General features: G+C 41.2%; 4 protein-coding genes across 6 annotated transcripts; 3 read left to right on the top strand and 1 right to left on the bottom strand.

The window, feature by feature from the left end:
- Positions 1-5,841: 5,841 nt before the first annotated feature.
- Positions 5,842-23,245, top strand: ccdc22 (CCC complex scaffolding subunit CCDC22). The gene is made up of 16 exons (XM_084068528.1): positions 5,842-6,270; positions 6,856-7,033; positions 12,449-12,581; positions 14,605-14,711; positions 15,907-15,991; positions 16,311-16,480; positions 17,164-17,370; positions 18,215-18,406; positions 19,268-19,387; positions 19,610-19,726; positions 20,018-20,119; positions 20,427-20,534; positions 21,151-21,246; positions 21,481-21,540; positions 21,642-21,716; positions 21,894-23,245. The coding sequence occupies exons 1-16, from the start codon at positions 6,221-6,223 to the stop codon at positions 22,005-22,007; spliced, it is 1,914 nt and encodes a 637-aa protein (XP_083924654.1). The 5' UTR covers positions 5,842-6,220; the 3' UTR covers positions 22,008-23,245.
- Positions 23,246-24,010: 765 nt separating this feature from the next.
- On the top strand, positions 24,011-49,659 carry nt5dc2 (5'-nucleotidase domain containing 2). Of its 2 annotated transcripts, XM_084068530.1 has the most exons (15): positions 24,011-24,346; positions 38,737-38,751; positions 38,863-38,921; positions 39,011-39,085; positions 39,378-39,433; positions 39,629-39,722; positions 41,573-41,701; positions 42,647-42,707; positions 43,145-43,247; positions 43,513-43,614; positions 44,075-44,156; positions 44,817-44,903; positions 45,704-45,844; positions 46,522-46,586; positions 47,656-49,659. In XM_084068530.1, exons 1-15 carry the CDS (start codon positions 24,073-24,075, stop codon positions 47,915-47,917), a joined length of 1,605 nt encoding a protein of 534 aa, XP_083924656.1. In that variant the 5' UTR covers positions 24,011-24,072; the 3' UTR covers positions 47,918-49,659. The 2 variants fall into 2 exon arrangements, with proteins under 2 accessions (XP_083924656.1, XP_083924655.1); XM_084068529.1 differs by having other exon boundaries at positions 38,737-38,921.
- A 1,941-nt stretch (positions 49,660-51,600) lies between these two features.
- Positions 51,601-63,508, top strand: tbc1d25 (TBC1 domain family, member 25). 2 transcript variants are annotated; one of them, XM_084068524.1, is made up of 7 exons: positions 51,601-51,789; positions 53,017-53,126; positions 54,194-54,348; positions 54,442-54,569; positions 55,253-55,441; positions 57,477-57,752; positions 58,460-63,508. In XM_084068524.1, the coding sequence occupies exons 1-7, from the start codon at positions 51,745-51,747 to the stop codon at positions 60,185-60,187; spliced, it is 2,631 nt and encodes an 876-aa protein (XP_083924650.1). In that variant the 5' UTR covers positions 51,601-51,744; the 3' UTR covers positions 60,188-63,508. The 2 variants fall into 2 exon arrangements, with proteins under 2 accessions (XP_083924650.1, XP_083924649.1); XM_084068523.1 differs by having other exon boundaries at positions 54,442-54,638.
- A 1,374-nt stretch (positions 63,509-64,882) lies between these two features.
- On the bottom strand, positions 64,883-65,856 carry LOC311054158 (spastin-like; the record flags this gene model as incomplete). The annotated part of the gene is given in 2 exon segments (XM_084070037.1): positions 64,883-65,238; positions 65,241-65,856. Coding segments are annotated over 2 exon segments (972 nt in total).
- Positions 65,857-66,187: the final 331 nt, after the last annotated feature.

Raw genomic sequence — 66,187 nt, 5'->3', positions numbered from 1 at the left:
ACACACACACACACACACACACACACACAGACGTCTGGTCTGGTGGTGTATACAATTTGTACAGTGAGTATACTGTACACACACATACATAGAATATGAGGACATGAGAGAGATTTGTAGATTTTAGCATTTGGTTCCATGACCATGAAAGGCAATGGATGAAAAATTATATGATGTAATTAACCTTGTGTACCTTGGCCAAAGCCTGTCTGCACAAAGCGCCTAATATTTGAGAAACCTTGCATTGAGTTCACCACAATTTGCCACAAATGTTCATGAACTGCATACATTCAGAATAAAAAGATAACACGTCATTCAGACTTTAAGTTATGCAGTACCTGTCCTGGTGGGTAGTGCCATGGTCATTATCTAGGTTGTCATCCGCCCACGCGTCTTTTTTTAGTACTGTACGTCCACATACATTTGTGTGGGAAGTCTTCGTGATCGATACCATGTGTTGGCTGCCACAGCACCAGTTTGCTGGCTGTGAGCTCCCAGCGTCTGTGGCAGTGACTCTGCCAGCACCATTCTCCTGGATGTTATCTTCTCACTCACCCTTGGTAACCACCCATAACCACCCTTGGTTGTTAAAATGCTGGTTCTGGCTGATGTTTAGTACTGCACATAGCACATATTCTGGTGTAGCCCCCATCCACATGCAGGGACTGATGCAGGGCAGACTTCAGGGTCCTGCATTCACAGCTATTTATAGATCTAAATCATTCTGGAACTTGTTACCATCTCACATTCATCTCACACAAAATAAATTATCATTCAAGATAGCTTTAAAGACACACTTGTTGCAGTAGACCACATGACCGGAATTTTAATCTTATGTTGTATTTAATTTTTGTCTAATGTATTGTAATTATGTATTTTTCATGTTTTCATATTTGTATGCATCTTATATGGGCCCCAGGAAGACCACGGATCCATTCAATAAACAGAAATAAACAATCTGTGTCATTTTAGATTTTAGCTATATATATAGTATATATATAGCACGTTGGTTGGCTATTCAAAAATAGCAGATATACAAGCTCATAGCACATCACTTTGTGCCACGCTATGAGCTAGTAGATTTGCTTTTCTCAAATCTTTGCTTCTGGGGGTAAATGGAACAAGATATTTTAAGATGGGGGTCTGTGGCAAAATACATATCATTTTGGGGGTCCTTGACATGAAATGGTTTGAGAACCACTGATTACAGCAACATAAGTTTTTCAGAAAACTGTTAGGATTTAGAAGACATTTATAGAATCGGCCTCAGGTCTTAATGGGTTAAGGTGTTGCTCTGATGAGTTGACCCATGAGTATTTGACGTCATTGACATTGATGTTGTAATCAAATCCTCCAACTTTATAGAAGATAAAGTCGTAGGTGATAACCTTGGTTTTCTTTGCCTTTAGCCCAAGACCAACCTTGATAGTGTTTCCTCAGATTAACTCAGGGACCATACTAGACGGAGGCATATATCACATACAGCCTACAAAGTGTTTGTTTTCTTCATTTAGATATCATATGAAATTGTCGGCATACTGCCAGGATTCAGTGGATCTGTAGACAAGATTATGAATGCATTATTATTATCAATAATGCATTTTGTCACCTTGGATAAAATGCTGTTCATCTGCAGTGAGGATTATAATATCATTATGCAGGTCAGCTAATGGGGGCTCTAGCATCCTCAGCTTAATATAGCAGCCTACTCTGTTTTAAGTTTAGCCACGCTGGATGCTAGGCCCCAGACATGGCAAAATGTGTGAGTTTTTCTTTTTTCATTTTTCCTCAAAAGCTAAATTCAGGTTCCAAAGGGGATTTCATGATACAATACTTTAGTTTTAACCAACTAAAAGTGATTTATTTTATCTTATTTGGATGTTAATTTGTGGACTCCCAAAATAGCCTTTTCAATGGACCAGTACTTTGGGTGTGACTTTGAGTCAGAACCTCAGAGGTTCCCAGGGGACTTCCTGAAGTCCCTTCATGATTTTTCCTCATCGTTTCAGAGCTCCCATATCCTATTTTTGTCATTTAAAGGAGGAGTGCAAGCGAAGTGGATCAGTTCGTAGCCGAGTGTGAAACAGCTGGGAACAGGATCAGCATCTCCAAATCTGAGGCCATGGCAGGAGAATGACACCTTACCCCAAGTGAAGGAATTCAAGTATCTCTGGGTCTTGTTCATGAGTGAGGGGAGGACAGAGCAGGAGATCAGCTGGAGAATTGGAGCAGCCGGCAGGAGAAATACTGCGTTCGCTCTTCTGCACTGTTGTGACAAAAAGAGATTGATTGATTGAATACTTTATTAGACATAAATGCAAACAGCACAAGGTACAGCCACACATTTGGGCTAAAAGGATAACACAAAAAGTCCTGGGGACGTGTTTCCATTGTGGTCCTAGGACCTATGTATTCAATTCATCGACAAAAAATAACACCAAAATACAATATCATCAACAAATATAAAACACTATTTATGTACAGAGTAGAAAAAGGGGGGGGGGGGGCAGTGTATACCATCATCTTTCTATGGGAGAGGTGAGTTTACCTCCCCCTTTGGCCTCCTGGAAGATGGATTTTCAGGCCTGTTTTGAAGGAACAAGTGATCCACATTTTTTAAGGGATGGTGTCAGGGAATTCCACACTTCGGTGGCAGTGCTGTAAGAAAGATAATTTACCCATGTTTGTACTATAGGTGGGTGGTACCAGGTTGTTGTTGTCAGTATGTGGCTGTGGGTGTCGCTCACTTTTTTTGAGGCAGTTAGTCAGATATGAGGGTATTGGGGGTATTGAAAGCCCATTTTTAATTGCTTAACCCTGTCTAATCCTAGACTAGCAAAATGTGTTGGAAATAGGTGGGTCATGGGCCCCAGGCCGTAGTCAAAGTGGCAGTGAATGAGGGCTCCGGCCTTGTTCTTTGATTTACTTTTTTGATCACCTTTTTTTGATGCCATACCTTCACTTGTCAGTTTGTTGTCAAGAATACAGCCCAAAAAGGTAACCTCTTCTTTGCTTGAGATTATTATAGCATCAACTCTGACCTTGAAATCATTTGCATTTACATTACTGAGGGAATGTTTGGACCCAAAAAGAATGGATTCTGTTTTACCAAGGTGTATGTAAGTAAAGTATGTATTTTGATGAGTTCGGAACTGAGAGCTTCCTCAACCTGCATTTTGTTCTTGCCCGAGACCAGGAGTGCTGAACTGTCTTCAGCGAACAAGAACAATTTGCAGGTACAGGCTGCATTCATGTCGTTAATGTATAGAAGGAACAGTAACGTCCCTAGTATGCTTCCTTGGGGAACCCCGCAGTTCACTGGGAGGGACGAGGACATGGTTCAATTGATGTCAACCACTTGTTCTCTTCAGTCAAGGTAGGATTTCATCCAGTTTACAGATGTGCTATCAAAACCAATCAACTTCAGCTTATTCAGTAGAATTGAATGATGTTTTTTACAGTGTCAAACGCGGCGCCTTTTGGAGGTCAAGCATGACCATGCCGCAGAATTTGCCCGGGTCTACCTCGTGTTTGATGTAGTCGGTCAAAAACAGTAGGCATGTGTCAGTGGAGTGGGATGTTCTGAAACCTGATCGAATTGGAATTCAAACAGTTTACGCTCGATGAGGTAGCTGTCGATCTGTTTGTGAATGAATCTCTCGTCTAAAATAAAACCTTTGAGATGGAACAAAGGATGGTAATGGTAGTTGCCAGGTTCTAATTTGTTTTCTTTTTTATACAGAGGGATAACTCTCGCCATCTTGAATTCTTATGGGACGTGACACTGACTCATGGATACATTTGTAATGATGGCTACGATGGGAGCAATAGAGACGGTTGCGTATCTGAGGAATCTGGTGGGGATGTTGTCATGGCCAGTGGCCTTGGTTGGCTGAAGGGTGATGAGTTTTTTTTTAGCACATCTTCAGTTTTTACAGGATGAATGAGAATGTGTCTTTTTGAACCCCTAGATTTTCATAGTGAGCTTGGATTTGATCCGAACCATAGACCTGAATGTGGGGGAAGTTTGTTAACCAACAGGGTGGCAATGGTGGTGAAATGGAGAGTTGAGCCAGAAGGCGGGGTCATAATGACCGAACAGAATCTTGCATACAAGCAGCCAAAATTAGTTTTCTCAGGCGGTTGGATGTTCAGTCACAAGGGAGAGATTTGGAGTAGAGCTACTGTAACTTCATGTGGAAAAGAGCCGGTGAGGGGAAGGTCATCGTCACTGACAACGTTGTTCCTGTCACGAACATCAAAACAAACACGGTCTGAAACACAGCCTACCAGAAAGACCAATGGTGGCAGATTTGTGGTGTGCAGGAGGTGTGGTCAGTCCATGACCTCAGTCACCGATGATGTATCTATCGTATGACTCCATATTTGAGCAAGGTTTCAGCTTTCAGCCTGATCCGACTGCGAATGTGGGAGATAAAAAAAAAATACAAATACAAATGCAGAGTTAGACTACTTTGGCCTACTGGCAGCATACACAAAAACCTTGGCACACATTTTAATTCCCCAAATTGTATTGTGGCTAATCGAATTAGCTACACCTAACCTGACCCCCGGTGTGACTATAGTCAAGGCAGACCCCTGAATAGTATTTGTATCAAATTTGGTGCGGATTGGAGCAATGGTGCACCTGTGGTACCCAGGGGCCCTTAACGTGGCCCCTGGTGTGACTGTTGTCATGGTAGACCCCTGAGAAATGTTTGTGCCATGTTTGGTGCAGATTGGTGCAACATTGTGTCTATGGCCCCGGGGGCCCCTAACATGGCCCCTGGTGTGACCATTCTCATTCCAGATCCCTGTGCAGTGTTTCCGCCACTGACCAGCGATCACCCATTAGGCAATTAGCCAAATTCCGCACATAAACAAACATGTTGGCGGCCTATGCATTATACAGTATAAGTCCTAGTCCTACTGTCCAAATGTGTTTTCTGTTGTGAGGGAGTTCTGTTCTCCCCTACTGCGTCTGTTACATTGACCAGTGGTTCTCCAAGTGGGGCCCACAGACCCAGGGTTCCTTGGGAGGTTTCTAAATGGACCCTTACAGGCCAGGGTCTGTAACTCTGAGAGTGTACAAATGCCCTTACGGGTCCATTTGGTATTTGTACACTCTCAGAGTTATGGGGGTCCTTGTAATTAAAAGGATTGAGAGCCACTGACATAGACTGTCACTGTAGGTCAGGTCTGATATAACAACCACACAAATTCTGAAATGCACGTGCCAAAACCTCTTGTCGATCATGCGACTGCCTCAAGCAATGCATGCTGGGAATTGGCGTTCTCGATCCTTTGTTTTTCTCCGACGTTTTAGCGGCAAAAAACTCCACCTCCTATGAAACACAGCGGCACTCCTCCCATATGACTTCAGTGTTGCCATGTCCGCTTATTATAAGCGACTTTGGGTTTGTTTTTCTGTAAAGTTGCTTGTAAATATTGGTAGTTGTGGGTTGCAGTTTTTTGGGCTTGTTTCTAAAGTGTAGTTGCTTTATTTGGGCTTGTTTCCTATTATGTTGTTTAAACCAGTGGTTCTCAATATTTTTCATGTCAAGGACCCCCCCAAATGAATATGTATTTGTCTGCAGACCCCATCTGAAAATGTTATGCCCCCCTACAACATAAATATTCCACATTTTTTCAGGTGTTTTTTGAAAACAGCAGATCTACAAGCTCACAACGCATCATATCGCGACGCATTGTGAGCTTGTAGATTTTTCAAAATAGCCAATGTGTTTAAAGGGCTCGCTTAGCTCTTTTGGGTTTTCATAGACCTGCTTGCTTATTTCTCTCACAAAACCTGGTAACCCTGCATATGGCTTCCTGTCTGCTCCCAACAAAATGCAGAAATGTCAGAAACGTATGAATGTTTCAGCTAACGTTGGTCAACGTCAGTTTAATAAGGCTTTTAGAAAAGACGCGTTCAGTGCGACGAAAGGTTACTATTGGTAGCTGAGAGACGTCTAAAAGCACTTATTAAGACATGAAATGGACCCGAGTTAGCAGCAAGCTGACTGTGGTTTCCTAGCTAGCAGGCAAGCTAGTAGTTAGCTGCGTTAGCATAGTTGAATCCAATGAACAACCCTGATGTAAATATTAAGTAATTATTAGCAACCCTGTCGGCATTAGATACACCGTCATAAGCCTGTTTTTTGCGTCGTGACGACGGGGGCTGTTTTGTGAGAGCTGCCAGTCCTGGCAAACATCAGTAATGGAGGAAGTTGATAAGATTTTGATTCACTCCCTCAGACAGACCGGCACGTAAGTATATCCTAAACAGTTTGTCATGTCGTGAGCTTTTCTAGGCATGCAGGGTAGGTTGTCAAGTTTAAAGACTCTTTTCTGGGATAGCAAGGTGAATTGACAGCCTGACAGCCAGCACATCAGATTCCCTTGACATGAATGACTGTCATTTATAGCAGGGTTAGGGGTCTTCGACGTTTTTCAGGCCAAGCAAGGACCCCTCAGATTAAACTTTTTCATAGATTTCTTCACCCGGACCCCCAGTTTTTCATGTAATGATCTTTTCTAGGCAGGGTAGGTTGACAGGTTTAAAGACTCTTTCGGGGAGACTGATCTTTTCTGGGATAGTAATGTGAATTGACAGCCAGCACATCAGATGACCCTTGAGTCCTTTTAGAGTGAGACACTTGATTGTCACAAGACTTTAAATCTGGCGTACCTATTTCGGGCATGTCATTGGAGAATGGAGATTATTATATTTATGTTTTATTTTGTACAATTCAAGAATAGCAAAGATTTCAGATCTACAACACATTTTGATGCTGTTTTTGAAAATGGTTCAGAAACTTTGCATCACCCAGCTCATGTTTACATCTGCTGCAGGGAGGTGAATGATGACATTCAAAGTGTCAAGCACTTCACCAGTGAGCTGATTGTGGAGGCAGTGGTGAGATGTGTGCGAGTCATCGACCCAGCCCTGGGCAGTGGGATATCCCCGTCCTTGCCCCCCGGCATGTCTGCCCGCTTCCGAGTCGGCATGAGCCTGGCACAGGCCTGTCAGGTAAGAGAGATGAAATGTCTTATAAAAAAGGTGTGTGTATATAAGTGTGTCTGTCTGTCTGTCTGTCTGTATGTATGTATATATACAGTAACCCCCCCCCCCCCCCCCCCCACACACACACACACAGTTTTTCAGTCACGTGATGTCTAATTGCTGTCTGATTGCCGTATTAAACCATTTAGACATGGTGCGATACTAAAATCGCCTTCTAAATCCTGACCTAAGTTTTTTTTAAATTAAATAACATATTTTTTTTATGTTGCCATATACTGTACATAGCAGCAACAACAACTCCAAAAGGGCTTCCTGTCTTGAAACGTATAGTTACAAATAGGGGTTCCCGCCTTAAATGGGTTAATAACAGGCACCTTCTCCGTATATGCACATGTAGCAAATGTCCCAACAGCGACATTCTATTCAAGCTTCACACTCTCTTCATGACTTTCGCTTTTAGTTCCTTGTAGTAAAATAAAATCAGCAAATCTCTTAAACTGACATCGTTCTTGTGACGCTGTTTATATAGGTTAATTATTGATATCTTTCTAAATGCTGTTTCCAATTGCCGGCAAGGCAGCGCAAAAGGACAGTGGCTGTTTTTAAATAGGTTTATCTCAGAATAGACATAAGCTTAGTAGTTACAGTACCTTTATAAATCATCAATGTTGGTTTAACTAAGCGATTCACTTAAAGGAACACTTTCCTCATTTTCAACCATATCTTGGTCCTCCCAATGCTCAATATAAATTGCCACAAATTCCATTTCCGTCTACTCACTGCGTCTCATTGGTGGGCTATGGATAGTCAAAATCCTGCCTACCAATGACATCATTGATGGGGATTCAGTGTTTCCCATTAAAGGGATATTTCACTTTCAAAAATATTTCGCGTAATTTTATCGTCTACTGGCTTTTGTGAGCCCCCCAGACAGTTTTTTACTCTTTCACTGCCAGACTTATTTCTGGCTGCGTGCACCCACTGCCGGCGATTTTTTATTTTATTACCTTTTGAAGTAGTCACAGAATATTTATCTCCAGTATGTCCGATCCCCTGATGGTTGCTAATCACAGAGTGTTTCACTGTGCTTCCTAGAAAAGAAAAAAAATGTCATTGCGACCTCCCGTTCACTTTTATATGTCTTTGAAAATAACATGTCTCGGACAAAAATATATAGTAAAAAAAAAAAGTACTCAGGAGCCGAGATACAGGATTTTTAAGTAATAAGTTAACCAGGAAGTGAATGGAGCAGTACATCTTCGGATCGTGTTATCTCAGTTTTTTTTTTCTTTTTTCAAAAAGTTGTTTTTTATTTATTTAGTTATTTTTTAACTGCTTGATTCAGTATTTAGATATTTGATATTTATTTGATCAGACACGCCCCCTTCCTATACAAACCCATTATAACTTCAAACTCCATTTTAAACATATTAGATTTATCGAAAACACCCGTCCTTGGTTCTGGTGACCCATACTGCCCTCCTATACATGAGGGTGCTGTGTTTTTTGATTACTTTTTTCATTTATTTAACTTAATCTTTTTGATCCAAAAATATATGAAATGGAAAAAAGTATTGAGAAAAAAAAAACGGTCTCCTCACGTATTAGAAAGACACTATCAGTCACCAGAACCAACTACAGGGTGTTTTCGATGAATCTATCATGGTTAAAATGAAGTTTGAAGTTACAATGGGTTTGTACAGGAAGGCGGCGTGTCTGATAAAATGAATATCAAATATCTAAATACTGAATCAAGCAACTTAAAAACTGTCTGGGGTGCTCCCAAAAGCCTGAGTAGACAATATGACCCAAAATGAGTTTGAAAGTGAAATATCCCTTTAATTAACTAGGCTGTTGCCCCCCACTCGCCTTTGGAGTCTAAAGTAATTGCCATAAAATTACCCCATTCTCAGCATAATTACGTTTTCTCCCAATTCATTCATCATTGTGCCAATCTTTGTCCTTTTTTCGAACTCTCAAAACTAGTCACTTGACTTGAGTTGCTTTGTAGAAGGCTGCTATGAAGGTTCAAGGTACAATGTGTTTATTGGGATTTGCCTTAGTGAGCTCACAAAGACAGTAGTAGTAAAACCATTCACTCATACAACATAACATATTAAACAAAATATAAAATTGGAGGAATAGCCAACACATACGATAATTCATAAATGAATAATATAAATAAAAACCAACACACAGGAACACCAAAGCCATATAAAACACGAGCTCTGGGGTTGAAGTGGCAGCAATGTCGTAGATAAAGTGCTTACATGTCTTAAAAAGTGTCTGGCCTACTGTATGTATGTACAGTACTATTCCAGAACTTGGAATTTTTGTTCTTAGGGACTGTGTCCAGTGTCCACCGTGGACGCACTGTCCGTTTTGAATTGTTTTCAATGGGAGATGTGTTTTAAGCTATGCTGGAAACACCAGCAGTGTGATGAGGTGCTGAGTGTCTATCCTGTGCTGCACATTGACATCTGGTGTTTTTATCTGGGTGCCCAGAGTTGAAATATTTTCACTCTGGGCATTTGGAAGCGTTTTAGGAGAGCTGAGAGCTCCTTCACCGCCTTGGGTTTTCAACTGGGAAAACGCTTTGGACACACAGCCTTAATACTTCTTAGGCTTTTGTGGGATGGAAATTAAAAAGGTTGTCGGGTGAGAGGGGTCCTTTGAAGGCCCTTTGTCTGTAATCTAGCTTTAAAGTTCCTTGCTAGGGGTGGGATATCACATCATCCAATAATTCTGGATCCACCACTTTGTCCTCCTGGTTTCCTGTCCTCAACTGACACATTTCCAAACCACAATGTTTGTGCTGAGGATTACCCCACTGTTTGCTCCACAACACTACCCCATACCACCCCTAGTCATGTGAAAAGTAGTGGTTGTGTCAACTTTTGTGTGTCCCCACATTTCAAGATAGAGGAGATTGTCACTCCCAGGATTTGTAGCTGTCCAATTCAGTCAGGAACACTCACGTCAAAGTAGATTTAACCATTTATTGCCACAAATGGAATACAGTTAAGCTTGGCGTTAAAGGCTCCGCTCTTGGAGATATTCCCTGAATTCTATCGAAGCAGCATGCTAAGCAAAATCAGGGAATGCTAAGCAAAACCCCCATAGGGATACAATATCAAACAATAAGCAATACATTGACACATTAGTTTGAATTGGCAGATATAAATGATAGTCACAAGTATTTGAGCCTATGCCAGACTCTAAAAAGGTGGAGGCTGGGGTGGAGGAGGTAGCTAGCAGAAATGAATCAGTCAGCAAGACCAGGAGAGACCTAGTGAATACGAAGCCGTTATGTGTAAAGGAACCTCTTTGCTAATGCGTGAGCTGTGATTGGAGTATGAATGTGTGATGTAATGACCAGCAGCACTGTGAATGGGGAATAGAAAGCTGATGTTCACATCAGCTGACTGACAGCTGATTACAGCTGAGGCGTGCAAGACTTCCGTGTCCTGCATGAACTGACGCTATGCTTCATTTGTTGAATTTCACTGTTGTTGATGACCAAGGGCAGGTGGTCCCCAGTGCACAGCTCCTGTGAATGTCCTAACTTTGTGCCCCCTTATTAAGAACGATGCAGTAGCAGGCTCTGATTCACTAACTGATCAAGGCTGTGGGTCTGATTTACTGTGATTTAGCATCAAACTTGGAGTAAATTGTGTTCAACTCAAGCCATATTGGGATCAGTATCTAGTATCTGATTTGTTTTATAATTGGTTATTAATTGAATGCCACATCATAGCTCTCTGTTGTCCTTACAGTTAAGGTTGTTTCCTAGCTTATCTTTATTATACTCCTTTAATACAGTCTAGTCGTAGCAAGACAACAACCACCCAGTATATCCATCGCTTGGTGGAACATTGTCTGACGATGCTTGGGAATGATAAAAAAAGTATTGTGGTTTACATAGAATCAGATGCCTCTTCCCCGCTGCTTCAGCAACTCCTTTGGGCAATCAGCCTGGTGTAGGGTGATGACATGTTCTCAGGGTGAAGCCCACTTGCTGCAAAATACCGTAAATAAATGTGGTTACATTTGCACACTCTTCGAGCGACAAATGGATACATTAACACAGGATTTCACTTCATTTTGTACAGAATATATTGTTACAAATCCTAAATTCGAAATAACTAAAAGAGTATTTTAAGATTCAGACCAGAGCATTCAGCAGGTGCCACTTATATTGCATACATACCGGTACATATATGATGACTCTGAGCAACAGCAGCTTCTATCTTCTTCTGTCTTCTTTGTCCTATGTTGCAAATCATATTAGGCTATCCTTTGAGGTTCTGGTAAACCAAGAAATCACATGACAGAAGGCAAAGTTAATAAGTACTACCCACCCAGTGCATCCTTAATCAAGGAATGTCAAGAAGCGTGTAGTCTTTTTATTAACAAGGAACTGCAACTGAATGTGGAATGACGAGAAGGATCTTCATTCATTTAAGACAAAATAAACTAAAGCTTTGACATACAGTAATTGGAGTACTCTGACTTCTGACTCCAAGAGAACCGCTCTAACTCCTAAGCAATGGCTCAGGAGTTTTCTTTTTTTGAGTAGAATGGTTTGTAGTGACAGCTGACAAACCAGAGAGTGATATATACTGCTGTCTGTTGTCATATGTTGGTCACATGAAGCTTCATTTGCAATGACAAGCCTTTTGAACTAGTTTAACCTAAAAAGTTTTTTGCATGAGTCTTGCATGAGTCTTGACAATTTGAGATCTAAATTGATTTGAGGATTTGACACACATTCCACTTTGGTGTTACTGGGTTAAAGGTCAACTGATGTCTTACGATGGGTTAGCCTCTCCTCTCTTAATTGACGGGGCTTTGCAGTCCAGACCAGGAGCGGATCTACGGGTGGGCCTGCCCTGGATGAGCCCAGGCCCACCCAGAGCCCATTCAGGCCCACTCTGATTGACAGCTTTCTCCACCCGTATGAGATCCATTTAGGACCACAATGGAAACAAGTCCCCAGGACTTTTTTGTGTTATCATTTTAGCCTAATTGTTTTACTGTACCTCCGTGCTGTTTACATTTTTGATTAATAAAGTATTCAATAAAAAAAGAGGTTTCCAGCAAGTGCAACAGCTGTAGCTGATTGCGGTCACTCTAGACATTTCTTGCGATGCCAGATACCACCAGATATGTCCCAGAAGCGGCAAGCACATGTGCTATTGCTATACACGCCTTTATTCAACAGAAAGCAGCCAAATAGTGAAACAAGGTCATATTGACATCATCCACTGGTCATTATAATATCAAAGCTTAAGAAAACTCGCCCCCAACCAGAACCAGGTCATGTATGGGTTCGAATTTCTTTAGTAAAGGCATTTGGAACAGCTCTTAGCAGTCTGATGCTCCTTGAATTTTAATGCTATATCGTTTGATGTTTCATAGGACCTTGGCTACAAAGGAGAGATAGGCTACCAGACCTTTCTGTACAGCAACGAGCCAGAGATCCGCTCCCTTTTGATGTTCCTGGTGGAGAAGCTGCCCAGAGCGAGTGCCGAGTCCTCGGACCAACCAGCAGGTACTCCAGCCTGTCTGTTAACTCACTGGTTCTCAACGTCGGCTCCGGGAACCACCAGAGGTCCAAATGAACCCTTACTTATCTGTAACTCTTAAGAGTGTATGGAACCAAATGAAGCCATTGGGTCCATTTGGTTCCATACACTCTTAGAGTTAAATGAACCCTGAGGATTTTACAGTGTAGATTGGGGTCCCAAAGATCAATGGGGGGGCTGTGGCCTAATGCATATCAAACTGGGGGTCATTAAAGGTAAAAGGTTGAGAAGCACTGTTATCTTATCCATTCATTCGTCATTCATCTGTTCATTCAACAGTTTTTCCCATGGCGCAGCCAAGGGCATCAGACAGTAAATTCAGGTCAATCAAGTATGCAAAAACCTGGTGGTGCCGTTTGAGTTTGCTTGTGCGGTAGTAAAGTCTACACGCTGAGCAGAGCGTAGATCTCTGCCAGGAGGCATATTCTAATAATACGGCCTGACAACATAACGTCAAACACAAATGCCAACTAGCTAGGGCTGCACGATAGGCCATAATAATACAGATTATTTTGATCAATATTGAGATCTCGATTATTCATCACTTTACCAAATGCATAATTGCTTTCCTGCTAATTTACAAATCTTTGCATAACAAAATACAATTATTCAAATGTTATCTTTTCCTCTTCTATCTCCTAAGCCAGTGGTTCTCAAAGTGCAGCCTCGGGACCCCCAGGGGTCCTTGAAGGGATTCCGGGGTGTCCCCAGCTAATTTAGTTACTATACAGTAGCTTCACAATCACTTAAAAATAGCTGATCCAGAAACTCACAACACATCGCTTTGTTGTGAGATTGTAGATATGCTAATTTGAATGCTTAATTTTTTTTTGTTGACACAAATATTCTCTTCTAGAGTTTCTAACACACTGTTTTCAGATGGGGGTTGGTGGCCAAATACATATCAACTTGGGGGTCCTTGACATGGAAAGGTTCGAGAACCACGGTCATAAACTATGAATAAAACTCTTGACACTGTGTTTATTGGACACATATCCTTGGCCAAATTGAATGCGATTGCACAGTGATTTCAGCGTGTCTTTGTGAGCCAGATTAAGGCGACACACTGTACAGGCTCACTGTTATGGATGTTGGACGATTGACATTATTAGCAACATTTGTAACCCTCATATATTCATCATACTGCGGCTTGTGATGTATTCGGTACTCACAATTCGGTAAATCATTTGATCTTGGTTAACGTCACTTGTACAATATCTGAAATATTTCCAAAACAACGGATGTTGATCCCTTTCGAGGGACAAGTTCTTTGCTTTCTGCTCCTCTAGACATTTTTATTTTTGTTTTGACCCGTCTCGTCTGTTATCCGTGTTATCACTGCCTTCTGTTGTAAACAGGAAACTTGAGGCTGCGCGTGCTGGTGCAGAGAAAACCTGCGCTTGGACCATGGCAAGGCAGTATGGAAAGCCAAAAGGGTCATGCAGGGAGCATGCATTTTAAATGACACTTACACACTTAGCCAGGTGGAGCTTGGGATTGAACTGGGAACCTTCCAGTGCCCAGGCAGCTGCTATACCACCTGAGCCACTGCCTCCCCATGTTCAAAGTGAACTGCTGCAAAAGTGTGTCAGTGTGCTACTCAAAAAGAATTATCACGGTTGGTGGCAGGTCTGCAGGCAGGTTGAGTCGTAGAATTCCTAGGTCCCTATTTCTATTAAGACACAGGGCAAATCAATCACGGATGGATTGAGCACTACATTTAGGTACGATATCCTTGTTTCATCCTCAATTTTAATACAAACAAACTGGTGAACGGTAGCTCGATAAAAATAAGTCAAAGGAGACTCCATTTTCAGCCAAAGGGGACACCATAATGCTGAAAAATGACCATTGACCAGAGAAGACAAATGTGTCCTCATGTGTGACTGCTGCATTACTTCTTATGACCAACCCAAACCTGTTACATGTTTTTAGAAAAGCATCTAATGTCCACTTCATCATATCTTTTCTACTGCTGTCCTCCTCCAGGTAAATCAGTGGTCCTCCAGCGAGCCATCGCAGCTCAGATCAAAGCCCAGCTAGCACTGCCCTGGCTTCCACCCAACTGCAGACTGCCCCTCCTCTGTAAAACACAGGTATTACATCCCTCAGTAGAAAAAAATAACCTGATAAATGTGACGTCCAGTGTTTACGTCATCTGCCTCTAAGCCTGGTTTATATCCGTGTCTCCACACATGCCCAGTGTGTATGGAGTATGGACACCTCTCACATAGGCTCATTTATGATAGTCTGGAGAGACCAAGGGTGTCATGTAATTTCACCCTCTTTACACTAGATGGTAGCATAAACGTCCTTTTCATTGTATCAAGACAAATTAAACAATATACTAGCTTCTAGTTTGAGGGTGGTGCACTAAAGACTCCAGAGTATTGGAAAATGTGAATGTGGCATTCCTGATGTGGGTGTGTCTACAATATTCAGCTAAGAATGAAAACAGAAAAAGAGGAGGGCTACAGTGTTTTTACTAGTGATGATAAAAAAAACATTTGTTGGAAGGTGCTCTTTGGTTCAAAAGGCAGTGCCTTGGATATATTTATTTTTGTATTCTGCTGACAATGCAATGTGCAATTGTGTGACTAATGACAACCATAATTAACACATTCAGTCCCAGGGGCTTTCTAATGCTGGCAGGTAGCTTCTGCCAGCATTTGTAAGCATTCTGACAAATCTTTCAAGAACCACAGAGTATTTATCTCCAGTATGATCGATCCTCTAATGGTTGCTAATCACGGAGGAAATCACTGTGCTTCCGTGAAAAAAAAAAGTAATAAGTTAACCAGGAAGTGAATGGAGCAATACATCTTCGGATCACGTTATTTACTCTTTTAATTTTTTTTTTAATGACGCACATATCCGTCAATGGCGGTGAACGGGTGGATTTTAAATGACGGTCGGAGATGTCCGTCAATGGCAGTGAATGTGTTAACTGGTAAACAAATATTACGTCCATCTTCCCCTTCATTTGGAGAACCATGTAGACTGCATAGGGTGCACAGGTCAATAATAAAATGGCAAAATGCAATGAATGACGTGTTTTTTTTATGTCATTAGGCCCAAGTATTAGCCTGTTAGCGGCAGCTGTATCAATTTCACTGCTGTGTGGCAAAAACTATTAATTGTGCTGCTGGTGATTATTAACTTACCGCCCTCAAACTAGATGTGTCAGTTCTCCACAGAAGTAGTTATAGATGGTGGCTTTTCCGCCTCTGGAGTGGAAATTACCGTGGTGCATGACTACTGAGAAGAATGATCATATTTTTTCCCCTGTAGAACTCAGGGCCATCTTACAGCTTCCATGCTCAACCCCTAAGTTTACCATACAGCACTGAAGATCCAGGGAAGACGCACTTAAAAGGTTTGCCTCCTACTGCACAGATGTTTGTTTAGAACTTATGTGACTGAGTTTAAATCTGTCTGGGGTGTTTATGTGATGTCGTGGAGGATCCCCTTCATTTTGAATAAGGACAATGAATGAGTTGATTTAGATTAACAGTAGTAACACTAACAGTAATAAATAAACTGCCCCAGCCCGAGCAGGGTTCTCATGTAATGATTCAGGTGATAAAATACTTTAAAAAAAGAAAGCACACACTGTTTAGCGTAATTGTGGAAAATACATCAGTCAAAGGAAATTAAATGTCATCCGTGCATGCTTTTCTGTGTCTTGATTGCAGAGGTAAAGGATTACCATAGGAACCTACTTCCTCCTGTTACCGCTCAGCCTTCTCATCATGCCTCTGTGGCAGCCTCCCTGCTAGAGCAGCATGCAGTTGAGCTGAGTGCCTCTCAGGAGTGGGAGAGCGAGTGGAACAGTCAGGGCCTCCTCTCTCGCCTCACGCCGGAGGTACACTCGCATACCTAATTACATACATACAGTATATTATGTTATTTTATGGTAAATGGTCATTTGCAAGTGCCCTTTTTGCCATGGAATGTAAACTAATAGATTCAATGTTTGTTTGCAGAGCTGTGGCAACTTGATTAATTTCAAGTATACAGCCAACAAGTGCAATTATATAATCTTTATTTCAGACCCATGGGTCCTTATAAAAGAAAATGGCACAGAATCTAAAAAAAACACCTAGTGTGAAGTGAGCGGTGCTATTTAAAAACAACAGTGGTGATCACAGTGATGGAAGATCACTTAAAAAAAAGTTTTTTTTTTTAAGTGAGTGGTGATATTTATGAGTTATTAATTTCGTCATGCGTCTCGCTAGCCAATCGCAGTACTGAGCAAAGGGTCTGAATACCAATCAGCCAATCACAGTACAGCGAAAGACACATTTTCACGACGGAAAGAAAAACCTTCGCTACGGATGGGTCCCAAACCCACTTATAGGAGCGGCTACACCGCTCAAAAACAGATCACTCCAGATACCCACTCATACTTGGGAGATGCCTCTTCTCGATTTTTTTATTTCAGAAATAGAGAAAATTGTAGCCGTTTTTTTTTTCTTCTCAAAAGCAAACCTTGAACCTATGTATTGATTATATAGTGTCACTAATCTGCTGCATTTTGTCCGACAGGAATACCGATCCAGGAAACGCGCCCGTCTGCACAAGCGTATCCAGGAGCAGCTGCGCACTGCGGCCCAGCCTCAGCCTGACGGCGCCCCACGCTCCAGCTCCGACCTATCAGAGCTGCTACAGTCTTTTAGAGGCTCCGCCCCTAGTGATGGCATTCTGGGCAAGGGAACCCACTTCACACACACTCAGAAGTTTAACTTCACTCAGGTGAATAGTCCTACTCTCATATACACACTTATCTGCAGAATGCAAAACCTGAAACAGTAGTTTTTTTTTATCATGCTGACTGGTTGTGATTTTTGTGTGAGAACAAGTTAATAAACAGTTAAACATCTACCGTTTAGATATTTTTCCTCATCAAGATAGAATGGTAAATGGTACATTTATATACTGTAGTGCCTTTATGCATGGCGCTTTTTACAGTGTGTTTTACATTCACACACATTCACACACTGAGCGCAGAGGCAAGGCACAACCTGCTCATCGGGAGAGGTTGGGACTTAAGTCTGGTTTTCTGTTTTCTCCAACATCGATGAAGGAAGTCTAAAGGAATTTAGACTTCCCCAGATGTACTGTATCTGATCGTCTGGCTATGTGAGACTAGGAGTTAAGGGTCTTGCTCAAGGATACTTTGACACAAACCCCGGAGGAGTTTGGGATCGAACCGGGAACCTCCTGAGCAGTGGTGTAATGGTGATTTCTTTTTCGGCGGTACGGTACTTTAGGGGGGGCACGTTCTAGTGTGCGCGCACCATACCGTGTCGTCCTGCGTGTGCTCGTGAAAAAATACTGGCCACACGCCGTGGTGTCTCGTGCAGGGACCAAAACACCACTGCTCCTGAGCCAGTGCCACCACTGGACCATAGTTGTTTAGCCAGTTGGCACTTACAACCTGATGCGTTGTGTGAGGTTGTAGATCGGCTATTGATTGTGGATTTCGTATTTATTTTGATATACCTAAAATAGGGACGCCAGGGTGAAAGTTGTTAAAGTAGCCAACCGATGAAGGAAGACGTTTAAAATGCTGTGTGTGTTTGTGTGTCCTCTGCAGGAGCCTGAGAAGGCAGTCCAACAGATGGCTGCAGCAGCCAGTTCTCTGTCCAGCGGGCACCAGTCAGAGGAAGACGTCCAGGAGCGCCAGCAGGAGGAGCTGACGTCACTGCAGGATCAGCTCCAGCAGCTATCGCTCCACATCAGCCAGCTAGCTGGAGACATGAAGCAGATGACCGTCACCATCACACAGGTGACACACTCACCACTGTCTACACAGCTGTCACTTGGGTGATCAGTTAGTACACTGTTTCTCAACGTCTGGTCCGGGGCCAACAGGGGTCAAAATGGACCCTTGAGGGTCTCTAACCCTAGGGTACAAAGAATCTCAGTGTTAATTTAACTCTGAGAGTGTGCAAATGGAACCAAATGGACCTATTTGGTTCCATTTTTACACTATCAGAGTTTCAGACCTATAAGGGTACTTTTGGTCCCCGGACCTGACATTGAGAACTAGTGGGTCAGCAGAATATATGGCTCTGGGCTGGCAGTGAGCCATAAACATGTTGTAGTCAATATATTTTGTTGTTGAATCTATACTTTGCGTCCAGTGTTGTACAGTATGTCATGGGGCCCAGAAATCCAAGTGGCTTCCTTTTTATATGTGCCCCAAGCTTTAAGGACATGCCGGCCTTAATTTGTTTTGTTTTTCCTACTGATAAATGTATGACACTTCAAATGGACAAGTACCTTTCTATGTCTCATAGTTAACCTATGAAACGCCTGCATATTTGTTTGATCTCCTTTATTAATTATTTAACAGCTAGTGCAGCAACGTTTGTATTTATAGAGGCTAGAACGTTATCAGTAAAGTGAACAAACCTTAAATATTTTACCTATAACATGTGAATATGAACAAGTATATATTTTTATTTTAAATATATTAGTTAACCACTCAAATTTAAATATTTTAGATATACTGTAGTATTACTTCTGAGGAAAATACTCTGATATCTTGCCATAACTGGAAAGCAAAATACCTTCGTGAAAAGAGCTAAGTGGATAGAGGCAGTAGTGATTCTACTCTCCATTCAGCTTTGACGTCTGTGTGCAGGTATCTGAGGAGTTGAAGCAGAGAGACCTGGGGAACGAGGAGAAGGAGGAGAGTGTGCGTGTGAAGAAGCAGACTATTGACCTACTGCCAGACGCTGAGAACAACTTGGCAAAGCTTCAGGTAGGAACACTCTAATCTGCAAGGATCAACTTTCTTTGGGAGGTATCCTTGAATTATTATTATAAAATAATGGTGTGTGTGTGTGTGTGTGTGTGTGTGTGTGTGTGTGTGTGTGTGTGTGTGTGTGTGTGTGTGTGTGTGTGTGTGTGTGTGTGTGTGTGTGTGTGTGTGTGTGTGTGTGTGTGTGTGTGTGTGTGTGTGTGTGTGTGTGTCCACTACCAGGGCCTTGTAGAGGCAAGTGCTAAGCGAGTGGTGAACTTGGCATCGCAGTGGGAGAAACACCGTGCTCCACTTATAGATGAGCATCGCAGACTCAAGGAACTGTGCAGCAATCGGGATGTAAGTCGTTTCAATCAGTTTATACGTGGTCAAACTGCATTGTTAAAATTACATTTTGTTGACGCATTACAAGTAATCCTTGTTCCTAATTTCTTGAATAGAGATACATAAATATTGTCTTGTTAAACTGTTCATACAGTTCTTTATTGCACAATAGTTTGCATTTTGTTTCGGTTTACTGTGCACTCATGTTAAAGTGAAACGAATTGACAGCACCGCTGAGTCTGTGAGTTCACTTGTGACTTTGAGTACCCAAAATAATTGTGTCCATGACCTTGCTTCTTCCGCCAGATGGAATCGTCCAGAAAGCTGTCTGAAATCAAGGATCTTCACGACAAAATTCGTCAGTCTGCTGAAGAAGCAAAGAAGAAGGAGGCATTGTACAAGCAACTGGTACTTAACTGAATTGAGTCTAATTTCAAAAGAAGGGACTTAAGACACTGGTCAGGTGGTGACACCGTCGTATGGCAGTGTCATTGCCGACAAGAGCAGATCTTCAAACTCACAACACATCTCATCGCGACATGTTGTGAGCTTGTAGATCGGCTCAGGTTCGCAAGAGACAGTCCGACACTACGATGGAGTAGAAATTAAGTGTAAGACTTACCTTGCTGGCCAGGGTGGTGAATCTGACATGTTTGCCAGCACATTTTAAAGTGTTCTTAATCCCCGATATTGTGGTGTGTTTCTTAACAATCAGATCACAGAGATCGAGAATCTTCCTAAAGACGTCTCGCGCTCAGCGTACACACTGAGGATTCTTGAGATTGTTGGCAACATCAAGAAACAAAAGGAGGAAATTACAAAGGTATTTTGACATGTGAATTACAGAAAAGCGTGGTGTTCAGAAATACTTGTAGTCAATGTTCTCTTAACCCATTAAATCCGGGAACGCGTCTCTGTCATTTTAGCTTTCTTTGGCTATTCAAAAATAGCAGATATACAAGCTCATAGCGCAGCACCGAGTGCCACACTATGAGCTTGTAGATCTGCTATTTTTGAAAAATCTTTGAATATATATATTTTTTTAAGCGAAATCTGTAAAATATTTTGTTCCAGGGACCCCCAGAACCAAAGATTTGAGTTACAAATGTTCGCTTTAAAAATATATATTATTATCCTACTATAATTCTAGTAACCGGTGTAGTGGTGTAGTGGTGTCACAACCCGGTTCTCCTCACTGGCTGGACCAAATGCTCTGATTTTGCACAGCCATTGACCATTACCATCTGAACTTAACTGTGAAGCCCGTTTTTCAATTTCATCAAATCTCAGCTTCTTATTAGCGTTTATGTGTCAAACAATGTCGCCTCCCGGGTTGCCAGATCATGTGCGCATATCCCCCCACGGATGCGTCGACCGGGTATGGTCTAGTATATATTAAGTTTGGTATCTGAGACTGCTTTTGCTTTCCTTGCATATAGATCTTGTCAGATACCAAGCAACTGCAGAAGGAGATCAACAACCTGACAGGAAAACTGGACAGGACCTTTGCTGTGACTGATGAGCTGGTCTTCAAGGTAGTAGACCAAGGAATATAAAGACTTATGATGTGCTTTTAGAGTCTCTCTGAATAGTAAGGTTTTTGATTTGTGTTCTTTGATATTTCAAAGAATTTTCCATTAAAGCTTTCAATGGCTCGATGAAAGTATGTCTAACCTCAATTTTTTTATTTTAAGTCTGCTACAGTTGGTCATTGCTTTCATTGTGTCTGCAGTAAACCACATATTAATGTTGCGTTTCATGATTTATAGGATGCCAAGAAAGATGAATCCGTCCGCAAATCATACAAGTATCTGGCAGCCTTGCACGAAGTAAGGTCATGCATGTTGTTACATCGATCATATGGTTAACATAATGGCAAACGTTGCATCTAAAAGTCTGTGTTGCTTATCTATTATTCATCCCCTTATAGAATTGCACTCAGCTGATCCAAACAATTGAGGATACAGGCACGATCATGAGGGAGATCCGAGATCTAGAAGAGCAGGTACACTTTCCTTTCCTCTATCCTGCATTGTTGTTGCAGAAAGATCAGTAGCTCTTGCTTGCTTACTTACTTAAACATACTTATGCAACAAAGTATAAATCAGGCGTTAGTATATTTGTACACCGTTTCTTCACCAGCACCTGAAATTAAATTAATGAAATGGAATGCTTTCCACAGATTGAGACAGAGAATAGTAATAAAACTGTTGCTAACCTGGAGAAGATCCTGGAGGACTACAAGGCCATTCGACAGGAGAACTCTGCACTGGCTGCCAAAATTAGAGAGGGTTGAACACCTTACCTGAGTGAGGTGATGGATGCCAAACAGAGCAATAGCCCTGAGCCGTAGACTGCCTGCCCTGTGTGGATTCAACGGAGCAGACCTCCATCTGCACATTTAAACATTTGCTGTCTACCGCCACCTCCCTCTACTGCCATTGGAGAACTTGGCCGCATATTTAAGAAGAAAAGTTGATTTTTTTTCTACCGAAATTGACTTGACATTTTTAATGAACAACCCCCATGTTGGATGAAGATGACATTTTGATGCATTTACAAATGGCTGGTACCTGCTCATGCGTTTGTCCAGTTACAGGTTAAACAAAAAAAGAACATTGGATAAAAATGTATGCTCTTAGACATTTTTCTATTCAACGGTTTTTAGTAGTTCATATTGATTGTAATCAAATCCTTTTCATCCACAAGACTTGATGATCAACGTGCACATTTTGGACTTGTAATACCGCAATTATTCCTCCTGATTTTCAAAAGTCAGTAGGAAATTAAATCTAATTTCTTGTGGTTCCCTTTTCATCTCGTTTGTGATTGGATCAATTGAATAAATGCCTTTGAATGTAGACCAATTAAGTTCTATTTTGCCCAATCACAGTGTTGTTTGTTTATAATGAGTCATAGGAGTCTGTGAGGTACCTCTCAAAGATGTTACAACATTTGAGATCCTAATTATTACATTGGCACTAAAATACTCTTACATTACCACACTTTAATTAATAATGAATTAATTTATTTTCTGTATGGGACCTACTTTGTCTCTATTACCACAGATACATTGTGTAACTTTGTTGGGAATCATAGCAATTCCATTGTACTCTCCAGTGCACTGCATTAGTCTTAAGCCTGATTTATGCTCCATCGTATTCTTACAACGAAGTATAAATCATGCTTTACAGTTGCTGGTGAAAAGTTTCACTGACCAATACAGTGGTGTCATACAACCACTGATTATACTGGGGCTGAGGAATGTGCCACGTGTTGTGCTGAAATGGAATCTGTATGGACATTATTTGTGTAGTTTATACTCATGCCTTGAAATCAAATGCTGCTTAAAGTCTCTGTCCATGGCTCAGTATTATTTTGTCATTGGAGCCCTGCTTTGACTTCCAACTGTCTTATGTGGTCTAGAATAGATGAACAAATGAATTATGAGAAGAATGATACTGAATCTGCAGATAATGTGCTTTATGTCCATCAACTGACCTTTGTAAAAGCTATTTGTTAATTCCATAAAGGTTGCCATTGCAGAAGAGTTTGTTTTGTTATTACTTGATTAAAATGTATTCACAGAAGCTGTTTTCCTCAGAAACATTTACGTTTCAACCCATACCAAGATCTGTGGGGTTCACTGCCTTTTATTCTATTTGTATTAATCTTTTACATGTTTTTCTTAATTATATATATATATATATTGAAGCATATAAAACGATGCCTGATTCAAAACGTTCGTTTTTCTCTTCAACTGAAGCCAGGCAGGCAAACTTAACTGCAAACTAGCAAAAATAGCCTACGTTGTAGAAATACGTGCCAATTCATTTTATTCGAGCGTATCTTCTCCATCACTGCTGAAAAACAACTTGAAGCAAATGAAATGTTCCTGTATGAACAGCGGATTTGAATTCTCAAAAGGAAAAAAAGCCTCAAAGTAAAACAAACAGCCCGTGTTATGTGTTGGCCCCAAAAGCTGAAAAGCTTGAACGAGAGTAACGAGACTAGAGCAGTGGATGGAGCAGTGGCATCATAGACTGGCATGCATGGGCACAAGCCCAAGACAAGTGCACGCACGTAGCGCACGCTCGAGCCTACAATCCTTATTGGTCAAACAGTGGCCTGTAAACACATGCTGTAACCAATTAAAATGCACTATCAGTGGAATTTACTTTATGCCACAATGCCATTGGTTAAACAACCGCTCAGCTGCGGCTGTAGCCTCCGCCCACATCTGCTTCCAGTAAGTTAGTGGCAGACTGGCAGGTTTTGGTTACTTTTGGTAGCCTAGTACTTACTGTACGTGGCAGACTGGCAGGGAGATCTGTTCAAACATTAGTTTGTTTTTTAGTGACATGTCGTGCAGGACATTGGGGACATTTGGCCAGACGGTATGGCAGAGCAGCAGCCGGGCCCTCGGTATGAGCGTGGCGTCAAGAGGAGCTCATGAGTCCACGGGAACAGCTCTGGAACATGGACAAGAGCATGGGACAAAAGACAGTTCATCCAGCGTTAAACCTCCCCTGACACCCAGACATGGGCGAGCAAACTTATCTTACTCTGTTCCCAAGGTTGACACACAAACTATGTTGTGGGCAAAGTACAATGAACTGAAACGACTTGTGCACGGTAGGTGTTTGATTGTTTCTGTTTGTTTGTTTTGTGAGGTGCGTGTTTCCACATGGTTTAATTCCAACACTGAATTTCATTGCATTGTGTTTGAAATACTTAAAAAGCTGCCTTTTGGCGTATTTGTAACCACTTTGATTTGGTCTCTACTCTCTAGTCTAGAATAGGGTTAGTAGTTCCAATCGGAACCTCTCCCTCTTCCGAGATGAGGCTCCACAGCGTAGGGTGCCGGCAGAGTGCGACGGGTGCGCTTTTCCATTTCGAAACACCTCCACATAGAAACACCGGGGGTCCGAACCACCGGGGGTCCGAAACACCGGGGGTCCGAACCATCGGGGGTCCGACACATCGCCAGTCCGACACCCCCCCCCCCCCCCCCCACGCCGTGCGAACTAGGAGATGAGTGACTGCAGGAAAGTGACCCAACCCCCCGACCACCATAAACCGTATTTTTTATATTCACACAACTGTAGGAGAATATAAAACAAATGCTGGTCGTTTATTATAGGCAAATTAGCGCCCGTCGGGTCCATTTGGTTCCATTAGCGCCCGTCGGGGTCCATTTGGTTCCATTATGAGCCCTTTGGGGTTACAAAAACACCCCAAACGAAAGAGAGATTGAGCAACTATTTTTCATATAATGTGCAACAGAAATGCTTCACATCTGCACGACTGCATGAAATAAAAAAATAGTAAAAGAGGCTAACTAAACACAGTATAAAGAAAGAGTAGCCTAACCTACAGTCAACCACCCAAACAACAACCCAAAATGCAAGACCTAACAACCAATAAAGAGATCAAATACTGGCATGAAATAATGTTCCGATCTGCCATTTCAAACCCATTAGGACATCCTAATATTCCGACCATGGAGCGCCTCGTGCGCATGGCAGCACCAGTGGTGCACGGCAAAGCACTCTCTCCAATTATTATAATAAAGCTTAAACATCATGACCTGTATTTGTTAAAGGTAGCCAAACATCTACAGGCCAATTCTAGGCCTGTCAACTTCATTGAAACAAATAGCCAGCAGATACTCCATAAAGTATTATTGTTGTTAATATTATTATTTTATTATTATTAGCATACATTTGTATTATTTTATAACTGTTGATATTGTTATTATTGATATTATTATAATGATTAATAATTATTGTAATTCTTCTTCTTATCATTATTATTATTATTATTATTATTATTATTATTATTATTATTATTATTATTATTCTTATTATTATTATTGTTAATAGACGGGCTACCTTGCAACTTATATGTTATAGCAACTTAAGTGTTTGCAGAACATATGATTTGAATTAGTAATTCGAGGGAACGCATTAAAAAACGCATTAAAAATCCCCTCAATAGCCACTGGAAGGCTCGGTATATCAGTCATACTTAATATAATATTAAAATAACGAAATCTTATTTTAAATGGCTACAAAAAAAGTAGTCAACTTCATTATGCTTGCCATAGCCTAATGCATGGTCGCAAATGAATGCTTAATTTAATATTTAAATAACGAAATCTTATTTTAAATGCGGTCTGTTATTTGCGGTCCGTTATTTGAATATTATATTTAGCAAGGTTTGGCATTATAGATCAACGGACTCTTTTATGTGTTTCTATGTAGCCAATTCATAAAAGAAACAAGTCCATAAGGCCAAGGTGGGCAAATAAAGAGCATAAACGCCATTTGTTATCTTAATGGAGTAGGCCTAAACAACAAAATAATAAAATAAAGTTATTATTCCGCTATTATTATTATTATTATTATGACTCTTTGCTCAGGTACATTTCAAGGCTACTGGAATGTGGAAGGACATGTGCGCTCCTGCGCCCTCATTTATCAAATCATTCCAAGTGACATAAAGCAATTAAAATCAAGCGATTTAAAAATAATATTTATAACATATTTACAATGTTAAGATGCTTAATCATTCAACAAGTCCTATAACAGTAATGCAGATCTATACATTTGCAGATCTTGCCAGGCTATCTCTCACGAATGTGCATGGACCGGTGTCACGTCTTCAAAGCGCGCACTGCGCACTGCTCTAGACTATAATGGGTTGGATTAATACAAAAACGTAAAGGCCGGGTTCTCAAGTCCACGGTGCTGTTACGTGTCTGCCTAACAGGCTTAAACAGCACGCACGTAAGACCTCCTGTACGAAGTAATTTAGAAGCAAACCTGACCCCTTCGCAGCCTATGTAGTGCTGTCCTATATAGGCAGCAGTTTGAACACCCTTTGTAATGTATGTTTCCATATCTATCTATCTATCTATCTATCTATCTATCTATCTATCTATCTATCTATCTATATTGAGATGCTGCTAGCCCTGCGTCCTGCGTCTCTGATGCACCTTTTTAATAAAGGACGCATTAAACCAACCGTCACTGCGTCCACGGGACGCATACAACTAAAGCGAGCCGTGAGCCACGCAGCCCTGCTCCAAAGTGAGCCGCGCACCAAACCGGGCCGCGACCCGCGCGCCAAACCGACCCGCACCAAGCCGGGCCGCGACCCGCGCGCCGAACCGGCCCGCACCAAGCCGGGCCGCGACCCGCGCGCCAAACCGACCCGCACCAAGCCGGGCCGCGACCCGCGCGCCGAACCGGCCCGCGAGCCAAGCCGGGTCGCCACCCGCGAGCCAAACCGAGCCGCGAGCCGAAACACCGTCACGGTACGACACAAGCATAAATCATTTGAAGGGAATCCCACTTTTTAAGAAGAAAACACCAGAGCAATAAATACTGTTCCAAACATCTACTTTTCTTAAACAAATATCTCTGTTCCGTTTACATTCTCTCCCCCCTTCCACAAAGTGTCGTTGCTCTTTACTTCCTATCTATCTCTGCTCCTATATGAGTTTTTCATAGTATTATTATGAACTTTATATCGTAGTTTGTACCCTGTATTCTGAGTTTATGCAACAAGTAGCATAATAGAATGTACCTTAGGACAGTGGTTCTCAACCTGTGGGTCAGGATCCCCAGGGGGGTCCCCACATGATTTTGGGGGGGGGTCCCCAGATGACAGTGAAGGCACAATTTAAGGACTTTTAAGATATTTTTAATACCTCAAGAAAGAAAAGAAAAAAGACTATTACTGCATCAAAACTAATCAACAAAATATACTATAATAAATACGGGCAGAATTGTGAAATAATATAAGAAAGAAGCGATCTACAAGCAAGGTGTTGTGAGCTTGTAGATCGGATTTACCAAAAAAAATAATACTTGTAGATCTGCTATTCTCACAATATGTATCTGTGGAACTGAGTCAAACTAAATTAAATGCTAAATTGAACTCCTAATTCCAAGTGCTTCCTCGGGGGGTCCCCAGTTCAAATATGATTATTTTGGGGGGTCGCTGCCTGAAAAGGTTGAGATCCACTGCATTAGGATATAATGTACACAGTCACACACACACACACATAGACGATATGGAGATTGAGAACAAAGAAAACGATAGGAGGGGGGGGGGGGGGGGGGGTAATTGGGGACCCATAAAATGTTTCTGGTACCCATTACATTGAAAACTTAGCAACATCACACATATATATATATGTATATATATATATATATATATATATATATATATATATATATATATATATATATATATATACATACATACATATACATATACATATACATATACATATACATATACATATATATATATATATATATATATATATATACATACATATATATAGCACTATAGGCTACAAAGACTTGCGTGCTGTTTCCCGAAGCTATCTGCGCAGCCTGTGTGGACGCACAGCCTATGTGGATGTAAGACCCTTCATAAGGACCACCCGCAGTCCCTACGCACCATCTCATTGGGAAACCCGGCATGTTTATACCCAAACAGCAAGTGTGGGGGACATCATGTCTATTCCATAATCACAAAGTATTTCAACAGCATTGAGAGGGTCATGTTGAGCCAAATACTGCAATATGTGCTCTCACAGCTCAGTGACAAATGAGGTGGAAGACATTTAAAAAAAAATAAAGGCAAAAAATATAACATGACATTTAAAAATACAGCTTTTGGCATTGAAAAGAACAGAGCATATATAATATATTATAATATATATTACACCACATATTGCATGGTCAAATGTCTATTCCCACACAACACAAAAGTATAACTAAGCAACTTTCACAGCAACAAAACATTTCCTTTTCAAAAGGCGAGAGGGGGGTTTATTTCAAAGCAGACACAACAACTATGATTGCTGAGCAATGATAATTTCACATGAAAATAAATACAGTATAAACAATACAGTCGAATCAAAATGAATTAACCTAATGTGGATGACAATAAGCCTTGGCAGCACAAAGTATGAAGTAAAATAACACTTCAGATTATAAAATGATACTGACATAACAACGATGATAATTAATGTATTAAACACATTTCTAAGTAGTTCCCAAAAGATTATGTGTACAGATGAAGATTAAAGGCAGTAAGGCACAATATAAATATGTACAGTCAAGCAAGAGAAAAGGCAACAAATAGACACGGGGGGAAAAAAAATCACCCAAGTGCCACTCTATTGCAAATTATAACAACTTACGGGATTTAAAGAACACATTAAAGAATTACCCAACGCTTCAATGGGGTTAAAGTGCTTAATGTATGTTTTGTAATAATTAAAATATAATGAAAAGATTGCAGCTCGTTACTAAAGTTTTCAAATAATTGTACTGGAGTAAAATTGCAAAATTCTCCTCTGAGATGTGGTGGAGTAGTAGAAATAAAAGTATTGAACATTTCAAATACTTCGCTAAAGTAAAAAATACCTGTTGTTTTTGCTCCTTCTCATGTGGCCGAACGCCACTTGTCCCTCTAAAAGAAGTTAGTCGCCGACCACATGGGAGCACGAAACTAGTTAACAAGGTGGAGTCTCGTTCGTTATTGTAATCAAACAGACAAATCACTCCACCAACTAAATAAAAATTACCCAAACGGGCCAAAGTGGTTAAATTATTACACTAAAGTAAAAAATAAATAAAAATTACCCAAATGGGCTAAAGTGGTAAAATTATTCCACTAAAGTAAAAAATAAATAAAAATTGTACCTAATTACTGTACTTGAGTAAATGTAGTTACTTTGCACCGCTACTTGATCATTTAATGGACGGGCTACAGTGGTGGGCTAAAGTGATTATAAAGTAAAAAAAAAACAAAAACGAAATTGTACTTAAGTACCGCACTGTTAGGCCTACTTTGCACCGCTGTATTTGATGGACGGGCTAAAGTGGTAAAAAAAAATGAAAATTGTACTTAAGTACCGTGCATTTTTTTGAAAATAAAAATACCCAAACGGGCAAAAGTGGTTAAAACACTCCACTAAAGTAAAGGGGGAAAAAAAAAAACGCCTAGCCAACAAAATTGTGAATGCAGTGTGAAACTGCACTCCAATACTGGTCTAGGGTCCTCACTCCTCGCCGGTACTGCCTTTCGAGCCTCCGAAGCCTGTTTGAGAAAATCACAAGTTAATTCATATTAGTAATGAATTAATATAATATTAATGTTAGGGGAACACATTTTTGTCGTGCACAATAAGTTCTATAAAACTTTTCCTTCCCCCCTGACGATGCTCCTCAAATGACTAAGCTCTTAGGCCAAAGCCTCCACCTGCTCCCTCAACCCCATGCCTACTACAGCCTTTTATTATTTCATTATTCTATAGTATAAAGAAAATCTCAAACCTCTTCTCCAGCTGCCTCCATTTTCGCCGCTGGGCAGGTGGTGGAGACCCGCGTTCGGCGATGCCGCATACGGTCTCCACCAACTTCTGCTCGTCCTTCAGCTTTCGCAGAAACAGCCAGATCGAAGGGTGCCGCACGCCCACCCTGTTGTTCCATCTGTGATGGAAACCTGAAATAATCATAGATTTATAAGAACTATACATGCAGCACCCATAGCACATTGCCTATTGACATTTCATTACAACGTTGCTCAGTGCAAATAGAACAGATTTGGAATAATACATTAATAATAATGATAATATTAATACACCTCATAATAATAATGTAAATACATTGTTACCTTCAACCCGGTTGTTGCTCCGGTTGTCCGAGCGACGGCCATGTACACTCCAGATTGGAGGCGGGAAGAGGGCCTGCTCACCCACATAGGTGTCTTCAAAATATTGTATGAAGTCACCCAAAGTGGGGTAGCGGCGGAGCAGCAGGCGGGTTTCGGGGGCTCGGACAAAACCGCGGAAGTTCTGCCTCAGGAACAACACCGGAAGGTAGCCTGTGGCCATTGCCTTCCTCACCCACTCCTTCAACAGCCTGTCCTGCCCGTATGGAACTGCAAAAGAAGTAAAAGTTACTTACTTACTTACTAAAATACATTTCATAAGCGCTCAGCACTCAATAGTAATGTGTTTCACAAAATAACCAAAAACCTTCTACCCAATGAATGGTAATATTATTATTAAAATTACAATTATAATATGCTTCATTACCCTACATCTCATGCTGATTTATCTGTAACAGTATACTCATTTCACTCACATATAGCCATGCTACCAGACATAACCTACAACACCTCTACATTTTAATAATTTGTTCTTTATCCTGTGAAGAAATCACACAAAATGACTGTTTGTTGTGTTCTGTTAATACACCATTACTGACCTTGAAGACCAACGTCCTGCAACTTCCTCCAAAGCGACTGGCAAAGGTGGAAGAAGCAGCCCTTTGTGGCCGTTGTTGGCAGCTCAGCATGGAAGGCGTTGATCATGGCCATCTCGAAGTCCGTTAGGACTGATTCCGGGCTCCATCTTGTACAGGGATGAATGGAGGGAGGGATGGAAGGATTGACGCACAGACAAACAGATAGATGGTAGATAAGAGGGATAAATAAGGATTATTCTAGTTTACACAACATATTAAAAAGCCAGGTACAGTGAGATACAGTGAGCATTGACACACACACACACACACACACACACACACACACACACACACACACACACACACACACACACACACACACACACACACACACACACACACACACGTGCTTGCTCGTGTGTGTGTGTGTGTGTGTGTGTGTGTGTGTGTGTGTGTGTGTGTGTGTGTGTGTGTGTGTGTGTGTGTGTGTGTGTGTGTGTGTGTGTGTGTGTGTGTGTGTGTGTGTGTGTGTGTGTGTGTTTGTTTTCAGTGCTGGAAAAAATACTCAAATGTTTTACTTAGTAATCATTGCTATGAGTTGTTTGGTCACAGGGGTCTCCAGCTCTTTAGTAAACATAATTTAGTTCATTTTCAGTTTAACAAAGAGCTGGAGAGACATGGGAGACTCTTTTTACTGAACAAACACTATAGCAATGACTATCACAATATGCTATTTAACACTTCTTTTAACTAAAGTAAATCATTTACCCTATACCTTTAAAGTACCAAAAGTAGAAAGTACTAATTGTGCAGAATGTCCCATTTCAAATGTATATATATTTTTTGAAAATAGCAGATGTACAAGCTCACAAGGTGTCAGCCGGCTGTCCAAGCCTAACCCTGTTTCGCTGTCCATGGTGCTGAAGTTGCTCAATTAGCAACAGGTGACATTTAAAGGGCTGGTTTTATTTTCCACTCGGTGCGTTAAAGATCGGATCAGCATTTAATTCCAGTGGTGTAAAGGTTTGAGGTATTTTCAGTTTCTTCAGTATTTCCAAATGTTAACACTTTAACTTCTACATCTCAGAGTGAAATATTGTACTTTTTAATCCACTATTTGAAAACTTTAGTTACTAGTTACTTTGTATATTTAGATTATTATCAAAAACAAAAATACATTAATACTTCAGCCCTATATACATTTCAGCCATTGTAAGATATCTCACAACTTGTAGATCTGCTATTATATAACAAAATATTTGGAACTTGTGAAATGGAACATTCTGCTCAAATGTACTTTTTTACTTTTGTTAGGCCTACTTAAAGAACATTTTGATGCCAACACTTTTGTGTGACACACACTTACGCTTCTTGGGTGAGTCGCTCGACCCTCCTCTTGACGTGGCGAAGGACAGCCCGGTACATCACCTCCGTCTTCCCGCTCATCAGGATGAGCACAAATGGCACCACCCTGTCCAGGTAGAGGCCGTGGATCGTCACGAATTGGACGAACGGCCGTGGGCAGGTCTTGAACGTGCCGTCCATAAAGATCTAAAATCAAAATTCAAATTGCATTTAATTCATACTGATATAAATTAGATCATATTATTGCAGAAAACTCTTATAAAAAACATTCGGTCCCATGCAGCACCTTTTAGCTTGTTCAAGCATTGATAATATTTAATAGTTAATACATAGGCTACATTTCATTTGAATGACAGGATGTTGTATGGAAGAGTGGTTCTAACCTTGCTGCACTGGCTGAGCTTGATGAAATTTTCATCGGTGCCAAACACCAGAAAGCCATGCCGGCGGTGTTGCTTCGAGAGGAAGTTGTCCCCCCCCCAGGTCAAGGCCCACTCGCCCTCCACGAGGACCTCATCCACGGTGTGGGGGATGGCAGGCATCAGGCTGGCCCGCATTCTCTCCAGCCTTGATTTAATTGAATTGAACGGCGGCATGTGCCGCACTTCAGCAGCCTGCGTCAGCGCGTGGTCGTACACCCGCTTAACGGGGAGGGTAGGATCGGCCGCCACGTGCCTAAGCATCTGCTCAATTAGAGCAGTGGTGGCGACCAAATCCTCCTCCGCCGCGTGGCCATGGTCTCGAGGAGGCCCCAATACATCAATGGCGGGGTCCTCCGCCTCTATATTGAACAAACGTGTCTGCAAGTAGACATTGCACCCGCGTTGGGCGCAACGCCAATATATTTTTTCGGCGCCTACTTTGTTTCGGACATACCGATAACTGTCCAGGATGAGGGTTTTCCCTCCCCGGCTGTTTGCCACCTGTATATAAGCCATGTCTGCATGAGATGGATGGGAGAGGGTGAATTCTCTGATAGACAGTCCTTTTAAGCTATCGATAAGAGTGAACACAGCAGAAGGAAATAACACTGATAGGGTCAGGGGTGCCAACATTGGACAGTCAGAATATTGGGAATGGGGGGGGTGGCTTGGGGTAATTAGTCAAGTAATTAGTCAACATTTTTGCACAGTCCAACGCTCTAGAATGTGTTTTAGAGAATATTTATTAAAAATCACGTGCAGACCCCCTAGAGATTCTCAATGTACAATGTTAACATCATTTGCTAGTCAATGCACTGTAGCCTCACCTCATCATTTAACAGTGATACACTGATGAGTAGCTGTCTGTGGTTCTGAACTGCCTGTCTGTCGGTAGTGATGAGGAACTGTCTATGGCACTGACCTGTCTGTCTTTAGTGATGAGGAACTGTCTATGGCACTGACCTGTCTGTCTTTAGTGATGAAATTAACCAAATTAAAGCATGCCGCAAATTACGTGCGCTTAAAAGACAATTGGAGAGAGTTGAATAACCTCTTGAAATATTAAGAAATAATAATAGGCGGTCTAACCATTAATGTTTTCACACCTTTTAGCTTATATTACAATAGTCTTTGCAATGAATATATGGTAATTGGCACCAGCGTCACCGGTGTCACCCTACTCAGTGGTGTAAAGTAACTAAGTACATTTACTCAAGTACTGCACTTACGTACAATTTTGAGGTATTTGTGCTTTACTTGAGTATTTCCAATTATCTCTATTACACTCCACACCTCAGAGGCAAATACTGTAGTTTTACTCCACTGCAAATATTTAAAAACTTTATAGCTATTTTATACATAGCCCATTTGAAAATAGCTGATCTACAAGCTGTCAATGCGCGTCGCATCACAACACTTTGTGAGCTTGTAGCTACATCTACTATTTTCAAACATTTTAGTTTTTTTACTTTAGGTACTTTGGTACATTTTTAATTCCGGAATTTAACTTGTAACACGGTAGACTATTTCATTGCAGTATTGATACTTTTACTAAAGTAAACCCTACTTTGATATAACTTATGTTATGAGATCAATAAACATAACAGGCAATGTAAATTACACAGGGAAACGCAAGACAAACGCTGTCATAATTCCATGGAAGTATGAAGCAGCAACGCCCTTGATTGATTGAATACTTAATTTGCAGTTTGCATAGGAAAATCACATGATAGTACAGTTCAGATACACGGTATACTAAAAGGATTTAAACCCAATAAGTAATGTATACCGTCACAGAATTCATATGTCCCAGAGGACACACGCACGCACGCGCGCGCGCGCGCACGCACGCACGCGCGCGCGCACACACACACACACACACACACACACACACACACACACACACACACACACACACACACACACACACACACACACACACACACACACACACACACACACACACACACTTCCCCCTGACGTGCGGTCCGTTTTTTCATTTTGCATGGCGCAAAGCTTTATTTTATTTTATTTACAGTGTAGGCTATACTTCAGCAGCATGGACAGTGCCACTTGTTCCACTCAGAGGAGGGGGGGGCACCTTCATGTCAGGAGCCACACAAATGATATGTATTTGGCCGTGGACGGTGGGCCCCATAGGAGAGAGAGAGAGAGAGAGAGGGGGGGGGGAGGGAGAGAGAGAGAGGGAGAGAGAGAGAGAGAGAGAGAGAGAGAGAGAGAGAGAGAGAGAGAGAGAGAGAGAAAGCGCATGGAATGCTGTGTACTGCAGACAAGTAGCCTATACATCAAATTTTGGCATGACTTGGCATGACAAGGACCCACACACGCTGGTGCCCCCCCCCCAGCCCCCCAGTGTTTTCCACACCTGTCAACTGGTACAATTACCTAACATCGTTGCTTATCTGCGCGTCATTACGCACGCACACGGTCATATTTAATACACAATAGTAAATCCTCTAATAGTGACCCAGGCTTGTATTTGTTTCAACTGGGTACCGGGCTTTTATTAAAAGGAGGCATGTAGGCCTATAAGAGAGAGGCCTATATTTCTATTTTTCAAACAGATCAGAATGAATAAATCAACATTTTGTGTCAGTTTGAACCCAGTAAAATGTACTGGGTTCATTTATTAAAATCAAGTACTGTGTGAAATAAACAGTGCATTTACAGGTGGTCGCGGCTAGTTTTCATAGACTTGGTTGCTGATTTGTCTCGCAGAATCTGGCAACACTACTAGGCTCCACATTGGTAGAGAGAGAGAGAGAGAGAGAGAGAGAGAGAGAGAGAGAGAGAGAGAGAGAGAGAGAGAGAGAGAGAGAGAGAGAGAGAGGGGCGTTGTGAGCTTGTAGATCGGCTATTTTTGGCAAAGCTTGTGGAGATATAGATAGACTGATGGACAGACAGACAGACAGACAGACAGACCGTCCGTGGGAGTGCACTCACGCCAATGCGCTATAATATAATAATAATAGCAATAATAACAATATAAGTACACCACTGCACGTACAGGCGGTTCATCTATTGAGAGAACAGGCAATTTCTAGTGAAAATTACGTCACTGTCAAACTATGATGGAGCAATGTTGTCAGCTTGTAGATCGGCTATTTTAGTTGCGCGACCCTGTCTTATGACAAAGTATAAATACTTCCAAGTGTTCAAAGTATTTTTGAGCCACACACGGACCCCAGACCTGCATAGTATACGTCATAATAATTATCAATCATTATAATAATATCAATAATAACAATATCAACAGTAATAAAATAATAAAAATATATGCTAATAATAATAAAATAATATTAACAACAATAATACTTTATGGAGTATCTGCTTTAGGCTATTTGCCTAGACGGGCGCTAATGGAACCAAATGGACCCCGACGGGCGTTAATTTGCCTATAATAAACGACCAGCATTTGTTTTATATTCTCCTACAGTTGTGGGAATATAAAAAATACGGTTTATGGTGGTCGGGGGGTTGGGTCACTTTCCTGCAGTCACTCGGAGGGAAGGGGGGGGGGGGGAAGAGTCACATCAATGCACCATGCACCGTGTGGCTATTTGGAGAGCTAGAGTCTCCAAATTGCGCATGGATGCTTCATCCGTAATTGTACCCGTTTCCTATCTGCTAGTGCTTCTCCAAGAATATCTGATCTTCTAGTTCGCACGGCGTCGCGCTGTGATGCGTTGTGAGCTTGTAGATCAGTTATTTTTGGGCAACAAAGTGAAGGTCAAATTACAGACTTATACAACACATGCATGATGCGCACTTATCCGAAAGTTACATTTAAACATATATCCTTTTATTGAGTGGTAATACAATCATAATTGATGAAAAAAAAATAGGCTAGCATAGATTCATGGATTCGTCTATAGTCTCATCGGGACTCAGGGACAAAATAATAATACATAATAATAATTATTGTTATAATAAGGGTAATAATAATAACAATAATAATAATAATAATAATAATAATAATAATAATAATAATAATAATGAAAACCCCCCTAGTCCGAACAATGGAAGTCTATTGTCGGACTGCCGGTGTTTGACTGTCGGACTGGCAACGTCTTTAAAATAAATTGAAAACACCGCTAGTCCGAACAATGGAAGTCTATTGTCGGCCTGCCGGTGTGTCGAACTGCCGGTGTGTAACCGGCCACAGGCCGACTAAAAGAAACGATTTAAACACTTGAACATGTCGGTAACATTTTATTTACCGCTAAAATGTAAAACATCTGAGAGCAGGGGGGAATACCTTTACCTTTTGGATACAATGTGCGGAAAGGGGTAAGCATCAACAATATTGGCCACCGTTCGCCGGTGTCGCACTCGGTTACACACCCGACATGTTCAAGTGTTTAAATCGTTTCTTTTAGTCGGCCTGTGGCCAGTCCGCATACGCAGTACTGCTCCCGTTAAGGTTGCATTGGGAAAACATAGCACAGGCTGACTAAAAAAAGCGATTTAAACGCTTGTTTCAATCCATCGGTAGAATATTCTTGACCGCTAAAATGTAATACATCTGAGAGCAGGGGGTTGACCTTTACCTTTTGGATATAAGGGCGGAAAAGGGTAAGAATCAACTATATTGGCCAATTTTCGCCGGTGTCGCACTTTTCCGGCACCCGACGCAGTGGAACCTCATCTCGGAGCTATACAGCGGAGGGAGAGGTTCCAAATGGGGCTAGACTACTAGGGTACATGTTTATAATTGTGCCACAATAATTAAACCAATCAATCACTTAAAACCCTTACTAGTCTAGTCTAGTAGTTGCATTTCTGCACCAAATATCTTCGCCAAAAATAACTGATCTACAAGCTCGCAATGCATCACATAGGGAGTAGGGACACGGGTGTCATGCACGGGGGGGGGGGGGGGGGGGGGGGGGCCTAAAAATAAAAAAAATACACATCTTTTTTAAAGGGAAAAAAAATCATAGGGGGGCCCACAGTGAATCTTTGTCCCCAGGGCCCAGAATTTGGTCCTACGCCCCTGGTCATGCAACACCTGTCCTTTATAGTCAAATACTTTGGAGGGATTCTTTTTGTTTATACAACTTAACTAAGTCACCTTTGTGTAGCTCAGTAATCTTCCACTTTACATAAAGGCAAATACCATACATTTATTTAGATAATTTCATGTTAATTAGGTTGCGCTGTTATTATGGTTATTGAAAATTACACTCATATTAAATATGAAAATATGGAAAAAGAGCCATAGAATGTCTGTGATCTTACATACATTTCATATATTCCAAATAAGCACAAATGTATGCTAATGGGGCACACTAATGAAGTGTGTGCCCCACACAATTGACAGGTGTTGTGATTAATTTCCCCACATATATCACAACGCACCTGTCAATTGTGTGCCCCATACATTTGTGCTTCCCAAACACAGACTGTTGCCAAGGGAAGTTTTCATACGTTCAGTCCAGCAGTCATTTCAGGTCCGGCCCCGTCGCTGACAGAGAATGTTGTCCGAGTGAATCTCGTGGAGATGTTTTAACAAACACACATTTCCTGCCAGAACTTTCAAATGGATATGAATTTAGAGGACAATATCTGACTCCAAGTTGCAGAAATGACTTATTGGGTGTGTACACAAGCAGCGCTGTGAAGGTTTATGCCGCCCACGCCCAGATCAGTCTGCTAACTGGGCGGGAACCGATCTATGGCTGTGTATTTGGAAAACATGAAATGTATGTAAGATCACAGACATTCTAGGGCTAGAAAAAGAGCTAAACCCTGTGCTTTGCTCAAACATGTTAAGGGGTATAAATTCAATACATGCAGCATATCACACATCAAATGATGAAATTAACCGTTTTGCTAAATACCTTTGACAATGCAAGGTTCAAGTGGTTATGGTTATTGCTGCATTAACTAAAATGATGTGTTTTTTTACCAACTGGTCCAAACGATCCCCAAACAGATCTCCTTCCACCAGGTGAGTGCAAAGTGCTCAATCCTTCTACCATCTATGCCAACAATGAGGTGGACTTGGGGAAAGTGGACATCTATGGTTTTGATTATGATTACACACTGGCCCTGTATTCAGACACACTGGATACAATGATCTACAACAAAGCTAGAGAATTCCTTATTAAACACTACAAGGTTTGCAAACAATTTTAATCCAAAATATGTTAATTAAGTCCTTTCTGTTCTGGCACCATCATTAATGTGAACCACATGTATTCAAACAGTATCCTGAAGGAATCAGCAATTATGACTACATCCCAAACTTTGCTGCACGTGGCCTTCATTATGACATTGAAAAGGCAAGTCAGAGTTCATTAATACATTTTGACTGTGTTCTCCTTCACATCGATGCCCCTTTTTTTGCCACAGAGCCCCCAGACTATGGAACGCCCTACCTGAGGATATAGTGTGCTAAATTGGTGCCACACATTTTAAATCACTCCTCAAAAGTAAAACACACCTGTACAAAATCCTCTACTGCTGTACGCACATCACTTTGTAAACTGTTTTGAAAAGTGCTATATGAATCAAATCATTATAATTATCATTTTGAAATAAACAATGACGATATTATTGGATTCTGTCTTGTAGGGTTTGTTGCTGAAAATAGATGCATTCCATTATATCCAACTGGGCACTGTATACAGGTGTGTGACCAACCGTTCATTTGGATAATCTTAAGTATTTATTCAATAGTGTATCATGCAACATATTTGATTGCACTAGTATCAAGTGCATTCAAATATTTTGCATCTAGTCTAGTGACTAGATGGATGGATGGATACATACATCCATAGATTCAAGAGGAAAATCATTTCCACAATATGCTATTATTTTCCCAGAGGACTGAAGCCTGTCCCTGATGAGGAAGTGCTGCAACTCTACGGCGGAACGCAACACGTGCCCTTGCAACAAGTCAGCGGCTTCTATGGCAAGGTACCACTTCCTCTCATTCAGAAGCATTTCGTCTGTCAGGATAAATGTTACTCAAGACTAGATGCAGAAAATAATCAGAAATGGTTGAATGTGTGCATGTTCATGGGATATGAAGAAAGGATGGGTGCGGTCATACAGTAGTCCACCTCAGTACATGCTGTCCCTCATTGCTGTTGCACATTGACACCACAGTCATCATTACACATATAAATATGGATATACCAAACTATGACAGATATACATTGCCCAAGCCAACTGCGTGATACAATGGATGTACTGTTAAGACACGCCCAGAAGAGGGAAAATAATCAGAAATGGTTGAATGTGTGCATGTTCATGGGATATGATATTAAGGATTGTGAGGGTTTTAAGAACCAAGTTATGCTACTGAAGTTAAGTAGTATTGCAATGTATATATCATTGTAGCTTATTATCTTCCTTAATGCAATCCCAATTATTGTTAATAATTGTGTTTGTTATTTTTCATTAATTTAACCCCTTTGTTGCTGCTTAAATTGCCTCTGGTTTTATTGTCCCTCTTTGAGCCTGATGCAATGCTCTATTAACTTTGGCGACAAGACAAGGGAAACATTGGACAGTTGACCAAACTAGAAAAAAAACTTTGTACGTGAAAGCTCTCCAGGCTGTACCCCTCCCCCATCACATTTGAGTGTAATCATCTATATTGTATTGATCATATATATTGTAAAGACGTAGTCAGCAGTTCTATTTCTGAAAAGTGGAAGTCGTTAGAGAATTGATCATGAATGCAGAATGTTATTTAATTATCAAAACAAAGTTATTACAAACGTGTTTGAATGACTATAGAGCAGGTCTTTATAAACAATGTTGTTCTTTATTCCATCCTCAACTCCCACAATAAAAACGTTCATGCTGCTGGTTGTTTGTCCTCTGGAGAAGGTTGTGTTGCTGCTCATGAGCGAACGCAAACAGAGGGGCAGAAAGTGATGGGAATGGGAATTATCGTTCTTATCACTAAAATGTTTTGCCGTCTGTGTACATAGATCCCCAATGTCCGATAGAACATTGTGTGGGATTCACCAATGTACTATGTAGTGTTTTGAAGAAAGGATGGGTGCGGTCATAGTCCACCTCAGTACATGCTGTCCCTCATTGCTGTTGCACATTGACACCACAGTCATCATTACACATATAAATATGGATATACCAAACTATGACAGATATACATTGCCCAAGCCAACTGCGTCAAACAGTGATTGCATGACTCATCATTTCCTTGCGTGATACAATAAGACATGCCCAGAAGAGGGACGCTAAGGTATGGTTAACATACTGGCTATCATCAGACTAAGTTCTGATGATTATTACTGTGATATTAAACATCCCAAGCTATTTTTAAGTTAGAAGTCTTTTTTTAAATTCTCAGTGTTTGTTTCTGTTCACATAGCCTGATTCTTTTAGGAGGACTGGATTTGGATCTAGGTTTTAGATGTGGCCAAATGTGTCACTAAGTAACCCCAGTGGGGATTGTGGTATCTTCAATGTGTCTTTGGTTCATTTACACTGATTTGCATGCTTTTTAGCTTTTATCAGATTACAAAACCCCATGAGGCACTTTATTCACTGCCAGGTTGAAGAGGCCGCAGCCAGGGAAAGTGCAGCAGTTTCACTCAACTTTTACTTTAGTGTTTAAATCATAGATGAGCCATAGATTTGCAATAATGGCTGAGAGTCTAATGGTGTCATTGTAGATTTATCATCAGGGAGCACCTGGATTCTTCCTATGATGTTGACTTGGAACAATTACTTTGTTTAACCCTTTTTCAAATCCCTTCAATCCCATTTGTGACGCTTTGTTTCTACCATAGGGACCCATGATTAAGCAGTTCATGGATGTGTTCTCAATTCCGGAGATGACTCTACTTGCAGCTGCCAACGAATACTTTATATCCAACAACATTGAATATGACCCTGTCCATCTCTACAAAGATGTTTCAGTAAGTCTTATTTACCATCAGACTGTACATCTTATTTAGCAGTAACGCAGTGACTATGCTGGATTAGAGATGGGGGAACATTTTTATTCCATGCAAAAAGTTGGGAACCAAGAGATTATTGTTTACAAGCTGACTTCCTTGTAAGACAGGCTTATTTGGAATGCCAACAGCAGTTTATTCCTCTTTCAGCCTGACCCTTTCCTCTGTGGTCTCTTGATACCCCTTTGACAGGAACTGGCAAACTGAAAGAAAGATAAATGGATCGTGGCTGTTCATGCTTGCCAAGGCTTGCACATTAGCTTTTAATCAAGAACAAAGCACAACTCACTGTTACTCTGCTGGACGTTGTTAATTGCAGTGAATGACATTTTGTTTCCTACTAAGAAAGAAAAAAAACGGTGCCTGTGTGTGCTCAGCTATTTATACAACTCAAATCAAAAAACACCTAAGTGCAAAGAGCGGCACTCCAAAATAAGACAGGCGCAGATGTAGTTTCTCATTTTATTGTTTCCTACTATTTGTGACAGGCCTTTTACTGCAGAGGTTTTCAAAGTGTGAGCTGTTTACTCAAATTTAATTCATAAGATTATTGGGCCAGTTAAACCACTTTGAACCTGAAGGCCCTATTGTGGGCATGTCATTATTGTCAAAATGTTTCACAAATTTTCAAAACGTTTCAAACAATATTTGAAAATAGCCGATCTACAAGCTCACAATGTGTTGCGATGCGTTGTGAGCTTGTAGATCTAAGACTATTTCTGGGGTCCTTGACATGGAAAAGTTTGGGAACCTCTGAGCTATACAAGAAATGACTACAGTTTGAATCCATGCTTCTCTCTACTTGAATTCTTTAACTTTTAAACAAGTTTTCACATTTTATTTGTTGCTTTATAAAGTTGGAAGCATACATTGTTAAATTTATCGATGTTATCCTATTGATCACAGGACGCGATTGCGATGGTACATATCCAAGGCTACATGTACAAGTGGGTTATGCAGGATTTGGGTAAGAATAAGCTCATGTTAACATTTTTGATATTTAACTGTATCTCTTTAGCAAATATAATGTAAAAAAGTCTATATTGGAAAGAGGCCTTTTAATCCTTTAAACGTTCAGGAAATACCTTTCAAATGAAATATGAGGTTCATTTATTTATTTTCAGGTAGTGAAGTGTGATTCATGGTTTGTACGAAATAGGCTGTAGCGAAGTACATATTGCTTGGAGGAAATGGATTGGAGTTATGTAAGGATTTTGTGACTCATACTCACGGTTCTGGTTTCTAACAATGAGTCTCTCGATAATGTCACCAGATTTGGAGTCACCAGATTTGGTGACTCCATGTCACCAGATTTGGAGTGTTTACATATTGCTAGTTGAAGGATGTTCTGACCATGCAGGCTCTGGTCTGAGATGCTTCTCTGTTCTCTTCTGTCTTTTACAGAGAAATATATAACGCATGGAGATGAGACGCATGCCGTGCTGGACCGCTTGGCCAGTAGTGGGAAGAAGGTCTTCCTAATCACCAACAGCCCTTTCAGCTTTGTGTGAGTGACCTTCCTCATCAATACAAAAATACAGCTTTTTTATTAAATCTATGCATACAAACTAAGTTTCCTTCAGCTCGGCTCAAACTAGTCAAAGAAACTAAACTCTGTTTGTGAACTATGAAGAAATACTGATGGCTAAAGTAACCAAAAAATACAAAATAAAACTGTAAATTGTAAATTGAGGGTACCAGATAGACAATAGATGGCAGCCTTCCAATGCAATGAAAAACAAATGCTTCATGATGTCTTGCTCCTCTTATAGAGACAAAGGGATGACGTACATGGTAGGTAAAGAGTGGAGAGACTTCTTTGACGTTGTTATTGTCCAAGCTGACAAGCCCAATTTTTTCAACGACTCTGTCAAGTAAGTTCCATGACCATCGTAATGTTTTTAGAAATTAGCATTTAGACTGGATTATCAGAACTCTTACTTCAATCAAGGCTACTTGATAACATTATTTGATGTGCTTTGGTTGTCCTTCATGTTTGTGTGTCATAAGGAAGTAGGTAAATCTCCAGAATACATAATAAAGTGTGTTGAAAGGACCAAGTTGCCATCCTGATTATTATAAAAACGTTGAATGAAAGTATACAAATTAAGCATATTTTACTATTTACCATTTTTACTATTTACCAGGTTTATTGACATATTTTCTGTTGTAATCTATGCAACAGACTTTCATGTTACAGAAAGCATTGTGTGAAGAGCTTTTGGAAAGTAGTTGGGACAAATCAACTTGTATTTGATCATTATTGTTCTCGTGATGAGACCACTTGTTCTAGGGTCGACATGTTTAGTATTTTCATTGTAAATGTTGTCTCAGACTTTTTAGACGCTTGGATTCCAATGGTGACCTCCAATGGGACAAGATCAAGAGCTTGGATAAGGGTCAGATTTACAAGCAGGTAATGATATGGAGATAATAGTCCCTTTTGCATTAGTGTCTATGAAAGATTGTATGGAAGGAAAGTAATGTTTCCTATTGGTTGTGCTTACACTACAGACCAGGGTGGAGTTTTTCTTTCGCTATGATTCCCTGTTGGAATGATTGTGTGAGTTATTATAAGGATCTAAGTAGCTGAACTACTGTAAATCCACTGGACATTTTAGACCTGTTGGTGGTGGGACTCATGTTGCAATGCTCTACCACACTGGTTCTCAAACTATGGTATGTGCCACTACGTGGTACACGAGGCCCCCTCTAGTGGTACAAAAGGGAATCTCCTATAATATAAAAACATACAATACTATTAAAATACTACTATAAATGCAAATACCTTTACCATGATGCTATTGTATTTTACCTTGGGTCAACATTTTGGTATTTGGAAAGCCAGATATTTCCAGGTGTCAGACCATCTGGTAAAAAGGTTGAGAACCACTGCTCTACCTATATCAGTGACTATGTTCTTGGCTATGCAGGGTCATATCCCTGTAAACAGGTCCAATGTAAAAGTCATGCACAAAAATCTAGCTCTAGATGTGTTCAATTTGCAACTACCATACTATTTATTGATCCAGAATTATAACATGCTGTTTTGAAATGTGGTTTTACTCTTTTGTAGGGGAATCTTTTTGACTTCCTCAGACTAACGGGATGGAGAGGGTCCAGGGTGCTCTATTTTGGGGATCATCTGTACAGTGACTTGGCAGTGAGTAAACACTTTGTCCATTTGGTGTCAGTGTCAGCTACATACGCTGGATCACTGTAGAAACAAAACCTGTGATTGATATAAATTGATCTAAGGAGTAGATTATAGTCTCTTTTAGCACGTCCCCTAAACGGAAACCAGCCAGGTTTTATAACACACTAAACTGGACAGCTGCACTCGGCGTAATCACTCACAATTATCAAGAAAAGGGAAATGTATTAATGTAATTCAACACAATGACGTTACAGAACACTTTACAGTTTGAGGTGTTCTGCTTAGATGTCCTGCTTAGATGTTCATTTCTGATTGTATTATTTTTAATATGATATCTCCGCCCGCTGTGGGCGGGGCCAGAGATTATGTTCTCGCCATTGTCCATGAATGTGTGTGCGCCCAGAGCTAATATCCAATATATAGAGATAAACAAAAGCGACATAGTGAAGGTGCGTTACAGCTGCACATGCCAGGGGATGTCCACCTCTGTAGCCTACTAAAAGACACAATTAATTTACAAGCTTGTTTCAAAAGGCTGGCGTTGATCTGCGCTCCATGGAGTGCACCTTTCTAGTTGGTGTATTTATACATATCTAAGTGATCAGTATTGAGATAGCAGTGATCGTGTTGCCAGCATTTACTCATTGGCTACATTTGCTTAATAAACATTTATTTAATTTGGGACATGGAGACCATGGGACATTATGTGGTTATAGCAATTTCCTGGCTAGCTATATAACCTGGTACATGGTTGCCAGCTGACTACATGCCAGCTGACTACATGCACAACTCTCGTTGTTTTGTAGGACTTGATGCTTCGTCACGGGTGGAGGACTGCGGCCATTGTACCAGAGCTGGAGGAGGAGACGAGGGTTGTGAACACACAACAGTATTCATTCAGTCTGACCTGGCTTCAGGCACTTACAGGACTAGTGGAACGCATGCAGGTACATCCACTGAGTTCAATCAGCCTTACTGCTTACATACAGGTTAAATGTCTAAGAAATAGGGGTGTGCCGATACACTAATTTCACGATACGATACGATATTGGGCTCACAACTTCGATACGATTTCGATACGATCCGATACGCACTTTTTTTATTATGAAAATATATGGGGGAGAAAAAAGCAAATGCAAACAAATAATTCTGTTTTTGCATTATTCAGACATGCAAACTTGTAGCTTTTCAGCTACAATAGCCGTTTTGAATCCAAATAGGGCAATAGTGTGACACCTGACCCGACAAAAACCCAACATGTTGTCACCCTTTTCACCTCGGGCTGTTTGCATGCCTGATTATAATGATTGTAAATATCATTTTTTCAAAACGATATTTTTTTTCTCTCCAAAACAATACATATCGTCACGAAAACGTATCGCAATATATCACAGGACGATATATTGGCACACCCCTACTAAGAAATATACATTTAATGTGTGTGTCATGACGAGGGCTGGATAGCCGAAGCATTTGTTAATTCATTAGGCATATGGACAAATAAAAACAGACTTATCTTGTCACTCTGAGTGCAACCCTTCACTCCTTCACTCTTGCCAAATGTAATTGAATGTGGCAAGTAGATTTAATTCAAAATGTACTCTTTTTTTTCTTTCTTGTGCAGGTTCATCATGATCCAGAAGCAAAGAAAGTTATGGAGGAATGGTTGAAAGAAAGGGAAGAGCTTCAGTAAGTTCATACCGTAGGGCAGAGTTGTGGACTTTGAGTCTCATGATTTGGACTCGAGTCACAATTATGGTGTCGAAAACAATTAATACTCTGCTCAGTGAAAATATAAATAATCTGCCCAGTGATCTCACAGGGAAAATGTGTGAATATGAAAACCCCTTACTTCCTGTTTTTTTTTTTTTTTACACTTCCCTCTACCCTGGCCGTGGGAAAATGGTGATCTTTCAGAATATTATGAATCATCTTGACATGAAGGCGTGCCAGGCCATTACTTGCTTGCGAAATGCATCACAGGAATTGTTGAAACGTCAGCGACTGTCCAAATTACACACAGGAACTTTCCTAAAATGTGGGTTTTGTAAAAATTGTTGTCTCTATAGAGTAGACAATGATAATCATCAATAATGAACAGAAATGCATATCAACAGCTTAAGTGTTTGTCCCTTTAATGTCAGGGTAAAGAGAGCAAGAAAATAATGTTACAATGTTGACCCTGCACAGCTACAGTAGTACAGTACATCACTTGCTTTCCCAAAAGTATATACCAGGAAACCACTTAATGCTCACAATACACAGAATGTACAGAGCATGAAAAAATACATTAACTGGACCATGTGAAGTGCAGCAACTGACCAAGGAAGTGGGGACAGTTGGTGGATATTGGATAATCAAAGTATTGCAGATCAACACTTCACAGCACATGGAGTGCAGGCCTGTGGTTTCCTGAAACTGGCCCAGATAACAGCAAAAAAGAAAGACAAACACTCCATCAGACTGCTATGAGTGCATACCCTCACCCAACAATAATGTCTAGCACTGTTTGCACAATCTATTGAATTGGCTATAATCCCACTGCTGTTAACTCTCTTGTTTTTGTGTGTGTGTGTGTGTGTGTGTGTGTGTGTGCACGAGACACATTCCTAGCGGTTCTCATACACTTTATCACTATGCAGTGTATTACTGTTTTATGTCCCATTACCTGTGCATTATTGAATAAAGTGATTTATGAATTTGATTATGACTTGAAGAGGGGAATTTACCTCTAATTTTGTTTTGCTTCGGTTGACAGAGCTGTGACCAAAAACCTGTTCAACCCTCAATTTGGCAGCATCTTTCGAACCTGCCACAACCCCACCTACTTTTCACGTCGTCTGTGTCGCTACTCTGACGTCTACATGGCCTCCATCAGCTGCCTGATGAACTACGACCTCTCCTTCACCTTCTACCCACGCCGCACACCCCTGCAGCATGAAGCCCCGTTGTGGATGGACCAGCTCTGCACAGGCTGCATGAAGACACCCTTCCTGGAGGAAATGGCACAGATACGCTGAATCGGTGCTTTTTCCATGTCTCCTTATACATCTGACATTGACTGAGTGACTGGACCAGGCTTTCTTAGATAGATCTCTTGCAGATGTCTGTAGGTAAACTCAGTATTGTCTCGGGTGTCCCCATTTTGTCATGTCATTATGGTGAAAATGTTCAAAATGTTTAGAAAATACCATAGCAGAAGTACAAGCTCAACGCATCGCGATACGACACTTTGTGAGCTTGTAGATTGGCTATTTTCGCCACGTGACACCATTGTACAAAAAAGTATAAATCAGACTTAATCATGTTATAATACCCGGTTCATTTTCCTACAGCTTTGATTGGATCGGTAGCAGATTTGAACCAGAAATGCACATGAAAGGGTCATATTTGTTCCACCTTCAGGAAACCTTGGACTACAGTTATGCACAGTGACAATCTCAAAGGGCTCTGTTAATGGCCCGGCCCACAGTTAGCCAAAGATATTCAATTATCAAAAATACGCCATCCCAAGTGGAGCCACTAGAGACGAAATGGTACACAAATCCTACAAATGGTCTCTTGAAGGGGGGGCCGTCTGATCTCGCGAACTCCGATCTCTCCTGTTTTGTTGGGACAGAGAAAGGTCGATAATAAAGTAGATTTTCTCCTGATGTGTCTCTCTGAAAAAAGCCATTTTAGCATGAATATATTGGGAAGATTGTGTGGCTTGTGACGATTGGGTCCAATATTTAGTCCAGTGACCATGGGGTTAAAAATTGTTCAGAAGCTGTGTTCACATTCACTCTTCCATTGAAAATAATAGACTCCAACCTGCTCCAACCCGGTCTGCTAAAAAAGACGGCCACCTACTTCACGCAGATACAGAACGTAAACCGGAGATAGCCTTTAGTCTCTTTTTTTTTTGTCTTGGACTTAGCTAAGGAAACAAAAAAAACCTGCTGTCGGTGTGTGTCATATCAGCCAGCCTAGGTGCAATACTTTAATAGCTCTATTCACCGTTTTACATTTACTTTAGCTATTTTGCTGATAATGTTCAGCAACTTATAATTAGGGAGGTGAAAGACACTTTACTTACAACAGGACACATATGACATAGCTGTTGATGAATGCCGAGAGTGACGACCTATTAGAAACTGGATGGTCTGTCTTTTTCTAAAGATTTTTTTTTGGCTTTTATGGCTTTATCGATAGGACAGTAGGCTGTCAGGAAATTGGGAGAGAGAGATGGGGAGTGACATGCAGCAAAGGCCGTCGGGATCGGGAGTCGAACCCACGACACACTGTCAGACTGGATTAACAGCCTAGGTGTCCAGACGGTAACGCCAACCGTCCGGTAGATGGTCTGTCTTTGACCCAGTAGAAGTGACTGTAAGGTGCTGAATGGAATGATGTAGCCTACTTTTCAGAGAAGATCAGCGCATAATGTTACGCACAATGGAACGTTCAGGGTCTTGTAGCCTATGCATGCTGTATGCTGCAATAGACTGTTACAACTTTAAGTGTTAAGGAGAAATTGTATACTAATAAGGCTTTTTTAATAGAATTTCTTCTTGACATAATTTTGTGTACGATGATATGTTTAGCATTAATCAATAGTTGAGTTTACATAGTTGTTAGCATTATGTAAATGTTTGACTTATTTGTACAGTATTCCCCTTTTTTTGGGGTGTGGTTACTAAATAAGCCCATACATGTTTTTGTTTTTTTTGTAACTTGATTATTTGTTTTTAACAAATAAAGTAAGAATTTATACATTGTATATTACAATTACTAAATGTGTGAAAATGTATTACCTCAATGCTCATACTTTATTAATGTACGTGAGTCACCTGTAGCTCATACTTTATTAATGTACGTGAGTCACCTGTAGCCTAACTTCCATAAGAGAGGATTATGAGTATACTGACAACCTGGAAACAGCAGGAAATCAGCAACAACATGGGCACCCACGACCCTATGGGCATGACAAACCCACTAACATAGGACATGGTTTATACTGTACACACACACACGAACGGGCCGGGGTAGTGAACATTAAAGGACAATTAACACAGCGGGGCTCGACATGAATTAATCGCTATATTTCTACTGCTTAATGTTACCGTAATTACATTTTGGGAAGAGAAAGCTATTTAAACCCATTTTTACTGTGTTTGTGTGTGTAATCCAAGATTAACTTTGTTTTCTTGTAATCTCTTGTCAATATTATAGTTTCTTCCATAAATTCCCCAATTGATTTAGCATCAAGTCTGTGTGCATGAGACTGGCAGCGTGTGGCCAGTGGGGTTCATTCCAACCTAGTTGTTTACTCAAGCATGGCCTACTTCCTCTGCCACCATTCCTTTATTACCTCAGAGAAAATGGCCTCAGGTACAGATGTTTTGCTGAGTTTCTGCAGGTATTCCACAATGTCAGAGATCTGCAATCCTACAATGGCCGCTGCATAGAGGGAATAACCTGTCAGCTTGTAGGCTATTCATGGACATGGATGGTCCTATATTGAGGCTCTGCAATTGCCACAAAGAAACTTTTTGCGGATATTTCTAAAAGGGTGAGAATGCCGCCAGGAAAATGTGTCCATCTGGAGCCATCCAGAGAGGACGTGCGAACAGTGGTGGCTTATCCAACGGGCTTGAGGTGCTGAAGCACAAGGCACCAACCTTGGGGGGGGGGCACCAAACGGCGTGGAAAATAAAATAAACAGCGAAAAACGCCGAAACTTAGAAGCAGGGCTCCGCGCATCACATTTTTTTGTGATGAGTTTGTGATGGGTGCTCTTCATTTCCCCTGGGTGCTTTAGGCCCAAGGCACCCGCAGTATCGGCGCCCTTGTGATAGAGGCAAGCTACAGCCAGACTCGAGCCAAGGTTCAAACCTGCGACAGTGACACCAAAGAATTTGAGATCCTACCGGGAGTCCTACAGGGTGACACTCTGGCCCCCTTCTTGTTCATTGTAGCGATGGACCATGCACTGAGACTCGCAATCAATGGCAGAGAGGAGGCACTGGGGTTCACTCTGGTCCCGAGGAAGTCAAGGCGAGTACATAGTACATACCATCATGATTACTGACCTCGACTACAAATATGACATTGCCCTAACCTCGGATACAGCAGAGAAAGGAAGGGAACTACTACTGGCAGTAGAAATGGAGTGCAGGAAGATCTGCCTCAAGCTCAACACCAAGAGAACAAAGGCACTGACAGTTAAGTTAACACAGAGGACAAAACCATTGCCACTGGTGCTCGAGCCAGTCAAGGACTTAAAATATCTCGGGGCCTGGACTGCTTCAATGGAACAGGACCTAAAGGTCCAGAGGGCACTTTCCCGGAATGCCTTGCATCATGGGACGGGGAGAGTGTGGTAATCAGACATAGGAGAAGACCTCAAGAGGCAGCTGTTCATAGCTACAGGGGAGTCAGTACTGCTGTATGGGGCTGGGACATGAACCCTCACAGCACAACAGGAAGCTTGGGCCTGGATGTTCGATAGGAGAGTGTGGAGGGCAGCGAGTTGGTGTTGACCAGACCGCACTCTCGCATCGCATCACATCTGGCCTTCATGGAAGCGGAACCTGGCCAATCTCTCTGTTGCGCATGCGTAGATCAGCTGAACCGGGTATATATATAAAAGTTGAAGGAGAGCTTTTATTGTGAAGGCAGAAACGCCTCTACTCACAGGAAACAAGTGAAATGAAAGGAACTCCCTGCTGCTGGGCGAGAAGAGAGCTACAGCAACAGAAGAAAAACATCAGCTGCTACATCTCTTCCTTTTAATGATCAAAATGTCTGTACATAAGGTGGAAGAATATTGACACACAACGATCGTGTTTTCAAGCGTCCATAAATGGCTGGCGAGGAGGAGAGGGGGGTGGTGCGAGTGAAAGTCAAGGTAAGAAAAGGAGCACTGCTTGTGTGTTACACAGTGATGGCCGCACATTAGTGATGTGTTGGAAGGAAGGCTGTCTAATAATAAACATGTTGTTATTTTGACACCGGGTCACGAAACAACTTCTGAATTGACGGTATTCGTCTGAGCTCAATTCAAACGGATCGCACCTTTTTATTAGTTGTTATTTCGGTGGCTAACCTACATGGCGCCTGTTAACATCATCAACCGCTACAGTGGACGTCATCTTCTCAGTGTGTGGTTGGTGTCTGTGGCTGGACATCCTTTGGGAGATGCTGTTGTTTTGTGTTCATCTCAGTGTAACGTTAAACACGAGCCCAAATGTATAACATTCAATGTTGTTGTGAGCTCGCCAAATCATCCATAACCCTGTGGACAACTCTGGTTGGCTCCAGCAGTGGTGTAATGTAACTAAGTACATTTACTCAAGTACTGTACTTGAGTACAATTTTTGAGGTATTTTTTTTACTACCAATTTTCAGTGCTTTTACTTCAACTCCACTACATGTCAGAGGCAAATATTATACTTTTGCTCCACTACAATTATTTGAAGACTTTAGTTACTAGTTGCTTTGTAGATTCTGATTATTAATGCAAAATATACATTACCCATAACAGCCCTATGTTACTTTTGGCCATTCGAAAATAGCCGATCTACAACGATGCATAGCGATGCGATGCATTGTGAGCTTGTCGATCTGCTATTTTCAAAAGATTTGTATACATTTTATACATTTGAAGACGTGTGAAATGGGACATTCTGCATAATGAGTACTTTCTACTTTTGGTACTTTAAGTACATTTAGATGTTTGTACTTTTACAAGTACATTTCGAATACAGGCCTTTTACATGTAACGGTTGGTTCTACATTGTAGTATTGATACTTTTACTTAAGTAAAGAATTTGAGTACTTTTTCCACCACTGGGCTCCAGCTGCTCTCGTTAGAAATTACTTGAGTAAAATGTTTACTATGCAGCTGGTTCATGACCCATTTATTTGCCATTTGATACCATTTAATTGCAATGTTATGGGTCAACAGCTCCAGTGTTAATGAAAGGGTTGTTGAAGTTATGACTTTGCTATGTTTGTGTTATGCACTGCCATGCAGATGTGATGACTAACAAGTGTTATAGTACCATATCTGTAGTATAATATGGCATCAGTTTAATTGTGGATGGTTTAAGGATTATTTCTCAACACTTCCCAGAAATGTGATGGGGTGCTTCCTGCAGAGTATCGTACATTTGCTGTGGATCCACAGATAACATCACTTGAGGTGCTACAACACATACTCATCCGAGCTTTTGACTTAAATGGGTAAGAGAGATGGATGGTTTGCCTCTAGTGCTGCAGCTGCTGCACATATTAATCAGCTGATTAGTGGAATAAATCCCAAAGTTATTTTTTTTTAAAACTCTGTTTGTGTACGCTTTTTAATTGTTCATGTACATCTATGTTTCAGTATGGTTATCTACCTCAGTGCCTCTCAACCTTTTCAGGCCTTTTTCAGGCCCCCCAAAATAATACAATTTTAACTGGGGACTTTTGAACAATTTCACAATTTCTGCCTCTTATATTATTTGACAATTTGGCCAATGTTTATCCAGTTTTATAGTATAGTTTGTTGATTACTTTTGATGCAGTAATGGTCTTTTTTCTTTCTTTTTCTTAGGTATTAAAAAGGTCTTTTTAATACCCCCCCCCCCCGATTGGCCACCCATTGTACACCCCTAACCGCTACACATTCAATGCAAATCTATATTTTTCCCCAATCATCCCACAGGTTGAGAACCACTGATCTAACAGCGTAAAACCACAGTACGCTCACCAGAACCATATGAGAACAAACATTGAGTTATCTAGTCTTCCACTTAAAGCAAGTTGGCTCCTGTTAAGGTGGAGGGATACTGGTACAGTGGGCACCTGAGACCTCTGGGCACCTCAATGTGAATTGAAACCTGAATTGAATATTGCAATGTTTGTTTTTGAATTTATGAAATGAGCGAGTGTAAGGCCATTTAACCTAATCTCTTAAGTATGGCGGTCGCGTTACGACGCTTTCTGAGCTTATAGATAGCGCCTTAGTGCACCCTTTATATTTCAGATCTAAAGTCCAAACAACCTATGGTCCCTTATTTGGCTCCTGAGGTGACCAGTCTTTGAAAAAAAAGGTGCCCAGAGGTCTCAGGTGCCCACTGTACCAGTTACCAAGGTGGAGGACTGGTGAAGTCAGTGTGTGTATTTCTGTAGTCATGTGCTACTTGCTGAGCGTTCACTGCTCAAGCCAGGCTGAGTATCAAATGCTGAATGTGAGAAGCCCGTCAGGCGCAGCCTGGCTAGTAACCAGCCTTTGCAACCATTTTCCTTTATTGTTTTCTGCTTAGGAAGCAACATTTTGGGATCAGTTACTTGTGCCGTGATCGGGGCGGCTTGGAAGTATATCTTTCCCTCCTGTCTGACTGGGATTTAGACGCTGCATTTGTCAGTGCAGCCAAACCCTATCTACAGCTTAAGATGGACATCAAACCTTCAGAAGATAGTAAGAGGACAAATATTGTCTAATATCCAAAGCGGAAGGTCACATCTATAGTCTCTAACCTACTGTGTCTGTGACTATTTTGTCCATTTCCAGGTCCCGTTATGGAAGACTGGGACATCATCAGCCCCAAAGACGTGATTGGCTCAGAGCAGCTTCCTGGGGAGAAGACTAAGTCCTTGACATCGGTTGCCCTCCCCTTCACCCAGTCGTTGTTGTCCCAGGTTACTGATGACCTTCCTCATCCAGTCAGCCATCTCTTTTACCAGCCGCTCACTGCAGCCTTGAGTCAGGTCCTTTGCTCAGCTTGTCCTCTGCACTAGAGCCTGACCGATATATCGGTTTCACCGACATATCGGCCAATATTTGACTTTTTTATTGAACAAATGTTCACCTATAATCACATGCCCAAAATAGGACCGGCAGGTTAAAAATCAGGACACAACGGCTGCATAACTGCCAATACGTTGGTCCTGATTTTTAACCACTTTCAACCCGGCGGCCCTATTTTGGGCATGTGATTATAGGTGAACATTTTGCAAGTTTTCAACAATGTTCAAAAATGGCAATCTACAAGCCAAGTGTTGTGAGCTCTTTTTTGAATATTTTTGCAACAATAGGGCTTAAGTGGTTGAATAAAAAAAGTTATGTTTTTGTGTATTTTATATTTGCTTGTCATTGTATAATTAAAATTACATATTCTTTTCATATGTTTAAATCTAAAATACAGTATGTACTTAATCTAATTATTTTAAATGTCAACAAGTGATTTGTGATTATTTGATCATTGATCGCCCAGGACTCTCCAAAATCAGGATCGACATCAGACCCAACATTCTGGTCAGGCTCTACTATGCACTCACAGTGACTCACTACGCACTCATAGTCTTTTACTCTCTGTGTCTAGATGGGCCGGACCTTGTCCAAAGTCCAACAGGCCTTGAGTTGGTCTTATGGGGAGGAGATCAAGCCTTTCAAGCCACCCCTGACCGACGCTGAGTTCCACAGTTACCTTAATGGACAGGGCCAGCTGACACGGCCTGAGGAATTAAGGTTACGAATCTACCATGGTGGTGTGGAGTCTTCACTACGAAAGGTAGTTGACCTGTGTTCTTTGCCTGTTCCATACCCACCCAAGTTCTACTGTGTTATGTTCATATTAGGCATGTAACGGTATGACATTTTACAGTACGCTATCAAACAAAATACCGCGGTATGCAGTACGTCACGCAATTCACAGTATTTAATATATATTTAGAATATTTTAAAGAAAAAACAGACAAGTGTCATTCTTTGAATATTTTATTAGCCTATGAAATGAATGCCTTTGAGAGCCGACTGCACTATGCCTTATGCCCAGTGCAATCTTACGCTCTCTGCCCATGGAAGAGGCAGTCTGAGTTGTCTGAATACCAATTCAGTACCTCTGCCCCAAATGTTTCACATGTGCCTTTTATAGCGCCACCAGGAGGCCGATTTGTGATAAAAAAATAAAAGAAATTAAGTACTCCTACAGATTTTGTCCAAAAATCCCACAAATCGGGACACAGTATCTCTATTGTCATTAAAGGAACGGTCTTCCAGATTTTTCATATTCCATCCTGATTGGCTAAAATTGGCTTCCAAAGTTTGCAGGAGTGCTCCGTTTTGAACAAAATGCCTCAAATCATGAACACGGCGTGCAATTTCCATGAAATTTTGCACTCACATTCCCACTAGGCCGAGGAAGAAATGCCACTTGAAAATGTTCAAATCAGCCTCATGGTGGCGCTATAACAGGCCAATTTGTGTTTTTACCTATAAATACACCAATCTATGTTAAACTTTGTATGCACACTCCCTAGAGGCCAAGGAAAAACCTTTGCCCTGCATTTTTCACATCTGGCTTTTTATAGCGCCACCAACACCGACTTATGTAAAACTATTTTTTTGATATTAAGCCTTCATATTTTATTCAAATGTCACGCAAATCGGTACAAATGATCTCTATAGTCATGTGATCAAGAAATCGGTTTGATTTTTCATATTCCATCCTGATTGGCTAAGATCTGAAGTTTGCAGGAGTGGCCCGTTCTGCCGCAAATCATGAACGCAGCGTCCGATTGTGGTAAACTTTGCACGCACATTCGCACTATGTTGAGGAACAAATGCCACCCTTTTAACATTGCCCTATTATTATAGTGCCACCAGGAGGCCGATTTTTGCAAAACTGTCTTTTTCTCATATTACTCCTACAAATTTTGTCCAAACATCATGCAAATCGGTACACATGAACACTATAGAAAAGTGATATAGACGGTTCTGTCCGATTTTTCATACTCCATCCTGATTGGCGAATTCCGAACATTGCCTGCCCTGCCCACAATTACCTACCTGACCTGGTCGGAGACCTGTGCTCCGAGGAGTTTGCAGCTGATTCTTTGTTAGCATGTACAGACTGGGTTATTTTTCCAGACTATCAATTACAGGCTTATTATATTCTTATATCTCCAGAGAGTATCCCTCGCTCTGACATATCATGGTAGTTGAGTTGCTGGAAGGGGGGTTATGAGCAGAGGAGTTTGTTGTTTAGCCTACACTGAGGAACAAATTAATTTCCAGACTCATGTCAAAATATCCACCTGAGTATAGATGAGGAAATAGCATTTGAATACAATGGCCGTTCCTAATTATTTGAGCCACAGATTAGCCTACATGGAATACAGATGCAACAAGCAGAGAGGGGCCCAGGTAATATAACGGAATTTCCCTTTAAATGACAAAGTTAACAGTATTCAAAAATGCGGGACGATTAAATTATCTCATCACTGTCCCTGAGCAGATTTGCTTCAGACTTCTTGGACTCAGAATGTGAGATTATTGCAACTTTTTCACTATAAATGGTAATCATTAACCAACGGTATGGGAAATGGATCAGGTGTGGCCTGTCGCTTTTTTCGTCTTTCGACACAGACATTTTAAATACTTACACACAGCATTGTGTACCCACAGTTTGGTACAGTTTATTTCCCCAAAATAGACTTAACTGCAAGAATTCCTGAAATTATTTGTTGTTTCATATCATTGAAATGATATTTGTACCACTCACAACATGGCAATTATGTAACATGAATCTCATTTTGTCACACCAGGTTGTGTGGCGGTATCTTCTCAACGTGTACCCTGACGGACTGAGCGGGCAGGAGAGGATGGACTACATGAAGAGGAAGACCAGAGAGTATTACCAGCTGAAGGGGGAGTGGGCTGCTAGGGTCAGCCCTGAGGACCTTGAATTTATCCGGGGGAACGTTCTGAAGGATGTCCTGAGGACAGACCGTGCCCATCCATACTATGCCGGCTCGGAGGATAGCCCTCACCTCACTGCCCTCACAGACATACTCACAACGTTTGCAATCACACACCCACAGGTGTGTAAAGCAATTTCATTTGTTTCATTTTACATACCACATACTGCGAGACATGCTATTTTGAACGGCGTATAACAAGCGAACGGGAGGTCGCAATGATTTCTTTTTTTAGCACAATGAAACCCTCCGTGATTAGCAACCATCAGGGGATCGATCATACTGGAGATAAATATTCTGTGACTACTTAACAACTCTCTCTCCCATAGCCCCAGACTGTCTGTCTCACCAGTTGTTCTCAATCAATGCCATTCTTAACATGCAAGACCGCAACAAACTTCGTCTCTCAAAGTTTAACTAAGCATATAGGCTACTGTGTGTAACCCCAAGCCTGCAAATACTTTTGACTGCACATCACCGGGTATGGACTAGTTTCCATATTAATTCTGGGTTTATTCCCCCACGGCAGGTGGCAGATTCAGGTCATTCAGGCAGGGAGGCAGGCAGTAGCTCTGCATGCAAACGTTGCTGGGTACTGTGCCACTCAGTGTGTCGCTGGTCAACCAGGATCAGGTGTTTATATTAGATTTCACATTGTCGTTGCACTAGCGTCTCGTACAGGTTGATCGCCTGCTCAGCAGGTAGTGGATCTAGGAATCATAAAATCCCATAATTTCAGCTATCGGTAAGGTTTTGTTGATGCTCGTAAAATGTAGACTTTGTGTCTTGCTTCTGTTGAAATTGAAAATAGTTTTGCACTTGTTTTTCAGATATCATACTGTCAGGGAATGAGTGACCTTGCCTCCCCAATACTTGCCGTCATGGACAACGAGGCTCATGCGTTCATTTGCTTCTGTGGCATCATGAAACGCCTGGAGGGGAACTTCCGCCCTGACGGGCAACTCATGTCTGTTAAGTTCCAGCACCTGAAGCTGCTTTTGCAGTACTCGGACCCTGAATTCTACGCCTACCTGGTCTCTCGTGGAGCCGATGACCTCTTCTTCTGCTACCGCTGGCTGCTCCTTGAGCTCAAGCGGGAGTTCGCCTTCGACGATGCTCTCAGGATGCTGGAGGTAACTTGGAGCTCTCTGCCCCCTGATCCTCCTGAGACGGAGGTGGAACTCCTGGGGCCTCCATTGGAGACGGATGATATAACCACGCCATACAGAGGGAAGGCCTCAATGGTGGAGGGGTGTCTCAGGGACGAAGACGAGGATGAGCAAAAAGAAAGGCAACACAGACGGCACATGCTAAGGCCTTCCAGGGAGGAACTGGATGGAGGCAGGAAGGCTGGCATTGAAGAAAACATGAGGCCAGACACAGGATTTGTCAGGAAAGGTGATGGAGATTGTAACATATCCTGTGTGGTAAAGGAAAAGGCAGTCTCACTGGCCACTCCTTTGGAGAAGCAAGCTAGTTATGGGGATTTTAAATACTACAGCGCCCGGAATGATGATAGCTTCGATATGGAGGATGCTGACCCACCCGAGGAAGCCCTGGAGTTTGTAGCCTCGCAGCCTGAGTCAGCCGCCCCAAGCCGCCAGTCCACAATGGACAGTGAGGAGGATCCCGGTGAGCGAGTGCCTCTCATACACAACCACATTATTTCCTCTCCCGAGACTGAGGGGAGAAACTCATCTAACGGACAAAGGGTATCCCCTGCTTCCCTGTTCCCCGGGGGCTTAACCAACTGGAAAACTAGTTCGTCTCCATCCCCTACCTTTTCGGCTTCACCCTCCAGCTGGCCAGGTGACTCGCCAGACTCTCCTTCAGCAAAGTACCCGTGTCCAACTGTAACCAATGGAGTAGCTGCCTCACCAGAGACCGCCCCGAGAGGACTCGCCCCCTTTGGCCCTGTGCTCAGCAATACCGGAGCCAACTCTCCCACCAACCCCACTTTAAAAACCTCTGCCGCTTCTCCGTCAACGTCCTACTCTCAGAGTAGATCTTTGCTGTCGTCACCCATTTTGTCCTTTGTTTCCAATAACCTCCCCTCTCCCTGCAACAAATCCCCCAGCACCCCTGTCAATATAACCAACTCTACAAAGTCAGAGAGCACCAGCATTAAACCGTGCTCTCTGCCTCCACCTCAAGAGTTTGGAAAAGGGAATCCTTTCATGCTGTTCCTGTGCCTGTCCATCCTGCTAGAGCATCGAGACCACATCATCAAAAACAGTTTGGATTACAATGAGCTAGCTATGCACTTTGACCGCCTTGTCCGCCGACACAACCTTGGCCGGGTGCTTCAGCGAGCCAAGGCGTTATTCGCGGACTACTTGCATAGTGAAGTGTGGGACTCCGAGGAAGGGGACGAGGTTAGTTCTGACTCCCCGACCACAGCGACAGCTGCTCCACTTTCCCCCTCTCCGACCCCCTCTGGCAGACCCCTTTTCACCCCTTTATCATCCCCTCAGCCTTCATCTCCAAATTCCACTTACAACCTTGCTACCACAATTCCATCCCCAACATCCCAAGTAGCCTTTTCACCCTCTTCCTGATTCCTTCACGTGGCCTGATATTTGCATTATGTACCATATCGAGATTGGCGGCTAAGGACACCACCATGGCAGTTTTTTTATTAGTTGTTTTTCCCGCACAATTTTTCTTTTTCAAATTTGTTTCTAAATATATAATTATGCACATTGTTGATAAAGATGTTAATTATTCCAGTGTAATTAGAAAAATTGCCTGCCGAGAATGAAACACCTGCGCTGAGAGTGAAATCAGATGCCTTTTTGGGTACCTACACTACATTCACTATGGATATCAGAATCTTTGAGAGAGACAGAAAATCGGCCTCCCTGCTCTCCAAAATATCGGAATCGGCTTTAAAAAATCTAAATCGAATGACATCTAACATTGAACCCAATAAACTGACTATTACCCTTGATTTATACTTGGTTGCATGCCGTGTCTTGCAAGTTGAACCAAGTATAAATCACCATTTAGTGGCCTACTGGAGATGCCTGTCCTTTGTTTGAGGGTGTCCCACTTTGTTGGGGATAAAACTCCAAGTAATGTATTTCTTATTACCGTAATGATCTTGGTTATTTATTTGTTTTCTGCCAAGCTATCAAATATACTCTTACCTTTTTGGTCTTTTTTGACTTTCCAATATTATAACAATTTACAATTTAGGCATTATCATCCTAACAGGTATGCTCATACAAAAATATTTGTTATTTCTTCTGCTGAAGAAAATACTTAATGGATGGACTTGAGGGAAATGTAAACTGAAGGACTTGCGCCTCAAGAACTAGACAATAGAGACATTCCCTCTGAGGAACTTATACTCAAGAGGATTGAATGTCTAACATGATCAAACTTTTACAGCCGGAAACACACAGCAACATTTAAAAAACAGTTTTGAGAGACACGTTTTTCTTGGCTTTTTCTACAGGTTTTCCCATGTAAAACCTTGGAAAACACACAAACTCTGCAATATGGGACTTTTTTTAATACACCATCCCATCCCCCCCAGCATTTGTATGCTTTATTTCTTAGATACCAAGGGCAGGAGAGACATGGAAGTCAACACTGGGGGGCGGATTTGAGCTTGGGTACTTGTGAGTCTGTGTGCACTAACTGGCTGAGCCACCAGTCACTCCTGATATGAGACTTCTCTTACTGACAATTTGGTTGTTGTTTTTTTGCAAGTGTCCCTTTTGAATGAGGACAAATGGCTAACCATATAGTGCACTTAGCCTCTGTTGCCCTGTCAATTACTTTGTTTACAAGTCATTCGTTTTGGTTGAGTCACAAAAGTTTGTTAAGTTTTGTTTAGTCAGTTTATAAACGCAACCTTTCCAAACCGGTGGTGTATCTGCATAGGGGAGATCAGGAACAACATGGTAGTACATACAGTACATGCGCTGCAGCCCATATATTCTTATCCAGACCACATAGTTTTAAAACATTTTTGAGCCAAGCCAAACCGTAACCGTATCTATTTTGTTAGCTTCATGTTAGCTTCTCCTGACATTGGCTATGTTCATATTCACATCTTTGGCTGTGAACAGACATGAAAGTGGTATAAACAGATGGTAATGCTAGCAGGTGAGCTGAACTCACCTAAGTACCTGATGACCCATATCTGTATCTACCTTTATCATAGATAAAGTGTTGGGAGTATTTAAAGAAGTACAGTATGTACTAATCTTTTATCAATTCCATTTGACTTCAAACAGGTGAGTAGACTCGACTTGTTTGAATTTTCTTTTGAATCAATCAGTATTTGACCTTGTCACCTGATTTCAAAATTCTAAGATTTGGTCTAAGAGGCAAACTAATTTAGTATACTTTTGAAATATATGATATTCTGCTTCTTGAAATGCATCCCAAGACTTTTCTATCTTTTAACTAAGTTACATTATGAATATATTTGAATGCTTGACTATGATCATGACTCTTTTTACTAGATTGTCCAGATTATTGGTCTTTATAACATGATCACCTGGGCTGTTGCACACCCTAAATAACCTCAGTATTAATTGTAAAGTATGTAAAGTAAGTATATCCCTTTTATTCAATCAAGGACTACTACTTCCCAAAGACAGTTGTTCTGTTCCTTTCTGTTACGGTTTAATGTGCAATCCAGTGTTTTTTCCAAAGAAACTTAAGATGTGTATGCTTTAAGTACTGAGACAACAGTATGTTGAAACAATGTTACTGAAGCTAATGTGATTCTCATAAGTAGAGGTGTCACAAATGCACAGTCTTGATATTAACTTTGCAGTGCAATGGTTAGTGTAAACTTCTACAGATCTCTGGACCAGGCACCCACAAAATGAATTTACGACAAACATGTGAATGTTTAGACATTCTCCATCACTCTTTCTTTACTGTAAAAACTCAAAAAAGTAAAAAAAAGTATAGTATGTGCCATGAAAATAAAATTATCAGCTTAGTATGTCCAACCTTTGGCAGAGAAGTGCCTCATCACCAGTTGTGAACAAGTAGCCTTGATTTATGTATTTTATGCCCATGCTTTGTCCTTTTTCAATTTACCATTATATTCTAAAGTGCTATTGTAGGATCAAATTAGTTTAATGTATTGATGTATTGAACAAGATAGCAGATCCATTGTTATTTGGTGATGATATACTGGAATGTACTACAGTAGCTGCTCAACATCATTTTCTTGCCTTTTGTTAGATTGCACAATTATTCTTTCAGTTATTTTTGTTCATTTATAATATATGGACCCTCCCTCCCTGTGTTAACCACTTTCAACCTTTTGTCCATATTTTAGGCATGTCATAGGCAGAATTTATCAAAGATTGCGCAAATAGGTGATCTACAAGTTTGCGTCAAGATGAGACACAAAAGCTTGTAGAACGGCTATTTCCGCGATGCGTCATATGACATATATAGGGCTTAAGTGTTTAAATACATCTGAATACATTTGATTCAGCCTTGAATTCAAAATGCTGGAGATAGGCAGCAAAAGTGATTCATGTCAGAACTCCCATTGCCACAATGCTGGACACATAGGCCTAGTGAACGGGCTACTCTTTAAAGCAAGGACTGAATTGACTTTCATTGAGATGGCCTTGTGATTATTGTGATTATTACAGTTTGTTTTGTCTCATTGTTTTGTATAATAGTATGTATGTACTGTAATAAGTCTATTTAAAAAATTAGAATCAATTGATGAAACTTGCTGCACTAAAAGCAAGCAATATGTGCATTTGTACAAACTCAAAACATACTTCTCATAAAATTATATATGTGCACAGAAGATACACTTTTTAATCATACACTAATGTATCATTGATTGTGTATTGTACACAAATAAATTTCTGTTCCATGCAACTGGCTTGCAAAATTAATGTGTCGAGTGAAGTGCTCAAACTTATTGATTGACACATTTGGATCAATGTATTTACCTACCATCACAAGAAACTCTAAATGCTCACCTCTGTTTCTGTCCTGAATATTTCCAAGACTATAATAATGTGATTCACTACGACTTTAACTTTATGTTTCTAAGCCAACACTCGGCTCTAAATGGAAGACTTTAAATAAGTTTATTAATCTTAAAAATATAACAATTCACAAGTGAGGCTTGTATATTTTTGAAGCAACACAGTAGTGCAGTAATCCTGCTTGTCTTTTCTCACCCCCCTCTGGGGGGCACTATGGAATCAAAAGAATCATATTTCCTGTCATAAAACATTTACTGAAAATTCCTATACCCTAGTTCCATGAGGTGAACTGACTTATTTTATACTAGAGGTTTGGGCTGCTATGCAGCCCTCACATCTATAATTCCTACGTTGAACCGCAGAGCCGACTGATATGCTCATATATGGATATCTATATCGGTCAGTCCTTGTCCCTTTTATGCCCATATATGAAGATCTCTATCTGTCAGTCCTTGTCCCTTTTATGCCCATATAAGGAGAGTATGCCCATACACTGTATATGAGATCTCTGTATCTGTCAGTCCTTGTCCCTTTTATGCCCATATACGTATGGAGATCCCTGATGTCATCAGTATACCCCCATATATGGGCATGCCCCTTTTGTACCCATATATGGAGCTGAATGATTTGTTTGCGTCTGATGTCATGACGTAGCTGCATTGGGAACTCCTTATATGGTTATGGCTAAGTCATGGTGACATGTGTGATGTGAGCCCACCCACCCCCCTCCCTTTAGTCCCTTAAGCCAATTTTAGTATATATAGGATTAGTTTGAAATCTGCTGTTAAAGGCACACATAAATAGTCAAACTACAATACCCACAATCCCTCAGCATTCTACACAATTCTTCACAGCCGTTTCCAAAACTAATTTTATTGACCTTTGCCCTTGGTGTCTAAAGGTTGGGAGTTTGAGCCTTGGGTGATGCAGAATAAACATGTTCAAGTCCTACTCAGACATTGTGCTGTGTGAGATATGACTTTATTTATTTATTTACTAAGCACAATGCACATTAATCAACATTTCAGTTTTAACATCATTTTCATCTGTAGTCCCTGAGCAGGTTGTTAAAATGGTGATCTATACTTAATAACTATCAATACAAAACATAAACCTAAGTACAAAAGACAAAACAAAACAGTTCTGCTGATTAACCCTCCTTTGTCTTTTTTCCTCTCTTGCTATTTTTTCTTCCCTCCCTCCTTCCTTCCTCTTCAAAATGCCCTTCCCTGTCCTGCTGCTTTGCTGCAGGCAGCTATTTATCAATTAAGACCTTTTAAGGCAGAAGCACATTTTCAATAAAATACTTTTCAACTTCTGGATCATTCGATCAATGTGTACAAAGACTTTGGTGACACAGCTTTTAAATTTTGGAACAATTGGAACAAAGACTTTGGTGACACCATATGTTTCTGAGCTAAAAGCTGTGTCGCCAAAGTCTTTGTTCCATCGTGCATACAGGTTAAGAGTCTGTGGCTGTACGGTGGGTTTTATACGTTTCAATGAATCCTCAAAGTCTTTATGCTGGATGTTGCGCACCATACTAGCAGCCATGTTCCGGACTTGTGTTGGTCCCAGTTCCCTAATTGGCCCAAGTGAAGCATCTTTGGCTAATGAAGTGACATCTTGAATCTTGTCTTCTCATTTGGTAAAGTCACATAGACTCTCTTTGCAAAGCGCCTGAGTACTGCTTCGTCAAGCTCCTGAGGCCTGTTGGTGGCTCCCATTACCAACACTCTCTCATCTCCTCCTGACTGCACACCATCAAACTGAACCAGGAACTCTGTTTTTAATCGTCGACTGGTATCATGTTCTCCTTCACTTCTTGCACAAAGCAGGCTATCGATTTCATCAATAAAGATGATCGAAGGCTGTAATGCCCTGGCAACGGCGAACAATGCTCGGACAAGCTTCTCACTCTCTCCCACATATTTAGAGGTCAAACTGGAAGCACTGATGTTGAAGAATGTTGCATTCGACTCCGCTGCAACCGCTTTAGCCAACATTGTCTTTCCATTTCCTGGAGGACCAAATAAGAGCAATCCGCGGGCTGGACTTCTCAGGCCAGTAAACAGCTCTGGTCTTAATGAAGGAAAGATGACAATTTCCTGGAGCGCTTGCTTGGCCAGTTCCTGCCCAGCAACATCTTCAAAGCGCACAGTTGTGCCACTGTCAACAATTTCATTAAGAATCAATTTGGCCAGTGTGCTGTCCACATTCTTGAAGTTTTTCATGTCCATCTTTTGGGGCTGGTTTATACTTGATTTTCCATTCTGAGGATATTTTCTCCTCTTAGATTTCACTGTAGCTTCCAAGACTGCAAGTCTTTCTTTTACCATGGTGAGTCTAGTCACCATTTTAACTTGAAGGCTCCTTGCCTGATCATACAGCTCTCCCTGTCCTCCGACTTCAACTGCAATTCCTCTGTCAAGCTCTGCAATGCCTTTCTTGTACCACTGACGAGCCTCTTCCTTCACACCCGTATTATCTTCATCGATTCGTAATGCCAGAGATATGCATTTGAACGCGTTCTTGTGATGATGGCTTATTATAACTTTGCAGTTGTCTTTG

Source organism: Gymnoscopelus microlampas (genome assembly GCF_963454915.1).
Source record: "Gymnoscopelus microlampas genome assembly, chromosome: 10".
Classification (NCBI taxonomy): domain Eukaryota; kingdom Metazoa; phylum Chordata; class Actinopteri; order Myctophiformes; family Myctophidae; genus Gymnoscopelus; species Gymnoscopelus microlampas.
The sequence above is the reverse complement of the archived record's forward strand: the minus strand, read 5'-3'. Positions and strand labels throughout refer to the sequence as shown.

Coding starts and splice junctions, on each gene's coding strand:
- ccdc22 (XM_084068528.1), top strand. CDS start 6,221: ATGGAGGAAGTTGATAAGATTTTGATTCACTCCCTCAGACAGACCGGC. Junction 17,371..18,214: donor AGAAGTTTAACTTCACTCAG/GTGAATAGTCCT, acceptor TGTCCTCTGCAG/GAGCCTGAGAAGGCAGTCCA. Junction 19,727..20,017: donor AACTGTGCAGCAATCGGGAT/GTAAGTCGTTTC, acceptor TTCTTCCGCCAG/ATGGAATCGTCCAGAAAGCT.
- nt5dc2 (XM_084068529.1), top strand. CDS start 24,073: ATGTCGTGCAGGACATTGGGGACATTTGGCCAGACGGTATGGCAGAGC. Junction 42,708..43,144: donor GTGGGTTATGCAGGATTTGG/GTAAGAATAAGC, acceptor TGTCTTTTACAG/AGAAATATATAACGCATGGA. Junction 43,248..43,512: donor AACAGCCCTTTCAGCTTTGT/GTGAGTGACCTT, acceptor CTCCTCTTATAG/AGACAAAGGGATGACGTACA.
- tbc1d25 (XM_084068523.1), top strand. CDS start 51,745: ATGGCTGGCGAGGAGGAGAGGGGGGTGGTGCGAGTGAAAGTCAAG. Junction 51,790..53,016: donor TGGTGCGAGTGAAAGTCAAG/GTAAGAAAAGGA, acceptor AACACTTCCCAG/AAATGTGATGGGGTGCTTCC. Junction 54,639..55,252: donor TCACTGCAGCCTTGAGTCAG/GTCCTTTGCTCA, acceptor CTCTGTGTCTAG/ATGGGCCGGACCTTGTCCAA.